The 72,089-nt window shown below is 37.4% G+C and overlaps 2 protein-coding genes and 1 pseudogene across 5 annotated transcripts; 1 reads left to right on the top strand and 2 right to left on the bottom strand.

Annotated features, from left to right (window-relative positions):
• The first annotated feature begins 45,970 nt into the window (after positions 1-45,970).
• LOC113309939 (isocitrate dehydrogenase [NADP]) lies at positions 45,971-50,757 on the top strand. 4 transcript variants are annotated; one of them, XM_026558457.1, is made up of 16 exons: positions 45,971-46,190; positions 46,407-46,450; positions 46,559-46,668; positions 46,796-46,833; positions 46,943-47,020; positions 47,098-47,151; positions 47,235-47,336; positions 47,523-47,614; positions 47,722-47,825; positions 47,947-48,015; positions 48,098-48,213; positions 48,311-48,345; positions 48,441-48,583; positions 48,708-48,830; positions 48,922-49,011; positions 50,455-50,757. In XM_026558457.1, exons 1-16 carry the CDS (start codon positions 46,142-46,144, stop codon positions 50,462-50,464), a joined length of 1,257 nt encoding a protein of 418 aa, XP_026414242.1. In that variant the 5' UTR covers positions 45,971-46,141; the 3' UTR covers positions 50,465-50,757. The 4 variants fall into 4 exon arrangements, 3 of the variants coding, with proteins under 3 accessions (XP_026414242.1, XP_026414247.1, XP_026414250.1); XR_003340831.1 differs by having other exon boundaries at positions 46,142-46,190; positions 48,922-49,071; XM_026558462.1 differs by having other exon boundaries at positions 46,142-46,190; positions 48,922-49,008.
• Positions 50,758-56,399: 5,642 nt separating this feature from the next.
• On the bottom strand, positions 56,400-70,598 carry LOC113355693. Its single transcript, XM_026598616.1, has 3 exons — positions 68,452-70,598; positions 57,478-57,566; positions 56,400-57,307 (listed from the first exon to the last, which is right to left on the bottom strand). The coding sequence occupies exons 1-3, from the start codon at positions 70,596-70,598 to the stop codon at positions 56,400-56,402; spliced, it is 3,144 nt and encodes a 1,047-aa protein (XP_026454401.1).
• Positions 60,760-60,859, bottom strand: LOC113341738 (annotated as a pseudogene).
• Positions 70,599-72,089: the final 1,491 nt, after the last annotated feature.

Below are 72,089 nucleotides of genomic sequence, written 5' to 3'. Positions count from 1 at the left end.
CTTGACTTTGACTTGCCACACATAGCAACCTGCTACACGTTTTCCACGAAAACACTCGAGACATAAAACATGTCACAAACTGGGGGATACTCATCAGGGTATTGGTCTGGCGGTTTACAACGTGTGGCGTGCAATGCGCCCCGTTACAAGAAAGTGTCATGAAGTAGGACAATTAGTGGTGGTAAAAATTAACGGTGTAAGCAATTTATTACCTTCATCATGGAAGCGTAATGATTGACGGTTACACGAATTCACTTCCCTCATCATGGAAGCATAACGTCTGACGGTTACACGTTACTCTATTCTTCCACCACTCAATCGTTTCCACTTCCTACGAGACCAGGGTACGTTTCAATATGACTTGTATAAATAGGCTTCACCTATTTTCACTAAAAAACAAGTTTTGGTCGGCAACAACACAGTATCTAGAAATCACCTGGTAGCTTTCCATTCAGCTAATCAGTTCTACTTTCAGATACGAGTCATAAACAACCACACCTTCAAAATAAAATATTCTGGTCTCAATACTCTCTTCGCTTCCCTCCCTAAGACCAACCCTTCTCCTTCACTTTGTGATCGAAGCAAGCCTGGAACAACCATTTCTTGGTTTAGGCCAGGTTTGTACAGATTGATCTCTCGAATCAAAAGTACTCACGTGCAGTGCATTGTTTAGGGTTTAGATTCGTTTCTCATCCACACACCCGAAATTACCAAAATCAGCAGAAACAGATGTCACCCTCAAACACCGCTCATAACTTGTTTATGTATCTTGGTAAAACTGTTCACAATGCCTGACTTATGTATCTGAAAAAGCGGGGGTCTAACAACACCACCCAATATTTCGCTTAGCAATCTGTATGGACAAACTCCAATATACTTTTTATGAGAATCAACTAGACAGTTAGACTCAATCAATAAAAATATATATCAAAGAGTTTATATCTCAATCTCTCGATTTGATCTTTACTCAAGCAAATGGAAATCTGCGAGTCTTTATCAAAGAGAGATAACTTGGACGGTACCAAAGACTAATGTCCAAGGATCAATCAATATCAATCAACAACCAAAGGTTGGATTTCCAATTGATGATATTTAACGCACAACCTTTATTATTTCAATTATATAAAAAATATAATGCGGAAAAGAAATAACACAGACACCAGAAGTTTTGTTAACGAGGAAACCGCAAATGCAGAAAAACCCCGGGATGTAGTCCAGATTGAATACACACTGTATTAAGCCGCTACAGACACTAGCCTACTACAAGCTAACTTCGGACTGGACTATAGTTGAACCCCAATCAGTCTCCCACTAATTCAAGGTACAGTTGTACTCCTACGCCTCTGATCCCAGCAGGATACTGCGCACTTGATTCCCTTAGCTGATCTCACCCACAACTAAGAGTTGTTGCAACCCAAAATCGCAGACTTGATAATAAAATAATCTGTCTGACACAGAAAAGTCTATCAAAGGATAAATCGGTCTCCCACAGAAAAACCCTAGGTTTTGTTCCGTCTTAAGATATAAAATCAAGGTGAACAGGAACCAATTGATAATTCGGGTCTTATATTCCCGAAGAACATCCTAGATTAATCAATCACCTCTCAACAATCCTGCTTGACTACACAAGCGGTTTGTCGAGGAATCACAAACAGTGAGACGAAGATGTTTGTGACTTCTTTATCTTGCCTATCGGAGAACTCTCACGATCTCAAGCCAATCAATAGATTGTACTCGTACGATAGAAGATGCAAGATCAGATCACACAACTACGATAAAAGTAGTATCGGTCTGGCTTCACAATCCCAATGAAGTATTTAAGTCGTTAACATGGTTTTAGAGAAGAAAACCAAAGGTTAAAGGAGAATCGACTCTAGCGAGTGCACTAGTATCACACAGACGTGTGGGGATTAGTTTTGCACAATGCTATATGTCTCCTTTATATAGCCTTCAAATCAAGGTTTTGCCTTAGTTACAAACCAATCCATATTCACCATTAGATGAAAACCTTATTTAGATTCAATCTAACATTTCTCAACCGTTAGATCGAAAACTTAGCTTGTCACACACACTTGGGTAGACGTTTACTGGGTTTGTGAAAACCGTGCCCAAACGTTTACGTGTATGTTGGTTCAACATAGTAACCCAAAAGGTTAACCATATGAGCATTTCATATTAGAATAGTTCTTCTTCACCATAACTAGTTCAATTGACTCAAATGAACTAGTTAGCGAGTTGTTCAATTGGTATGAGATCTTATGTAACTACACAAGACACAATTGAAACAAAGATGATTTGATTCGATGAATCGGCTCATGAACTTCATAGACACGGTTTGCATAAAGCATTCATTAGTAATTTAAGTTTCATGTTCAGAGGACATCTTTAGATCATAACCACTTAATCTCACAAACAAGTTCGGGACTTAAGGCAACCGGCAGAGTTTTCCAAACGCAGCAGAAAATCTCGGCAAAGAGACTTCCTCCAGTTCTCGGACTAAACACGCAAACGAGTTTTTGGAAAATCCCAGCAGAAATTCTCGGCAAGAGACTTCCGTCAGTTCGCGGACTGAGTTCGCAAACTCAGTTCGCGGACTTGGCAAAGCCAATTCCTCCGGTTTTTCTCAATCAACAAAGTTCGAAAACTTCGGATTAAGGAATACATGGTTATGTAATCTAAACTCTCATTACAATCATTGAGACATTCTCAGAGGACGATATATAGCCGTTATTCACAGACCGTTTCACGTCAGAGCAATTCTCAAAGTAATTGAAACTTTTCATGACTTTCGTCACTAGGTGAAGATAAACTTGATCAAAGCGAAACGCTTTACCAACACACGATTTCGAGAAAAAGATAAGTAGTGAATACTCAGCTCGAAATGTTAAATGTGTATGATCCAGTCTATATAGCATACGACTTTTTGTCTCATAAGAAGTAGGAGATAGAATAGATAGACTTTTGAGTGATAGATAAGTTCAAGTCTCCACATACCTTTTTGTTGATGAAGTTCCACGGTTCCTTGAGTAGATCTTCGTCGTTGTATGATGAATCGCCATAAAGTCCTTGAGCTCAACTACACTTTTCTATCCTAGTCCGAGACTTAGCTATAATAGACTAGAAATCAAGACTCATAGTTTTGATCACTAACATTGACAAACATGCTTGATATAGCCACGCATGCGAGGTCGACCGAGCTATGCTCTAACAATCTCCCTCTTTGTCAATTTTAGTGACAAAACTATTAATACATATGGAATACAAAAAAGATAAACTTTAGTGGCTCCTATTCCATAATCTAATCTTCAACGTTCCTTGAAATATTCGTCCTTCCAAGTACTCCAATGATCCCAATGGTTGTAAGTTTAGCACTGCCGTTGTTGAAGATCCATAGCTATAACAATGAGAGAAATCGAGATTCTCGATCATTATTATACAGTGACATGGTATTATTATGTAACATCAAAGTCCAATTGCATCACGAGTTTAACAACAATACTATGGTAATATATATCACTCCCCTTAGTCAATACTCCATCTCGATCATGGAAACCACTCCCCCTTACACAATGATCCGAAAACCATATGTATTTGTAGTGTGAACTACATTATTTTCTCCCCCTTTTTGTCAATAAAATTGGCAAAGGTAAAAGAACGGGATCATAACGAAATTTCCACAAGAGACATTTCATAGACTAAAAGGAAAAAAAATACATACCAACTTAATTTAGATGCAATCATAAAGCCGAAGCTAAATGCATTCATCAAGGAGTTTTAAGATACAAGATAACCCTTATAAAATTCCACAGCCGCACACCCCGCAAGATATTACCATTAAGCACAAGTTCAAAAGAACTCTGCCCCATTTGATGTCATTCCCGAAAGAATAACTAGAGCGACCTTAATTTCGAAAGAAAAGACGGATTTTTTAATTAGACACCAAAAACCATGGAAATGATTTTCTATATCCAAAACTCAATCAAATTAATCACAAGTAAACCCATGATTAATTTAATTGGAATATGCAACTAAATCAAACCACAAAAGTGATCAATTTAATTGATTGTGCTCAACATAAGAAAACTCACGGAGCTACGACTAAGATAACCACACGGAGATGACTACCTTAATCGTTCAAATACTCAACATAAGGAAAACCTTACGGAATATACGACTACATCAACCAATATAACATGATTAGTATAGTTGTTCATATACTCAACACAAGAACTTGTGGAATATATGACAAACTCAACTAGATTAATTATAAGAGAACCTATAATTAATATAATTGGAATACACAACCAAACTAATCACCGAAGCAATCAATTTAATTGTCAAAAGATTTTGCTCGACAAAAGAAGACTTCCGGAGCAAATAACTAAATAACCAATCAAGATGATTAATTTAGTTCAAGAATGCTCAACATATAACATCTCATGGAGCAACCAACAAGGCCAATATTAATCGACATAGTTGTAAGGTGCTCAACATAAGATACACAATGGAGCCTTCACGGTAAAACATAAAAAAATGGATCAATGAAGATCAATACCGTGGATAACATACAACGATCTATTCTATTTTCCATCACTATTTGCATAACGACATAATAGACTTTATCCTTGTCAAACAAAAGATTTCATCCTATTTTCCATCAAATAAATAACTGCATAGGCATAACTTTTGTAATTGTCAAAATTCCATTCGTCCTTTCATCAATACGAATATCAATTTATGAACGACTTTACTTTTGACACAATATGGGACCTTCAAGTTCACGGACGCAAACAATACATATCCCATAAAAATATTGCAATACTTCAAAACAGATTAATACTGCAATAATATCATCCTCCAAATATTTTTAGAATTTAAACAAATAAATCTAAAAACATGAAGATGAAATCGTTGGACATAACTATGTGTAATCACAATAATGGCTATTCCAAACTCTAGTAATCCTTCTCAAAAGCAAGAATAAATTCTCATAAGAAGTTTCCTAGGCATCATGACAAACTCGTAATGCACATATAAGATGATTTGTCCTTAGGGGGTAGAATCAATCTTTTCCGCCCGGATTTACACCAAGAATAGCTACCAAAGGCGTATAAAAATATTTTCACAAAGAAGAACATACAAAGTCACGAACGACCATGCACCATAGTTCATAAAGGATGATTGTGAACATCCAAGAATCCGATAACAATGCGTACTAATTTCCATTCTCAAACTTCCTTCTTTGTGATTCACCAACAACATTCTAGTAAAAGCTACAAATTAGCTTAGAAGAATATTACTCCAATAATCCAAGTGCCCAAGTCCAAGAGAAGTGGAACAAGTGCGACGAAATGGAGTAAAACACTCAAAAACAAGAGACAGGACAAATACCAATCTTAACTCATCCAAAATCAATAATTCTTATCTCTGTTTTGAAGAGAATTCAAATAGGAAGAGAATGCAAAAAGAATGAGTTCATTCCGAGTTCAGACGAAGAAGTTACGGCCAAGAAAAGTTTATTGAATATCGACGTCAAGTATGCATACGGGTTTGCAAACTAATTTTCATGAAAAAAAAAGTTTGCAGACTGGGTTTGCGAACTTAAACCCCTGGATTTTGATTTTAAATGATGGTATGCATCCCTGGAATGTGTACCATGAAGTCCAAACATCCCGAACAGCTATTTTCAAACCTAAACATATAAGAACCTTAAACACGGATTAAGTTAGGTAGAAATGAACGATAAGCAAGGTACATGGATCATAATAAGTACTTAAGCAAGTAAAAACACAAATATTTCTCAAGTTTATAGACATACCTTTTTATAAGAATTCAATCGAATTCTACAACCTTACTGAACACAATCTGTGTGCCCCAGTTCTCGTGCTTCCTTTACCGTAACAGGGCATTCCTTGGTGATAGACGCATTTATATGTCTATTTTGTTCTCAATGTTCTGTATTGTTAGACTCGATTAAGTACTTATTGTGTTATTTTGTGTTTTTGTAGATGTTTTTAGAGAAATAAGCCTTTGCGCCGAAATGAGCTCGAAAAGTAGTGTTTTACACCCCAGGATAATGTACCGGAGGCACCTCATAAATGCACCGGAAGCGTCCCAGAAATGTACCGGAGGAACCCAGAAAATTACTATTTCCACCCCAAAATTACTATTTCCACCCCAATTGCTAAAGGGACACCCGTACAGGATTAGGGGGAGGACACTTTTCTTCTCATAATTCAAATTTCATTTTTGGCGGGAAAATATATTCTCTCCCTGGCAGATTTTCAAAAATGGATTTGTGGAGAGACTAAATGGCTGGAATTAATTGGGTCATATCTATTGAGTATAACAAGATTATTCTGAGCGTTGGAATGAGTTAAATTTGGCTAGAATCCCCTAACTTTCAATCGAGAGTTAAACAGGGAAAATACGCTCGAGTTCTCTGTGAGAGGAATTTTTGGGAAGTTTTGTGGACTAAATGGGGAAGATATCTGATCTTCTTAAGTGTTTATGCAACTATGGAAGTATTACAGCTCATATGCGCAGGCAAAGGGGATGGAGAAGATCATATCTCGGCTGACAGTGAAGAAAATGGAAAAAAATATTTTCCGAGTAATGGAGAATTATATGGAGTGAATGAGCGAGATTCGATGGGTCTGTTGGCTATAAATAGGTTGATGGGTTTGAGCAGAGGGGGTGTCGAGAGTTTGGGGAAGGCTAGGAAGCAAAGAGAAGCGAAAGAAAATCACACAGTGCAAGTTTCTGCTGCTGCTGGCGAGAGGAAGAAGATGAAGAACTGACGTTATAGAAGCGTCGTTCTTCAACAGTTCCCGCAGCAGTTCTATTGTGTCGCTGTTTACAGCGCTGTGTATGTATCGTTCTTTCCTACACTTAAGTTTATGCAGCGCAACAGTTAACAGCGCAATTGTAACGCTTATAACTGTTGCGAAATCTCTGTTTAGCATTTTCTCATCATTTTATCAACTTGTTGGGCTATAAAATTGTATTTTGAGAACATGATTAATATGAGAGGCTAAACCCCAACACTGGGAAGATGGAGGAAGCCGTACTTTATGCATATAAAAATTATATTTAATTCTTTTATGACTTCTTGCACTTTTATTAAATGTTTTATGATTTTTCTTAATTGATTGTCATTTCTTTTGATGGTCTATGCTTGGTCTTAGTACTTTTGATATGCCATGCTTTCGATTTACAGTTAATCTTCTAAAAATCTACCTTGGCAAGAATGAGAGTCCTTTTATTTGAACTATAACTGTTTGGAAAAAAATATAATAATTATATGAATAATCATGGTGGAATCCTGAATCCTAGTAACTCTTGATCCTGTGACAATTTTGTATATATTTATGTTTTAAAAATCTATTCAAGTCCGAGCAACGAATTCTTATTTACCGCAAAACCAAAACTACAATCAAAATGGCGCCGCCGAAAAATCTATAATCATTTTGGCGCCGCCGACGCGGAATTGTGTTTAGGTAGAATTTTTTTTTTTAGATTTATTTTTCTTTGTTCTTTTTTACGTTCTTTGGGTATTTGTCTATGTGATACAGGTTTTGAGGCTTGGATCGAAAAGAAAAGAAGAAGAAGAAGTTGTCAAAGATTTTTGGCGATTTCAAAAAGACTAGGAGCAAAGCTTAAAGCAAAAAGAACGGAAAGAAGACGAAGGACTTTTTTTTTTATTATTATTTTTTAGATATTTTTTTATTAATTTTTTTTAGAAACTGTAATTAAAGTTTTTATTTTTGTAATCTTTTATTTTTGGACATTATTTTTTTTCCGGACATTGAACATTGGACATTATTTTTAAAACCCTACGGAAGGGTTATAAATTAAAAAAAAAAAATTAAATACAAACTGTTTGCAGGGAAGGACGACGATTACTATATCGTCTCGGCCCCTCGGGTTCGCACACTGACACCGGAGTTAGTGGCCCGAGTCGACTACAGCGGTTCTTCGCCCGTCTGGTACGGGAGGTAAACTTCTAAACACCCGCGAATCTCCTGCAAGCGGGTTTACTGTTTGCCTTAAGGTGAATATATGCTGAGGACTTGAATACGGCTGTTTTAAATTCCTAGTAAAGGGCAAGGCCTGGCCAATACAAGATAAGGGTTCGGATTTCATCACCGTTCTCTTCTTGCCCGCCTTAGGAAAACGAAACCAAACGCGATCCTAAGCCTAAAATTTTGACTAGAACGAGACCTATAGGGTAACGAGCTTAATAGGAAACTCGTTCGAAAAATATTGGTTGATCTTTAAGCACACTTCAAAGTTCATGTGGTTTCTGTGAGTTGAATGCGTGACTGCGCCGCCTTCTAATGCGGTGAGGCCTTGGGTACCAAAGCTCTACTAAGATTCCCTCGTCTCTATTCAACTTACTTTGACTCGGATTGATTCCAGAGGGGTTTGCTCAAATTGCAACGAATTCCCTTTCGAAAGATAGAAGCTGGTCTAGAAACAATCTAAGTGGAGCCATCATGCTTTTTGTTTGCTAGAATTTATAGGTTTGATTTGGTCGAGTCAGACTTGTTTGTGATTGTATAGAATCCCTCTGTAGTTTATATTTCTTCGGTGATGAATCCTTTTGAGGAGACGCCACCTGAGATGACGTTGCGAGAATATATGTCTAGAAATTCTCGTTATCAAGAGACGTCTTCGGAAATGACTCTTGGTGAATATATGTGTGGGCAGCGATATATGGATACTCCAACTTTTATTGAGGAATCACCTCTAACGATCTATGAGAAATATTATAAACATAGACCATGTAGTTGGAAACAAAGATTGAGAATTATTAAATGTCAAAAATTATATTATGATGATGAAGATAGTGCTGATGAAGAATCGAAAATGTGTGGGAATAGTGATCAGGAATTTGTTACCCCAGTTGAGCCTTATAATGATTATATTATTTCTGGTTCAGATCCTAATAATTTTAAAAATTATTCACCTATTCAAAAGGAAGAGGATTTGACTAGAGATACCCCCGTTTCAGACGATGTAGTATGTCTTGTTTACGAAACCAAGAAAGGTTTAGAGGAACCGGTTTATCTTGAGAATACTGTTTTAGAGTCATACGATTTAGAAACAATAGTCTTAGATGAACTCGTAGAGTTGAGTGAGGATACACCGCAAGATTACAACTTAGAAGAATCAATTGCCCATTTTCAAGAATCTGATGACCTACAAATTAGGGAAGTTGTGACTAGTCTATAGAGACACTGAAAACTCTACGTTTGGGGGTGAGTATCATCCTCCATGTGCTTTAACTCTTAGTAAGGTCCCTCACTTGGGACTTGACATAAATGCCTCAACCAGCTTACAAGATTATCTTCATACTCGTTTTCCAGAACCTAATGATATCCAACAAGAGTCTCAACTGTTAGAAACCCATCCTCTGGTTGATGAGGTTAGCCCAGGCAATAATACCAAGATTGACTTTGTTTTCCCACCAAAAACTTTTCTACCAATTGTGGGAACATATAAATTTCAGATGTGTCAATTATTAAGTTTTGAGACTAAACCTAATTACTTTAGGAGATTAGGGTCGACACATCTGTTTAAGGAAGACCACCACTCTCTTTGTGGTCAGCTGTGTAAGTAAAATATGATTGACTTTAAGGATCCCCAGTTATTCAGGTTGTTATTATTTTTAATTGAGTTTTTCCAGACTTTTAAACCTGAACTGTTGGATCTTAGCTATGAGGAAGTGCATCCAATGAAAATATTCTATCAAGATCCTTTCATAGAACCTGAACCTGAACCACAATGAGACATAGGTATCTTAATCAGGAAACTAGATAAGGGTATGCAGTACATGTTCATTTTCTTGGCTTGTTGCAGATTCCTTTTACTTGTGATAGCTCTTTTTGGTTTCGATAACCCACAATTATTTCGGCTATTGCTATATGATTCGAGGTGATTAAACCTTTCTTAGTCTGGCTAAAGACTATAAACTTAGCACTTCTTGGGAGGTATCCCATGCTCATGCAATACGGTAATATCTTTCCTTAACTCTTTCGCTTCAAATGGTAACAGTTTCTCCTTGTTCATGCTTTTAGTTTCATCTTTAGAACATTGAGGACAATGTTAGATTTAAGTTTGGGGGTATGGGAGAAACTTTTTAGTTGCAATAAATAAACTCCAGCGCCTAGAAATTTATGCGTATTGAGGTAGGCACTAACTAATCTAAGTGGATGGAAGCATGTTGGTTGTAGGAGTTGAGGAACCAATCTGATTAGATGGAAACATCTAGAAGACTCTATTCATAAAAGCACAGAGCTCAGGTGTTAGAAATAACATGATAGTTTCACCATATCTCGTTGAGTCCTTTTCACTTCTGTTTTTAGTTTTTTATTTTTAAATATGTTTCTAAGTGATTTGGTGGGTCTCACGATTCAAGTTGTTACCAATGCTAGGGTGAATTAGAGTGATTGAGATACCATGAAAAAAAAAAGTTGAAAAAAAAAGTTGAAAAAAAAAATTGAAAAAAAAAATAAAAAAAAATTGAGACCAGACCATTTGACCAAAAGGAATAAATTCAATAAAGTCGACCACTGGTACCCTTGTATATGCCAGTTGTGTTGACCTAAAGTTAGGTTATCGACCACTGGTACCCTTGTATATGCCAGTGTGTTGATATTAGTCAGACTAGTATCTCAATCCATTAGGATAGGTTCATTTTGGCGGAGGCCTTCAGACAGATATGGGAAACGCCGTTCACTTAGTAAACATCAAAACCATCTATGTTTTTCTATATCCATCTTCTTGATCTATCCATATGATTAGTTTGACTCCGAATATGATATCCATAGTGCAACTATCTAAGTAGAGCTCTATCACTTATATATGAATTTTAGTATGCTTGAGTGCAAACTCGTGTACATCAATTGGAATTTCGCATCAAGGTACTTCCTCTTGTAGTCAATAAGTATGCCAACCAAGGAGATTCTTTAGTGCCTTCCAAGGATCGTTGTAGATAGTTAGGGTCTGGAGTAAAGGTTTTGTGGGTACACCTCTGGTAAACCCTCCGGAGACAACACTCCGCCACTAGGGCCACCTAGGGGTTCAAATGATTTTCCTTTCTAGAATAAATTTGCTCGAGGACTAGCAAATAATAAGTTTGGGGGTATTTGATAGACGCATTTATGTGTCTATTGTGTTCTCAATGTTCTGTATTGTTAGACTCGATTAAGTACTTAATGTGTTATTTTGTGTTTTTGTAGATGTTTTTAGAGAAACAAGCCTTTGCGGCGAAATGAGCTCGAAAAGTAGTGTTTTACACCCCAGGATAATGTACCGGAGGCACCTCAGAAATGAAACGGAAGCGTCCCAGAAATGTACCGGAGGAACCCAGAAAAATTACTATTTCCACCCCAAAATTACTATTTTCACCCCAATTGCTAAAGGGACACCCGTACAGGATTAGGGGGAGGACACTTTTCTTCTCATAATTCAAATTTCATTTTCGGCGGGAAAATATATTATCTCCCTGGCAGATTTTCAAATTGATTTTCGATGGATTTGTGGAGAGACTAAATGGCTGGAATTAATTGGGTCATATCTATTGAGTATAACAAGATTATTCTGAGCGTTGGAATGAGTTAAATTTGGCTAAAATCCGCTAACTTTCAATCGCGAGTTAAACATGGAAGATACGCTCGAGTTCTCTGTGAGAGGAATTTTTGGGAAGTTTTGTGGACTAAATGGGGAAGATATCTGATCTTCTTAAGTGTTTATGCAACTATGGAAGTATTACAGCTCATATGCGCAGGCAGAGGGGATGGAGAAGATCATATCTCGGCTGACAGTGAAGAAAATGGAAAAAAATATTTTCCGAGTAATGGAGAATTATATGGAGTGAATGAGCGAGATTCGATGGGTATGTTGGCTATAAATAGGTTGATGGGTTTGAGCAGAGGGGGTGTCGAGAGTTTGGGGAAGGCTAGGAAGAAAAGAGAAGCGAAAGAAAATCACACAGTGCAAGTTTCTGCTGCTGCTGGCGAGAGGAAGAAGATGAAGAACTGACGCTACAGAAGCGTCGTTCTTCAACAGTTCCCGCAGCAGTTCTATTGTGTCGCTGTTTACAGCGCTGTGTATGTATCGTTTTTTCCTACACTTAAGTTTATGCAGCGCAACAGTTAACAGCGCAATTGTAACGCTTATAACTATTGCGAAATCTCTGTTTAGCATTTTCGCATCATTTTATCAACTTGTTGGGCTATAAAATTGTATTTTGAGAACATGATTAATATGAGAGGCTAAACCCCAACACTGGGATGATGGAGGAAGCCGTACTTTATGCATATAAAAATTATATTTAATTCTTTTATGACTTCTTGCACTTTTATTAAATGTTTTATGATTTTTCTTAATTGATTGTCATTTCTTTTGATGGTTTATGCTTGGTCTTAGTACTTTTGATATGCCATGCTTTCGATTTACAGTTAATCTTCTAAAAATCTACCTTGGCAAGAATGAAAGTCCTTTTATTTGAACTATAACTGTTTGGAAAAAAAATATAATAATATATGAATAATTATGGTGGAATCCTGAATCCTAGTAACTCTTGATCCTGTGACAATTTTGTATATATTTATGTTTTAAAAATCTATTCAAGTCCGAGCAACGGATTCTTATTTACCGCAAAACCAAAACTACAATCACTTGGTGAGGATGCACTTTCAACACAAACAAGTTGTGTTGAGATGAACATTGTATTGCTCACCATGGAACCAAAAGAGAGTTTCTTTCCAGCAACTCTTATATCTTGTAGTGTTGAGAAACACCCAAGGAACTGTTTTTATAAGTCTATCAAAGAACTTCAAGAGAACCCAAAAGGATTTGTGTTTCTGATTTCTTGTTTTCCAACTTATAAAAAACAGTTTCTGCAGATAGTTTTTAGTACTGCGAGGGGAAACTCTTTTGATAAACAGAGACATCCTAGATTCTTCATAAAAGAAGGCAATACTACTATCTTGATATGAAGTATCAGGAATTGAGCAACGAATCAATTCATGCTTTGAGGTGATACACTCAGATGACTGAGATTTAAACTCCTCTTGTAATTCGTTTAGTTTGTTACAACTAATTGGATTACGCAGAGGAGGAGCATTTCTCTCACTGATTAGTAAATCAATATCAACCTCAACATAAATATTATTCATCATAACTTGATTTAGCCTGTCAAGAGATTCTTGCTCTTTCTGGAGGTATAACTCAACATCAAGAGATAAGCTCTCAAGCTTCTTTTCAAGCCATGAAAACACTTCAAGGGATTTTAAACCTGGTGGAGGTTTAGATAGAATTTCTTCTACATATTTAATTAAATCATTCAGGGAAGAAAATTCTGAAATCCCTGGATATGGTGGTGCATTTATTGAGATAGCACTATTGTCCATAGAGTCAGATCGCTTACAAACACAGACTTATAAGGTCTTTAATGTGTTTGCATGCTCTGATACCAATTGAAAAAGTGGGGGTCTAACAACACCACCCAATATTTCGCTTAGCAATCTGTATGGACAAACTCCAATATACTTTTTATGAGAATCAACTAGATAGTTAGACTCAATCAATAAAAATATATATCAAAGAGTTTATATCTCAATCTCTCGATTTGATCTTTACTCAAGCAAATGGAAATCTGCGAGTCTTTATCAAAGAGAGATAACTTGGACGGTACCAAAGACCAATGTCCAAGGATCAATCAATATCAATCAACAACCAAAGGTTGGATTTCCAATTGATGATATTTAACGCACAACCTGTATTATTTCAATTATATAAAAAATATAATGCGGAAAAGAAATAACACAGACACCAGAAGTTTTGTCAACGAGGAAACCGCAAATGCGGAAAAATCCCGGGACCTAGTCCAGATTGAATACACATTGTATTAAGCCGCTACAGACACTAGCCTACTACAAGCTAACTTCGGACTGGACTATAGTTGAACCCCAATCAGTCTCCCACTAATTCAAGGTACAGTTGTACTCCTACGCCTCTGATCCCAGCAGGATACTGCGCACTTGATTCCCTTAGCTGATCTCACCCACAACTAAGAGTTGCTGCAACCCAAAATAGCAGACTTGATAATAAAAAAATCTGTCTGACACAGAAAAGTCTACCAAAGGATAAATCGGTCTCCCACAGAAAAACCCTAGGTTTTGTTCTGTCTTAAGATATAAAATCAAGGTGAACAGGAACCAATTGATAATCCGGTCTTATATTCCCAAAGAACAACCTAGATTAATCAATCACCTCTCAACAATCCTTCTTGACTACACAAGCGGTTTGTCAAGGAATCACAAACAGTGAGACGAAGATGTTTGTGACTTCTTTATCTTGCCTATCGGAGAACTCTCACGATCTCAAGCCAATCAATATATTGTACTCGTACGATAGAAGATGCAAGATCAGATCACACAACTATGATAAAAGTAGTATTGGTCTGGCTTCACAATCCCAATGAAGTCTTTCAGTCGTTAACCTGGTTTTAGAGAAGAAAACCAAAGGTTAAAGGAGAATCGACTCTAGCGAGCGCACTAGTATCACACAGACGTGTGGGGATTAGTTTTGCACAATTCTAGATGTCTCCTTTATATAGCCTCCAAATCAGGGTTTTGCCTTAGTTACAAAGCAATCCATATTCACCATTAGATGAAAACCTGATTTAGATTCAATCTAACATTTCTCAACCGTTAGATCGAAAACTTAGCTTGTCACACACACTTGGGTAGACGTTTACTGGGTTTGTGAAAACCGTGCCCAAACATTTACGTGTATGTTGGTTCAACATAGTAACCCAAAAGGTTAACCATATGAGCATTTCATATTAGAATAGTTCTTCTTCACCATAACTAGTTCAATTGACTCAAATGAACTAGTTAGAGAGTTGTTCAATTGCTATGAGATCTTATGTAACTACACAAGACACAATTGAAACAAAGATGATTCGATTCGATGAATCGGCTCATGAACTTCATAGCCACAGTTTGCATAAAGCATTCCTTAGTAATTTAAGTTTCATGTTCAGAGCACATCTTTAGATCATAACCACTTAAGCTCACAAACAAGTTCGCGGACTTAAGGAAACCGACAGAGTTTTCCAAAGTCAGCAGAAAATCTCGGCAAACAAACTTCCGCCAGTTCGCAGACTAAACACGCAAACTAGTTTTTGGAAAATCCCAGCAGAAATTCTCGGCAAGAGAACTTCCGTCAGTTCGCGGACTTGGCAAAGCCAATTCCTCCAGTTTCTCTCAATCAACAAAGTTCGAAAACTTCGGATTAAGGAATACATGGTTATGTAATCTAAACTCTCATTCCAATCATTGAGACATTCTCAGAGGACGTTATATAGCCGTTATTCACTAACCGTTTCACGTCAGAGCAATTTTCAAAGTAATTGAAACTTTTCATGACTTTCGTCACTAGGTGAAGATAAACTTGATCAAAGCGAAACGCTTTACCAACACACGATTTCGAGAAAAAGATAAGTAGTGAATACTCAGCTCGGACTGTCAAATGTGTATGATCCAGTCTATATAGCATACGACTTTTTGTCTCATAAGAAGTAGGAGATAAAATAGATAGACTTTTGAGTGATAGATAAGTTCAAGTCTCCACATACATTTTTGTTGATGAAGTTCCACAGTTCCTTGAGTAGATATTCGTCGTTGTATGATGAATCGCCATGAAGTCCTTGAGCTCAACTACACTTTTCTATCCTAGTCCGAGACTTATCTACAATAGACTAGAAATCAAGACTCATAGTTTTGATCACTAACATTGACAAACATGCTTGATATAGCAACGCATGCGAGGTCGACCGAGATATGCTCTAACAGTATCGGTGTGACTTTTATTAGTGAAACCAATCTTAAGTAATCACCTGAGATGGTATGAACGATATTTGTAATTGGTGTGACCATTCCTAGTCATTGGGTAACCGATCCTAGAACTTGGTGGGACTAATCACAAGATGTGTAATCGATCCTTGTAGTAGGTTAACAAGTTTTAGTAATTGGTGTAACCGATCCTATAAATTGTGCAACCGATCACAAGTAAGTACCATAAATAAGTGGTAACCGATCCTGGTACTTAGTTAGCCATTTAATGGAAACTAGTGTGACCGATCCTAGTAGCCACTTGGAGGTAGAACCGAACTTTGTTTGGTAGAACCGTTAAACCCATGAATGGTGATTGAATGTTTTTGATCAATCACATAGTTCTTGGAAATTAGATGAACCAATTCTAAACTCGTTTGGAAGTGTGGAAAATCGGTTCCAAGATTGTAAATATGAAAAAGGATTTACAAAGTAAAGATGTCGACATACTTTGAACATGTGCAGTAATTCTTATCTATTATTGTTCAAAGATATTCCTTAATAACTAAAGGAGAATCCCGGATCGAAATAAATTGATAATCTTTTAATTAGGGTTTTTAGTTTTATATGCTTTTAATTTCCAGCAATTAAATGCATATCTTTAGAAAATAAAAATTGGTAATGTGCATTTACTAATTAGAGATTTTCTACTGAGATTTCGGTCAAAATTTGGACAGAGCATTTCCAGGAATTATGAAACCCGATTTTGGCTTTATTGCATATCTTTGAGAATATTCAGTTTTAGAAATTCCTTGGTGTCCAAACTTTCTTGGTCTATAAATATTGAAGTTTGCATTTCGATCAAACTAATCCTCAGAGCCAGCAAAACTACCTAGTTGTGTTGTTACTGGTGGAGCCGTCTATCCGGAGAGGAAAGTACCTAAGTAGGCAAAATCTCTTACGACCGCTCGGTTTAAAGTCTTCTTTGGGATTGAGAATCTCTACAAGTACCGTGGGTGGGAAACTAGATAACTGCAGTTTATTATTGGTTTTAGATTGATTTGATTGACTAACGGTTGTTGAACTTTGATTGCACATAGTTTGTTTATGCTTGAGAATCTTATCTTCTGATATAAGATTCACTCAAACTAGGTCGAAGTATCGACGGGGATCTTTAGACTGTTTTTAGATCTAAAGACGTCTTGTGATAAGCCATCGTTAACAGACTCCGTTCTGTATGTGATTGATCACAAGAGATTCAAGTTGTTTGCGTGCAGGTGTTTATTGAAGATCTAAGAAGATTTTAATACAAAGAAGATTTCTTATTTGAGTTCATAATCTTTGGTGTGCACAAAACTTGATCGGCTGGGGATCCAACTATAATTGGTTTATCTTTTGATAGATTGGATTGATTAGTTGTGTAGATCGGCATTAGTATTTAGTATCTTGATCAACTCCTATTATTGATTGCATAGTCTAAACAATTACTTTGGTAGTTGTTGAATAGATTGATCTAAGAACCCGACAAAGGATTTTATTGGGATAAACGGAAGAGCCTTTTGTCAAACTCATGTCACGTTGATTGAAAAGAGTTGTTGCCGAACAGATTTGTTGTTCCTTTACTGTTTGGAATACGAACCAAAGGAATTTTTCTAAGTGCGTGACTTATTACAAGTTGGAGGCGCATGGATACTGAGGGAACTAGGTGGACTATAGGTTTAGTTGCTTGGTCTCAACTATACGAAGTTGGTTTAGGTTTTGTATAACGGATTAATTATGAGAGTATCCAATTTTGGACAAGGTCCCGTGGTTTTTTGCATTTGCGGTTTCCTCGTTAACAAAATCTTGTTGTGTCTTTTACTTTTCTATTTCCGCAATTATAATTGATTTATTATAATTAGAAGTAAAATACACAAACGTTAGCTCATATTTACTTGATATCAATCCTATAGTGTTTGGTTAAGTCCGAACCTATAATCAAGTAATCATACTTCGTTGTTGTATTGTCTCGATCTTGTATCCATAGTCAATCATGCAAGTTATCTTGTTGTCGTATTGTCTCGATCTCCTGTCCATAGACGATCACACAAAGTGTGAAACGATTTGTTGTATTGTCTCGACTCAGTCCATAGACAATCACTTTCGGAGAAAGGACTTATATGTGGAAATTTTTTAGATTGAGGTATATTTGGGTACCCTCGTCTTTTCAACTTCCATAAGAATCATGCCGTAATTAGTTAAAGGAAACCAAACAATGAACTCTCTCCGTCCTAATCAGAATAGCTTTTGCAGATTTTTTACACATATTAGGAAAGGTTGGTACCTAGGTATTCATTCATATTCTTTTTATCCCTTTTGATTCTTTCAATGGCGTAGAATAAATTCGAGCAACTGAGCAAGTATTGCTCAACTCGACGAATTACTGATAAATTACTGAATATTGATAATTGGATCAATATTCGAGCAACTGAGCAAGTATTGCTCGATTCGGCGAATTACTGATAAATTACTTGGATCAATATTCGAGCAACTGAGCAAGTATTGCTCGATTCGACGAATTATTTATTTATTGGTGACATGACCCAATAAAATATCAATTAAAATATTGGTAGGCTATCGAATATTATATAATTAATACCGATGTTGATTGCTGGATCAACATAAATTTATTAGTGTTTGAACCTGCTCAGAATGATGATTTGTGGAGCGTTTTTTCGAAACCCTAATTTTTGATCAATTGTTCGTCAATTGATGAATTGCTGAAAAATAGGTCATCAGTGAGAAGGGACCGAATACATGGGATAATGGACGACCATGTGATGCCCAATTACTCGAGTGAATGAGAGTGCACCAAGTCCTTAGTTGGCCAGCTGGTGAAAGAATGATGATTAAATGCCGGTTTCATCATTTTTTTAAATAGTGCTCGATTGAGAATTAGGTGATAAAACCTAATTATAGAAAAGTGAGGGACCGGACAAGAGGGCCTAAAACCGGCCCTTGGTGGTCGTGGGACCAGCGGATGGTCGTTTGAGAAAATTCCATGTTGGTTGGAAAGAGTTTGGACCCAATATGAGCAATTGAGAAAATTAGGTCAAGAATTGAGCATATGTGTGGGACCGGATTTATTTAATCCCTAGGGCCGTCTTTGGTCGATCAAGGAAGCATTCCCGGGTCACCATGATGTCTGTGTCTCAATTCTGAGAGTTTTGGTATTTTCTGATGTGCGTTTGAGCAATATTGTGGATTTTCAGAAGAGTTTGGTCTTGACTGAAATTCTTGATTTTTTGCTCGAATGAGCATGTGTGCTCATTTGATCAATGTTTTGTAAATATTAAAATGAGGATATTTTAATATTTGTACTGTTGTGAATAGCCTAGCCGGTCACGTGACCATGTTGACTTTTGGCTTTTTCGTGGTTTTAGCAATATTTGAGAAAATATGAAGAAACCATGTTTTTCGCTCAAGTGAGGAGTTTTCATGAGTTTATGAAAATAATAATTATGGAAATAAGGATTGCAAGGTGTGGGACCGGCCACAACTAGGGCTTGGCCGGCCGGCTAGGTGGCTCGGTCCCGCACACTTTCCCTTATTTTATTATTTTTTATGAAACCATGAAAATATGAAGAAACCCTGAGTTTTGCTCAATCCAGGAAAGTTGCTTGAATGAAGGAGTCTTCATAAGTTTAATAATAAAAATAAGGATTGCAAGATGTGGGACCGACCACTGCTAGGGCATGGCCGTCCAGCTAGGTGGCCCGGTCCCGCGACACCTTTCTTTATTTTATTATTTTTCAAGAAACCGTGAAAATGTGGAGAAACCGTGAGTTTTGCTCAAACAAGGATATTTGATGAAATGAGAGAGTTCTCATGAATTCATGAAAATAATAAAAATAGGAAAAATAATGTGAGAGGCGTGGGGGACCGGCCACGGCGGCGTGACCGTCCGGCCGGTGGGCCCGGTCCTCCCTAAGCGCCTCTTTTATTTTTTAATTATTATTTGTCTCTACCTTTTTGTGTAGGATTCCTCATTTGTCCATATTTTGGACTGCTCGTTCGTGCATTCGGGTGCTCAGTCGTGCGGCATTATCGAGTACACTTGTACCATTTTCTTAGGGCTTACTCAATGATAGTCCAGATGCCCGATTGTTGAGTATTTATTACTAATTTATGAAATTCAGTGGAGAATGATTCATGAAACCGAGTAATAAAAGTGAGTAGTTTTTTATTATCAATCCATAGGATCAACCGTGGATTCGACCATGAATTCGGAATAATAAAACGAGTATTACCATTTTATGGGATCGTGGATTCGACCATAGAATCAGAGTAATAAAATTATCTATTACCATTCCACGAGATCAGCCGTGGATTCGATCACGAAATCGGAGTAATGAGATAAAGTATGTTATCTTCTAGGAATTCAGTGGTGAATGTCACGGTAGAATTAATCTATTGCAGAAGGATATTAGCCAGTTAAAGTGTCACACCCGTTCTGAAAGGTGCATAGTCAGGAAACAACGAGTGTTCTCGATGTCATGAAGGCGTTTTGCCCTCTCAAAAATCATGTACGGAGAACCGCCTGGATCTATACACGGTCTCTCTACATAGTCAGGGAACAGTGAGTGTCACCGACGTCCTGAAGGTGTTAATGCTCTCAGTCTTACGGAGAACTTCCCAATCGTTCTTCTATGTAGAGGTAGGTCTCTCTATGTAGTCAGGGAACAATGAGTATCACCGACGTCCTGAAGGCGTTAAGTTCTCAATCATACGGAGAACCGCCTAATTATGTTATTCTACATAGAGGCTCATGATGAAATGCGCAGCATCGAATGCTCGGCTAGTGGGAGGCCTTTCGAGAATCATATTCATCATGGCTCTGAGAGGAACTCGATCAGAGCTCGTGAAACGGTTCACGGATCGTAAAACATGAATCATTACATGTGTTCCTGAAGCCGGGTCAGAAACATGCAGTATCATGATTTTACAATTTTGACCTTTGTCGAAAATCCACCATTAACATTAAGTCCCCTGCTTAGTAAGGGACAGTCATGTTTCGCAATAAAAATTAGATGGTGATTTTCCAGTCGACGAGATAAGCAGTTGAGCTCGGTCGTACAAAGGTATTTTCAGAATCCTCGATTTGCTCCAATGGTGTCATGTACAAGCAAATGCTCAGGTAAGGACTCTGATGTGTGATACAACGTCGTCCCGTGTCACGGAGAAACGAAGCACTGCTGATTTGGACGGTCAGACATTCAGGTTTGGTTGGTTTAGTGTTTGCGGGCTCGGGCCCAAAAAAGAAATCTTTGTTTTAGGAATAGGCTAGTTTTAGAAATAAACAATGATCCCTAGCATAAGAGAGGATCTTTTTTTTTTAATTTGTGAGACTTCACAAAATGTAATAAACTCTCGTTTTAAAGGTGGATGCTTGTACGAGAGAAAAAGTTTTTATTTTTTCAAAAGACGTGCGTCTGTTAGTAGTCCATGAGCTTTCATGAAAAACTTTATTTTCGATATATGAGCTTTTATAAATTTTTGAAAATATGCTCATTTCAAAGATGGATGCTCACGCGAGGGACCATATATATATATATATATATATATATATATATATATTTTTCTACGTGAGGTTCACGTTGAAATATATTTTTGTAAAATCAATGTTTTGATTTTGAACAATTATTGAAAGTAGACAATTATGCATGGTGAAATAATGTCTGCACGTGAGTTTTCACAATTGTAAAATGGACATCTATCCAATTTTTTGAAAAACCAGTGAATGTTCACACAGTAAAATTTACATGGGTTGCTCGCGGTTTTATGAAAATCAAGTCATAACAATGAATTTTGCTCGTCTTTGCAGGTTTGAAGGAACGAGCAAGTTTTTCGAAATTCTGACATTATAATCACTACAACTAGTGAAATTGTAAATAGGTAAGAGTTGGATTGTTACCATTTTTGTAGATGCTAATGTGAACATCTTTATTCCATGATCCATTTTTGTCGAATCCTGTGATTTGTATGAATGACTGACTCCCATGATGACACTTCCAAAGATGATGTTTCCAGAGATGACATCTCTATGGATGCAACTTCAAGAAAATGGTACTTCTGGGACCTCTGAGTGATGGTGAGAGATCCTTCATACTGAGTTGTACTCCTGGTTATTTCATTAACTTTATCATAGGATGATCGTGTAGTGAGATCCCGGATCAATGTAGACATCACGGAAATGGAAGAAAGTCTTCGAGGCGGAGAACCCAGAAGGAAGGACTACAGGATGTTAGCAAATGACATGCAGTCCCCAACCATTTCTTCGGTGAGTTGTTAGAGCTCCTTGTGTCATTACTTTTCCTTGCCCGTGCAATTAGGATCACGAGACCAAGGTTTGTTACTTCTTTTTAGAATTTTTCTCCATCAAGCCTTGACGGTCTTCAATTCACTACTGCTGAACAAACAGTCTCTGAATCGAGAAGAAGAAGTTGACGTAAGTACCTCTTTGTATAATCGTTCATAGCACTCCTTGAATGAAATATTAATAATTTTTGCTGATGTATCCAGGAGGATATTTCATGGATGAACAAAGTATTGACAATGCTCATTCTTCCTTAAAAAAACGTTGAGGCGGAGAATTCTCAAAACCCAGGACCGAATGAAGGAAATAATGCTACTAATGGTGATTCCAGCAATATTGATCCTCCGAACGGCTTAGAGACCCCTAAAGTAAGTATTACTCTCATAATTTCTTCATAGAAGTATGAAATCGCTGACTTGTGAATGAATGAATGAGAATCCATACGAATATATGAGAAATTTTTCCGAAATACGTCACCAGAAAAATCCAAACTTCAGCCTTTCAGTAAAAACGCTGTAGAATCTTCGTCCGATGTCGGATTTTCGAGATCTACCCATGTTTTTTCATGCCCAGAAAATTTCCAAGCTTTTCCAAAGAAGATTTTTGAGTTTCGAGCATGTTTAGGGGCCGAAATAGGTGAAACGGTAAACTTCCAGGAGACCTCCTGAAATTTTTCAGCTGGCATGTAGTCCAATGTTTTGGCCACATATCTTTGCTCGTTTCTACAATTGATGTGAATTTTGGATATGTTGTATAGGACATCCATACGAAGAGAATGGTATATGACCCATCCCTAGATTCTTCACCAATTTGTCCCAGCTCTCTTCTTTTGCGGGACAGTGTAAAATCATCTTAGACGAGCTTGTTGTAAAACACTCTTGTTGTGTCTTTGGACCATTCGCTTGTGTCTTGAACGGTTGGTGAAGGATTTCAATGTCATTGATTCATTTGAGATCAGGACCCCTTGATTGATACATGAGCATGGTGCTTGCAGCCATCTTGTTTCTGTCAGTCGTAGAAACATCACTTCTAAAACCCTGGTCACGGGACCATAACTGAGGTTGCTCTCAAGAGGGGGTGTAGATGGGGAAAAATGATTTGCTGGTTTTCACGGAATTGAGGAGATGACCGTATGGAGGAGACTCCTTGAACCGAGAAAAATGTTCAACCTCACACAGATGCACTGCAAGAAGGGAGTGCTTTGAATTCGAGAGATCAATCTGTAGTACTCCGGACTAAACCAAGACAATGTCCGTTTCAGAGTAAATTCTGTCACAAGAGAGGATGGGTTGATCTGTAGGAGGGAAGCTGAGAAATGTGTGGAATCAATGGTAATCAAAGATCGTGTGTGTGTTGTGTATTCTGAATAAGATAAGTTCTGAATGATTGAAGTTGCTCAGTTGAGAGTAATTGCTCAATTGATGAGGTGTTGATCTCGTGTTGTCTGTGAGACGTGAGATTCTTGTATATTCAATCATGATTTCAGAGACTTATTTATATTTCTGGAATTTTAGACACCATGATCCCATGAAGTGTGACAGTTGATGGAATCAAAGAGTGGAGAAATGGAAATCGTGTATGAAACAGTTGCTCATCGTGCGAAGACTTGGTCGATTTTCCATCCACTACTTTGTTAACTCCTTCAACTAATTGCACGACTTGCTCTTCCATCGTGTGTACGAACACACGTGTCGTAGATCGCCAGACCAAAACCCTAGTTAATATCCCCCATGTGACACGATTGACTTCTCGTGGTTAATTAGTCAGTTGTTGACTTCATGATTTTATGGGACGATGAGTCCATGTATTTGCTGAGTTGAACATGATTTTGCAAAATGTTGTGAAACTCATGAATTGAACGTGTCTGTTGAGAGAGAAGTATAATTCTCACGTTGATAGTTGAGGAGAGCAAGTATTTCTCTGAATTGTTGAATATTGATAGTTGAACCAATATTCCTTGATTTGAGCAAATATTGCTTATCTGAGAAAGTGTTGCTCATCTGATGAATTATTGGTAGCGTGACCAAAATAAAATACTAATTAGAATACTGGTAGTTGAACCGAGCATTATTAATAAGAATACTGATCATGAGATCATCGTAAAGCTATTAGTGTTCGAATCTGGAATTATGATCCTTGGACTCAGAAACCTTAATTTTATCAATTGATGACCAATTGATGGTTTATTTCAAAATCAACCATGGAATGAAGGAGGGATCGGATACATGGGATCATGGATCGACCATGTAGCGCCCATATGCTCATGTGAGCAAAATACCAAGGTCTCTTGAAGAGTTGGTGATTTGTTGATGAAAGAATGATTAAATGCTGGTTTAATCATTTATTCGAAAAATGCTCATCTGAGCCTTAGGTGATAAAACCTAATTAATTATGAAGAGGTGAGGGACCGACCAAGGGGTCATGAAAGGCCCTGGGTGAACCGGATCGACTGACGATTACTCCATGAAATTCCAAAATTATTTAGAAGAGTTTTGGACCTAATACGTGCAATTGCGCAAATTAGGTCAAATCGTGAAAATACGTGGGACCGGCTTCTTACAAGCCAAAGAGCCAACCTTGGTCGGTCAAGGTAACATGCTCACGTTGCCAACACGTCCGTGTCTCAGTCCTGAAAATTTTGATATTTTCTGGCGTGCGTTTGAGCAACCATTCGAGAAAATATGACAAAATTAGGGTTTTGCTGAAACTGAGGAAACTTCATGAGATGAAGGAAAATAATTATAAAATGAAGGAATGTTGAATCTTGGGACCGCTGAGGCCAAGGCATGGCCGTCCGGCCAGTGACCACGGTCCCGTGGTGCTTTTCCTAATTTTATATTATTTTTCATGAATTTATGAAAATATCATGAAATAAAGGAATTTGTTGAAATTAAGGAGTTTCCTTGAAGTGAAAGAGTTTCCATGGGATCAAGGAAGCAAATAATATTAAAAAATAACAAAATAAGGGCGTACGGGACCGACTGAGGCATGGTTGGCCGGATGTGGCCCGGTCCCGTGCGTTTTCCCTAATTTTATGTATTTTTTCCATGATTTGAAGGAATTTTCATAATTTGAGAGAAATACCATGAAATCAAGGAATTTCATGGGATCAAGGAAACCTTAAATTAATAATAATAATAATAATAAAATAAAGGGGCGTGTGGGACCGGCTAGGGCATGGCCGGCCGGCTTGGGCCCGGTCCCACAGGTTTCCCTAATTTTATATTATATTTTTCATGGATTTATGAAAATACCATGAGATTAAGGAGTTTTCATGAGATTAGAAAAATAATAATAAAATAATGAGGAACCATGAGGTGTGGGGCCGGCCGGGATCAAGGCATGGCCGGTTGGCCAATAATCACGGCCCCACAATGTTTTTTCCAATTTTATATTATTTCCTTGGTGCGAAGGAAACACCATGAAACTGAGGAGTTTCCTCAAAACGAAGGATATTTGTTCAAATGAAAGGATTTTCATAAGATCAAGGAAAATAACAAAAAATATGATAAAATATAAAACTGGCGTGGGATTGGCCACGGCACCAACGCCCGGCCGGTAAGCCCAATCCCTCAGCACCTTGGTCAATATTTAATTATTTATTATTTTCCTTCCTATTTTGCATAGGTTCATCGTTTCGTCGTATTTTGAAATACTCGTTCGTGCGGTGATTGTTAATGCATCATCGTTGAGTACACTTACACCATTTGAGTCGGGGCTTACTCGGAGGTAGCTCAGACGCCCGTGCGTTGAATATTAATTACTAACCCATGGAATTCTGTTGGGAAGAACCATAGATTGAAGTAACGAAATATTGAGAAAATATTTGAATATTTTCAGAAATTCAGTGGATAAATCCAAGAATTTAGGAATAATTAACTTATGTCTCTATACTAGCAGAGCAAGCTGTCTAGGAGCATTAGTTATTCTGACAATGAGCTTGCTGGAGCTTCATATCCTTTATATAGTCAGGAAAAACTGTTGTTTGTATCCTGAAGACGTTATCGCTCTATACTAGCAGAGCAAGCTGTTTAGGAGCCGTCAATCTCGTGATTCTATATAGAAATAATTACTGAAATGTTCAGTGTTCATGAGATATGCCGTTGTCCAGCCGAGAGACTACATTTCTGCATGTATTCCGAGAGAAAGTATTCTCAGTCAGAGGATTCGATGAGAGGCCCGTGTCTCAATACTCACATCTGATTGTTGGATCAGGAGTTCGTATAATTATGGGTTTACGATTTTAGCCTTTGTCGAAAATCCACCATCTACAGGGGGAGGTGTAACGACCATGGTTTCATGTCTCGATGGTAGCATTCCTTTTATGATGAATGATTAGCATATGAGAGTCTGGTGCCACGGGTCTTGGACTGTGAAACTAATCGTCATGATCATTGGACCATCAGTCCCCAGTTTTTTTGTTAAATCTCTCCTTTTCGTTTTCTCTTCTTCTGGCAAGACTTGGATAGAGGACCCAGGTAGAAAAATTGATGTAAAGACCTAGGTGGTCGAAGTTGGAGGTACCTTGATGAAGTACTTAGTGGAAAGACATGGTGGACACCGATCGACTGTGGAAGTTATGAATCCCGTTTAAGAATTGATGCTTGTATGTTGTACGCTCTGGAAGCTGTAGGAACCTCATACGACGTCAGAATTAGATGCTTGACCCCAACTTTTGAAACTAAGAGACTGAGTTATTACATGAGAAAAGAATCACTCAATTTGGAGTTGTATAGGTCATCCAACGAAGTGCGCACATTTGTAATTTGTAATCCCGTACAATTTTTTCAGATTTCGTAGACCTGACGGTAAAGACCATATCTTTCAGCTTGTATGTCTGATTGATGCGCCCTTTTGGTATGTTGTAGAAGAGACATAGACGAACATCTTTGTTTGAGGAAGCATTGTCCCATTCCTCGCCCATTGGTACGTTTTGTAAACCCATGGACTGAAGTGTGTTGTATCTCACTTGTAGAGGTGATGAGAACATCTTGTAGAAGACTTCGGATTGTGCCCACCAGTCGTGCAAGCTTTGATAAGACTTTCATGTGAGCATGTTATCAGGTCTACACATCTTAATATGAATCATTAGTTCTTGGAGAAGTCTTCTTCATATGTAACACTTCAGAGAACGGTTAGTTGATGAAGCCCTGTCATGAGGATGTTGCTCCTGAGACCGTTGTTGATGCTGAGACCATGATTGAATTTTCTCCAGAAATTCTGGTTGATGCTGAGACCATGGATAGAGTTCCTCTAAATATCCTTGTTGATGCCGATACGATGGTCATATTTGTTCCAGAGACCGAAAAGGATAGAACCATGATTGTCAACATAGTTCTTGCTCCTCCATCCAGTGAGCCTTTATATTAACGAAGTAGTTGGTGGGTTGAGCATCCCTAAGATGAAGGTGTACTGGGAGTTCAACACAAATTCTCCTGAACAGTATGACTTTACTGTGAATTGGCTTTGTCAGTGAATCGACGTTGTTGCGGCAAATAGCAGCAGCGGTCTTCATCCTGGATGTGACCGGTGAAGAGAGGAAGTTCCTCAGTCGTGCAGGGGTTTGTGATGTAGAGAGATCCCATTGATAAAGTTTCATGGAATCACATCAGGTTGCAATAACTTGTTACGTGGATAACATTTATTGAAATATAATCGATTTCTCTAATAAGATCAAGTCCCCAGTGCATATTGAAGAAGTTTGTGCCATAGATGAATGAATGATGTTGCATCTGCTCCAGAAGTCTTATCATGGGATAGTGAGAACTTATCGATTTATCGTGGTGTTGAATCAGTGTGTCATCGTCGAGATATTTATGCTGAAGCCATATGCGCAAATAAAAAGGTGTACTCTTTCATTGGGAGTACAATTTGAAGACTTCTTAGATGCTTGAGCGTTGAAGCGTCATATCTGTTAAGCTTCGAATGTCTTAAGCTTGATCGTCTCATCCCCAAGTATCTTATGTTGATTCAGCATCCCTTTCGTTGCGGTATTGGGATTCAACACTTGTGCAGTCATCAGAGCTTTCTGATTTTGTGGCACACATGGACACTCCTGCAAGGCTATGGAGAAACGCCCAAAGTGTTCTTTGCCATGCTTGGACATTATCTCAGTAATGAACGTCTCAATGCTCGATTCGGAGAAATGTCAGATTCAACCACTTGGTAAAATACTAATGCGGTGAAACTACCATTCATAATGTCTTGCAGAGTTGCTAGCAGAAGTCCCCATGCTAGGATAGCATGTGAGTAAATAAATGACATAGACATGAAAAGAATGAGACTTTCCTGAGAGCGGAACCTCTTGATGAATGTCTATACATCTTTTGCAGGTTCTTGCTTCAACCTCGTCAAAGATCGAAATTCCTCCAAGTGCTCTGATGATGGAATCTCCGTCAAATCTTCTCGATCGGAAATTTCTTTGTTGGAGAGATGTGCAACCAAAGGCGCTTCGTCAGTACCCATATTTTTAGCGTGGATCCCCACTCGTATGAAGAACATGTCATATCCTGGATCTTACTGATTATGTGAAACTTGGTTTCTATCCAGGTTGAACTTATGTTCACTTTGAGAGTGATGTAGCCATAAGTACTTTTGAGCGTTCCTTCAAGGTCTCTGATTGAGATGAGATCATGGGTAGCTTCTTGTCGAGTGATGCATGCGGCTCTGAGGGTTTTCAGTGGAATGATGTTGATATCGGTGTCAGCATCGATCAACATTCTTCCAAATTCATTTCCTCTGAGATGGACTGTGGCAAGCAGTCCCCAGTCGTGAATCTCCTTGTCTATGGATGAAGGTTCGAGGAGTATTTACGGGATGGACAAACTATAATTAGGTGTTGTGAGCATATGTTTCCTTTGTGCCTTAGACAGATAGAGCAATTTCATAGATATGCTCGATCAACGATTGAACTGCTTCTTTGACTGGTTGTTCAGAGAGTGTGTAAAGTTTCTGATTAGGAGAGGATTCGTGTGTACTCCTTCAGTCCTCAGTTGAAGCTATTGTGGATCAACCTTTTCTTTGAAGATGTGCTTCAAAATGTTGCAGTTACTTGTTGGATGATTGATGAATCTATGACAGTACTTGGGATTCTCCATTTTTCTTCAATTGGCTCTCTTGGATGAAATAAAACTTGATTGCACCACCTTGAACCTAGTAACTCGATCACTCCTTCATGAGAAGAGAGAATTTTGAGTCCCGTTTGATCATTTCCACGTTCGTTGATGCCGGGTCGAGGATTGTGCAACATTGGTTATCTTTTCTTCGCGCCTTCGGAGGAACCTGAGATATTGGAGAAGCATTCTGATGTTGTGTCTCGGTTTTCCTTTCATTCTTTTCAACAACAACGTTTGTTAAAGGCTGGAGATTGTAATGATCCTTGACTAGGCGTCGAATGCTTCGAGGTTCCTCGACCTTGCAGACTTTGCTCTTTCCAGTAAAGTAGGTGCATTAGTCGCTAATCGTTTGGCTGCTTCATGAAGCTCTGAGAAAGTCTGGAACCAGAGATTTTCCAGAAAGGCTCTGTAGACCAGGATCATTCCGTTGATGCACAAGTCCCCCAGTTGTTGTTCAGTGACATTCAGGTCATGACAATCCAAAGCTTGGACTCTGAACCTCTTCACATAATCATTTGGATGTTCATTGCTCTTCTGAGACATTCTTCCTAAGTCAGACAGAGTAATCTGCTCTGAGACGAAGAAATATTTCCGGTAGAAAACATTAACCATTTCTCCCCAGCCAGTGATGCTCTCAGGTGCAATGTTGTTTTACCATGTGTATGCTCGACCTGTCAGAGATTTCGAGAATTCCTTCAGACGGACGACATGGTTGCGACCATGTTCGCCTAGTGCTTCCAGGAATCGAGAGACATGTTCTCGAGCATTCCCCGTTCCATTGTAGAGTGTGAACGTTGGAGAAGTGTAACCCTTTGGGAGAGGGATTCTTGGCGTAGCAGCGGGATATGGAGGTTGATGACGGGGACGGTGTATGGCCCTTTCCCCGATTCTCCATAAAATGTTCCAGGTCTTCACGAGTGATAAAACCGGCGGGTTCTGCAGCTTTGCGGGCTTCATCATCGTCGTGGACTGGAATAACTTCAGGATCAGCAGTTGGAGATGTTTCCTTGTCTTTTCCTTTTTCTTGAGTTTTGTCTAACATCTTGTCTGTGAGAGTTTTGAGGTAGTTAGATAGCTCCTTCTGAGTGGCGGCCATATCAGTTTGATTTTTGGCGAGAACCTCTTGGACTTTCATGAGATCGGCGATGGTGGGTGGATTTTCTCTGACTTCCTCAGGATGCCGGCCGAAGATAGGATGATTTTCGACATTGGTTTGAGGAGGAGTAGTGTCGCCACCATTGTTGGAAGCAGGAACAGTTTCTGGAATGCCATCATTGTTATTGTTGCTAGTGCTAGCGTCGTTTGCATTTGTAACTAACTCATACCTAAAACCAGCCATTTTGTGAAAATGTGGGATTGCAACCGAGAGATTAATCTCCCACTGTGGTCGCCAATTTGTAAATGAGGAAAAACGATTTGCTGTTTTTTAGGGAATTGAAGAGACGAGCGTGTTGTCGAGACTCCTCAACCGAGCAAACTGTTCAACCTCACATAGATGCACTGCAAAGGGAGTGCTTAGATTCGAGAGATCAATCTGTAGGACTCCGGCCTAAACCAAGTCTATGGCTGTTTCAGAGTCAATTCGGTCACAAAGAGGAAGATGGGTTGATCTGTAGGAGGGAAGCTGAGAATTGTGTGGGATCAATGGTGATCAAGGATTGTGGATGTGTTGAAGGTTTCTGCAATTTTCTGTGAACTGATGAGTTCGAATAAGTTCTGGGAGATTGACGAATTCTTGAGAATAATTGCTCGAGGAATTCTATGTAGATGAATGTTTTTTTTTTCAATCATAGTTTCAGAGACTTATTTATATTGTTAGCAAACACCTTGATCCTTGTAAGTGTGTCGGTTTCTTGAGTGAAAGAGTGGGAAAGTGGAAGATCGTGGTGAAACCAGTTCCAGGTCGTGCAAAGACTTGGTTAACCGCTCACCCACTACTTTGCTAACTCCTTCAACCGTTTGCACAACTTACTCACATTTCTCGTCGTGGATGAATCCACGTGCCGTAGGCCGCCAAACCAAAACCCTAAGTGATATCCTCCCATGTGACGTGATTAATGTCTCACGAATCGTGGAGTCTGCATGACAGACGTGTATCTAATTAGTCAGTTGTTGACTGTTTAGACAATGAGTCTAGGTTTTGTTGAATTGAGCATGAGTGACGAATACTTAGTGATTCATGGATCGAACATGTCCGTTGAGAAGTATATTTCTTTGAATGATGTTGACATTGCGCGTATTAGCAAAGATTGTAAATTCAACAACTGAGCATCGATTCGATGAATTACTGATTGATAGTTGGATCAATATTCAAGCAACTGAGCAAGTATTGCTCAATTCGATAAATCACTGAATATTGATAGTTGGATCAATATTCGAGCAACTGAGCAAGTATTGCTCAGTTCGACAAATCACTGAATATTGATAGTTGGATCAATATTCGCGCAACTGAGCAAGTATTTCTCAATTCGACGAATTACTGATAATTACTGAATATTGATAATTGGATCAATATTCGAGCAACTGATCAATTGCTCGATTCGGCGAATTACTGATAAATTACTTGGATCAATATTCGAGCAACTGAGCAAGTATTGCTCGATTCGACGAATTATTTATTTATTGATGACGTGACCCAATAAAATATTAATTAAAATATTGGTAGGCTACCTAATATTATATAATTAATACCGATGTTGATTGCTGGATCAACATAAATTTATTAGTGTTTGAACCTGCTCAGAATGATGATTTGTGGAGCGTTTGTTCGAAACCCTAATTTTTGATCAATTGTTCGTCAATTGATGAATTGCTGAAAAATAGGTCATGAGTGAGGAAGAGATCGACTACATGGGATAATGGACGACCATGTGATGCCCAATTGCTCGAGTGAATGAGCGTGCACCAAGTCCTTAGTTGGCCAGCTGGTGAAAGAATGATGATTAAATGTCGTTTCATCATTTTTTGAAATAGTGCTCGATTGAGCATTAGGTGATAAAACCTAATTATAGAAAAGTGAGGGACCGACCAAGAGGGCATAAACCCGGCCCTTGGTGGTCTTGGGACCAACGGATGGTCGTTTGAGCAAATTCCAAGTTGGTTGGAAAGAGTTTGGACCCAATATGAGCAATTGAGAAAATTAGGTCAAGAATTAAGCATATGTGTGGGACCGGATTTATGTAAGCCCTAGGGACGACCTTGGTCGGTCAAGGAAGCATTCCCGGGTCACCATGATTTCCGTGTCTCAATTCTGAGAGTTTTGATATTTTCTGATGTGCGTTTGAGCAATATTGTGGATTTTCAGAAGAGTTTGATCTTGACTAAAATGAGGATATTTTAATATTTGTATTGTTGTGAATAGCCTAGCCGGTCACGTGAACATGTTGACTTTTGGCTATTTCGTGGTTTTAGCAATATTTGAGAAAATATGAAGAAACCATGATTTTCGCTCAAGTAAGGAGTTTTCATGAGTTTATGAAAATAATAATTATGTAAATAAGGATTGCAAGGTGTGGGACCGGCCACAACTAGGGCATGGCCGGCCGACTAGGTGGCTCGATCCCGTATACCTTTCCTTATTTTATTATTTTTTATGAAACCATGAAAATATGAAGAAACCCTGAGTTTTGCTCAATCCAGGAAAGTTGCTTGAATGAAGGAGTCTTCATAAGTTTAATAATAATAAAAATAAGGATTGCAAGGTGTGAGACCGGCCACAGCTAGGGAATGGCCGTCCAGCTAGGTGGCCCGGTCCCGCGACACCTTTCCTTATTTTATTATTTTTCACGAAACCGTGAAAATATGGAGAAACCGTGAGTTTTGCTCAAACAAGGAAATTTGATGAAATGAGAGAGTTTTCATGAATTCATGAAAATAATAAATAGGAAAAATAATGTGAGAGGCGTGGGGGACCGGCCACGACGGCGTGACCGCCCGGCCGGTGGCCCGGTCCTCCATAGGCGCCTCTTTTATTTTTTAATTATTATTTTGTCTCTCCCTTTTTGTTTAGGATTCCTCATTTGTCCATATATTCGAATGCTCGTTCGTGCATTCGGGTGCTCAGTCGTGCATCATTATCGAGTACACTTGTACCATTTTCTTAGGGCTTACTCAGTGATGGTCCAGATGCCCGATTGTTGAGTATTTATTACTAATTTATGAAATTCAATGGATAATGATTCATGAAACCGAGTAACAAAAGTGAGTAGTTTTTTATTACCAATCCATAGGATCAGCCGTGGATTCGACCATGAATTCGGAATAAAAAAACGAGTATTACCATTCCATGGGATCGTGGATTCGACCATAGAATCGGAGTAATAAAATTTTCAATTACCATTCCACGAGATCAGCCGTGGATTCTATCACCAAATTGGAGTAATGATATAAAGTAGATTATCTTCTAGGAATTCAGTGGTGAATGTCACGGTAGAATTAATCTATTGCAGAAGGGATATTAGCCGGCTAAAGCGTCATACCCGTTCTGAAAGGTGCATAGTCAGGAAACAGCGAATGTTTCCGATGTCCTGAAGGCGTTTTTCCCTCTCAACAATCATGTATGGAAAACCGCTTGGATCTATACACGGTCTCTCTACATAGACAGGGAACAGTGAGTATCACCGACGTCCTGAAGGCGTTAATGCTCTCAATCTTACAAAGAACCGCCCAATCGTTCTTCTATGTAGAGGCAGGTCTCTCTATGTAGTCAGGGAATAGTGAGTATCACCGACGTCCTGAAGGAGTTAAGTTCTCAATCATACGGAGAACCGCCCAATTATGTTATTCTACATAGAGGCTCATGATGAAATGCGCAGCATCGAACGCTCAGCTAGTAGGAGGCCTTTCGAGAATCATATTCATCATGGCTCTGAGAGGAACTCGATCAGAGCTCGTGAAACGGTTCACGGATCGTGAAACATGAATCGTCACATCGTTCCTGAAGCCGGGTTAGAAACATGCAATATCATGATTTTACGATTTTGACCTTTATCGAAAATCCACCATCAACACCAATGTACCTTGATTATATATAATACATATGTATAAAATCTTAATGATTGGACGACTCCTCATAGTTATCAAAAGGCCTCAACTCCAATTTTTTGGTATTACTTCCTAAAATTGAAGGTGCAAAAACTCCTAGTCATTTTAGACCAATATGACTCAACAATGTGAGCTTTAATATCTTCACAAAAATCATTAATACAAGATTAAGTTCACTGATGGAAAAACTCATTACACCTCAGCATGTTGCTTATATCAAAGGTAGAAGTGTACAGGAACAAATTATTTTATCATGTGAACTGGTTAATGAAATGAAAAATAAGAGAAGAGGAGGAAATGTTGGATTAAAACTTGATATTTCTCAAGCATATGACTATGTGAGTTGGGAATTCTTGTTTCAAGTATTATGTAAGTATGGCTTCTCCAGCTCATGGTGTCAATGGTTACAAATTCTTTTTGAGTCAGCAAAAATATTTGTAATGATAAATGGTGGCCCCCAAGGTTTCTTGTCAGTTGGGAGAGGATTAAAGCAAGGTGATCCTTTGTCTTCAACTCTCTTTGTCATTATGGAAGATGTTCTGAGCAGTTGTATACATAAAATGGTGGAGGATGGATCATTAAATCCAATGGTGGTAAGAAAAGGTATTCCTCTAAGAATGTTTCAATAGTTGAAATGAGAGTTTAGATTAAATAACCAATGATGGATATAAACATTGTGTGGCAACACATATATGTATAAGTCCTTTTTCTTTGAACCGAAGTTTGCGAACTGTGTCGATCAAGAGAACCGAAACAAGAGCCGTGAACTCAGTCCGCGAACTGGTGGAAGTTCTCGACCCGATAAAATATGTTGGAGTTTGAGAGCTCCTTCCGGGAACTTAAGTCCGCGAACTACGTCTGCGAACTTAAGCTGGTTATATCTAAAGACGATCGTTTGTGAACTTATTTATATTGACTAAGGAAAGATAAATGCAAACCGTGGTTATATAGTTCATGAACCGATTCGAGTGAATCAAATCGTTTTTGCTTCGATTGTGTCTTGTGTAGTTACATAAGATTTCCTTGCAATTGAACAACTCTCTAAACAGTTCATTTGAGTTATTTGAACTAGTTATGGTGAAGAAGAACAGGGTTGATATGAAAGTGCTCATATGGCTAACCATTGGTTAACTATTTTTGAACCAACAAATGTTCATGTTTGGGTACGGTTACATAAACCCAAAATAATACATTTCATTTGTGTATAACAAGCTAAGTTTTCGATATAACGGTTGAAAGATATTAGCTTGAATCTAATCAGGTTTTCATCTAACAGTGAATATTGAATGCTTTGTTACCAAGCTAACATTGATTGCAAACCCTGATTTCAAAGACTATATAAGGGAGAACTATAGCAACTGGGAAACCTAATCCCTACACCTCATGTGTGATACTAGTTGCAACTTGTAGTTGTGTGATCTGATCTTGCTGATTCTATTGTTTGAGTACAATCTTAACGATTGGCTTGAGGTTTATATCTCCGATAGGCAAGATAGAAAAGTAGTCACAAACATCTTCGTTTCATCGTTTGTGATTCCACAATATCTTCTTTCGCCACGTCGATTAAGATTATTGTGAGGTGATTGATAATACTATGTTGTTCTTAGGGAATATAAGTCCGGATTAACAATTGGTTTCTGTTCACCTTGATTTATCAAAAGACGGAACACAACTCGTAGGTATTTCTGCGGGAGACAGATTTATCTATTCTGTAGACTTTTCTGTGTGATACAGATTTGTTTATTAAAGTCTTCGACTTTGGGTCGTAGCAACTCTTAGTTGTGGGTGAGATCAGCTAAGGGAATCAAGTGCGTGGTATCCTGCTGGGATCAGAGACTTAAGGAGCATAACTGTACCTTGGATCAGTGTGAGATTGATTGGGGTTCAACTACAGTCCAAACCGAAGTTAGTTTGTAGTAGGCTTGTGTCTGTAGCGGCTTAATACAGTGTGTGTTCAATCTAACTAGGTCCCGGGGTTTTTCTGCATTTGCGGTTTCCTCGTTAACAAAATTCTGGTGTATGTGTTATTTATATTCCGCATTATATTTTGTTATATAATTGAAATATCACAGGTTGTGCGTTTGAATCAATCAATTAGAAATCCGACCTTTGGTTGTTGATTGAAATTGATTGATACTTGAACATTGGTCTGTGGTACCATTCAAGTGATTTCTCTTGTATTCAATTAGACTCGCAGATTGCTTGAGTAAGAATTGAATCGAGAAAGAGAGATATAACTCTTTGATATACTTTATTAAGATTGAGTCTAGTTGATTCTCTTGAAAGTATATTAGAGTTAGTCCATACAGATTGCTAAGCGAAATATTGGGTGTGGTGGTTGTACCCCCGCTTTTTCAATTGGTATCAGTGCAGGCAAACACATTAAAGACCTCATAAGTCTGTGTTTGTAGCGATCTGATATGGACAATAGTGTTATCTCAATAAATGCACCACCAGATCCAGGGATTCCAGAATTCTCTTCCATGACTGATTTAATAAAATCTGTAGAAGAAATTATATCTAAACCTCCACCAGGTTTAAAATCTCTTGAAGTTTCTTCAGGGCTTGAAAAGAAACTTGAAAGCTTATCTCTTGATGTTGAGTTATACCTCCAGAAAGAATAAGAATCTCTTGACAAGATAAATCAAGTTATGATGAACAATATTCATGTTGAAGTCGACATTGGTTTACTAATCAGTAAGAGAAATGCTCCTCCTCTACGTAATTCATTTAATTGTAACAAACTAAACGAATTACAAGAGGAGTTTAAATCTCAGTCATCTGAGTATATCACTTCAAAGCATGAATCGATTCATTGCTCAATTCCTGATACTTACTATCAAGATAGTAGTAGTGACTTCTTTTATGAAGAATCTAGGACGTCTCTTTTTATCAAAAGAGTTTCCCTTCGCAGTACTAAAAACTATCTACATAAACTGTTTCTTATAAGTTGGAAAACAAGAAATCAGAAACACAAATCTTTTTGGGTTCTCTTGAAGTTCTTTGATAGACTTATAAAAACAGTCCCTTGGGTGTTTGTTAACACTACAAGATGTAAGAGTTGCTGGAAAGAAACTCTTTCTTGGTGCCATGGTGAGCAAGACTTTGTTCACCTCAACACAACTTAATTGTGTTAAATTGCATCCTCACCAAGAAATGCCATGTTATGTATACGGTGAGGGAAGCTCAAGAACTGAGGCATACATATTAAGTTGGGTGTGATTTTGAATGTTTGGTAACGCTGTAGAATTCGATCGGATTCTTCTAAAAAGGTATGTCTCTAAACTTGAGCAAGTTTTATGATGATCTATGTACCTTTCTTATTGTTCATTTCTACCTAACTTGATCTGTGTTTAAGGTTCTTAAACGTTTAGGTTTGAAAATAAGAGTTTGGGATGTTTGGACTTCATGGTACACCTACCACGTATGCATAACATCATTTAAAATCAAAATCCAGGGGGTTTAAGTACGCATACCCGTTTGCATACTGCTCCAGGATACGAAAATTTGTTTGCAAACCCGTATGCATACTTGACGTCGATATTCAGTAAATTTGTTTTGGCCGTAACTTCTTCGTCTGAACTCAGATTGACCTCATTCTTTTTGCATTCTCTTCCTCTTTGAATTATATTCAAAATGGAGATGAGAAACCTTGAATTTGGATGATTTAAGATTGGTATTTGTACTGTCTCTTGTTTTTGAGTGTTTTGCTTCGTTTCGTCGCACTTGTTCCACTCCTCTTGGACTTGGACACTTGGATTCTTGGAGTACTACTCTTCTAATCTAATTTGTAGCTTTTACAAGAATGTTTTTGGTGAATCACAAAGAAGGAAGTTCAAGAATGGGCAGTAGTACGCATTGCTATGGGATTCTTGAATGTTCACAATCATCCTTTGTGAACTATGGTGCATGGTCGTTAATGACTTTGTATGTTCTTCTTTGTTAAGAAAATATTTTTATACGTCTTTGATAGTTATTCTTGGTGTAAATCCGGGAGAAAAAGATTGATTCTACTCTCTAAGGGCAAATCATCTTATATGTACATTAAACTTCTTATGAGAATTTATTCTTGTTTTTGAGAAGGATTACCAGAGTTTGGAATAGAAATTATTGTGAGTACACATAGCTATTGCCAATGATTTTCATCTTCAATGATTTTAGATTTATTTATTTAAATTCTAAAATTGTTTGGAAGATGATTTTTGCATTATTAATTTTTATGGTTCTATATATTACAATTTTCTATGGGATATGTGTGTTTGCGTCCGTGAATTGTGATTGTCCCATACCTTGTCAAAAGTTAAGTCCTTTATATGTCGATATGCATGTGTTGATAAAATAAGGAATGAACTTTTGACAAATACAAAAGTTAAGCCTATTATGTCAATTATTGATGGAAGATAGGTTAAAATCTTTTGTTTACAAGGATTATGTCTATTGTATGTCATTGTGCAAATGGTGATGGAAAATAGAATAAATCCTTGATTATTCCACAATATTTGGTCGACCTCCAATCTACAATTTTTGTGCATATACTGTGTCGTTCCATAAAGTGTCTTATGTTGAGCGCAATCGACTGAGTTATTCTTAGTTGTTGCTCCGTGAGGTATTTTATGTCGAGCATGTTCAACTAAATTAATCATTTTTGTTTGGTTATTTAGTTGTTGCTCCGTAAGTTCTCTTATGTCGAGCATGACCAATTAAATTGATTACTATTGTGATTAATCTAATTGTGTATTTTTGAGTCTCCATAAGTTCACTCATGTTGAGCATTTCCGATTAAATTAATCATGGGTTCTCTTGTGGTTAATTTAATTGAGTATTCTGGATTCAAATTAATACTTGTATGTGATTTGCTATGTCCAAAGAAATCCTTCTTTTCTTTTGAAATTAAGGTCGCTCTTTTTTTTCCTTTGGGAATGACATATTATGGGGGAGAGTTCTTAATTGAACTTGTGCTTAATTTCCAAATCTTTGTGGGGAGTGCGGCTGTGGAATATTATAGGGGTTATCTTGTATCTCCTTGATGAATGCATTTAGATTCGGCTATATGATTGCATCTAAATAAGATGATATGTGCTTTCTTTTGGTCATGAAATGTCTCCATCGGAAATTTCATTAGGATCCCGTTTTCGTACCTTTGCCAATTTTATTCACAAAAAGGCGGAGAATTAATATGTAGTTCACACTACAAATACATATGGTTTTCGGATCATTATGTAAGGGGGAGTGATACATATCACCATAGTATTGTTATCGAAGTTGTGATACAATTGAACTTTGATGCTATATAATGATATTATGACACTGTATAACAATGACTGAGAAATCTTGTTTTCTCTTTGTTATAGCTACGGATTTTCAACAACGATGATGCTGAACTTACAACCTTTGGGATCATTGGAGTACTTGGAAGTGACGAAAATTTCGAGTAATGTTGAAGATTAGGCATGTGGAATAGGAGCTACAAAAGTTAATTCATTTATTTTTGTATTCCATATGTATTGATAGTTTTGTCACTAAAATTGACAAAGGGGGAGATTGTTAGAGCATTGCTCGGTCGAACTCGCATGCGTTGCTATCTCAAGCATGTTTGTCGATGTTAGTGATCAAAACTATAAGTATTGATTTCTAGTCTACTATAACTAAGTCTTGGACTAGGATAGAAAGTGTAGTTGAGCTCAAGAACTCCATGGAAATCATCATACAAGACGAAGGACTACTCAAGGAACTGATGGATCTTTATCTACTAAAAGGTATGTGGATACTTGAACTTATCTATCACTCAAAAGTCTATCTACTCTATCTTCTATTTTGAGACAAAAGTCGTTTTGCTATATAGACTTTGATTATACACATTTGCTATTTCGAGCCGAGTTTATCTCGTCTATCTATTTCTCGAAATATGTGTTGGTAAGCTTTTGCTTTGGCCAAGTTCATCTTTACCTAGTGACGAAAGTTATGACACGTTTCAATCACCTTGAAAATTGCTTACTTTGACGAAATGTCCTCTAAGAATGTTTCAATGGTTGAAATGAGAGTTTAGATTAAATAACCAATGATGGATATAAGCATTGTGTGGCAACACATATATGTATACGTCCTTTTTCCTTGAACCGAAGTTTGCGAACTTTGTTGATCAAGAGAACCGGAACAAGAGCCGTGAACTCAGTCCGCGAACTGGCGGAAGTTCTCGACCCGAGAAAATCTGTTGGAGTTTGAGAACTCCTTCCGGGAACTTAAGTCCACGAACTAAGTCTGCGAACTTAAGCTGGTTATATCTAAAGACGATTGTTTGTGCACTTATTTATATTAACTAAGGAATGATAAATGCAAACCGTGGCTATATTGTTCATGAACCGATTCGAGTGAATCAAATCGTTTTTGCTTTATTGTGTCTTGTGTAGTTACATAAGATTGCAATTGAACAACTCTCTAACTAGTTCATTTGAGTCATTTGAACTAGTTATGGTGAAGAAGAACATGGTTGATATGAAAGTGCTCATACGGCTAACCATTAGTTAACTATTGTTGAACCAACAAATGTTCATGTTTGGGTACGGTTACATAAACCCAAAATAGTACATTTCATTTGTGTATAAAAAGCTAAGTTTTTGATCTAATGGTTGAAAGATATTAGCTTGAATCTAATCAGGTTTTCATCTAACGGTGAATATTGAATGCTTTGTTACCAAGCTAACATTGATTGCAAACCCTGATTTGAAAGACTGTATAAGGGAGAACTCTAACAACTGGGAAACCTAATCCCCACACCTCCTGTGTGATACTAGTTGTATTAGTTAGAGTTGATTCTCCTTTAACCTTAGGTTTCTTCTTGTAAACCAGTTTAACGACTTAAAGACTTCATTGGGATTGTGAATCCAGATCGATACTACTTTCTCATAGTTGTGTGATATGATCTTGCTGATTTTATCGTTTTGAGTACAATATTAACGATTGGCTTGAGATATATATCTCCGATAGGCAAGATAGAAAAGTAGTCACAAACATCTTCGTCTCATCGTTTGTGATTCCAAAATATATTCTTTCGCCGCGTCGATTAAGATTATTGTGAGGGGATTGATAATACTAGGTTGTTCTTCGGGAATGTAGGTCCGGGTTATCAATTGGTTCCTGTTCACCTTGATTTATCAAAAGACAGAACACAACTCGTAGGTATTTATGTGGGAGACAAATTTATCTATTATGTAGACTTTTCTGTGTGATACAACTTTGTTTATTAAAGTCTTCGACTTTGGGTCGTAGCAACTCTTAGTTGTGGGTGAGATCAGCTAAGGGAATCAAGTGCGTAGTATCCTGCTGGGATCAGAGACGTAAGGAGCGCAACTGTACCTTGGATAAGTATGAGATTGATTGTGGTTCAACTACAGTCCAGACCGAAGTTAGTTTGTAGTAGGCTAGTGTCTGTAGCGGCTTAATACAGTGTGTGTTCAATCTGGACTAGGTCCCAAGGTTTTTCTGCATTTGCGATTTTCTCGTTAACAAAATTCCGGTGTCTGAGTAATTTCTGTTCCGCATTATATTTTGTTATATAATTGAAATATCACAGGTTGTGCGTTTGAATCAATCAATTGGAAATCCGACCTTTGGTTGTTGATTAAAATTGATTGATACTTGAACATTGGTCTTTGGTACCGTTCAAGTGATTTCTCTTGTATTCAATTAGACTCGCAGATTGCTTGAGTAAGAATTGAATCGAGAAAGAGAGATATAACTCTTTGATATACTTTATTAAGATTGAGTCTAGTTGATTCTCTTGAAAGTATATTAGAGTTAGTCCATACAGATTGCTAAGCGAAATATTGGGTGTGGTTGTTGTACCCCGCTTTTTCAGTTTTGGTTTAGACTGGAATCCTATAGATTGATCTCTCGAAGTCAAAGCACTCCTGTGCAGTGCATCTGTTTGAGGTTAAGAAATTTGTTCGTTCGATGAGTCCCGTCCGCATGGTCGTCTCTTCACCTTCCTAAAAAAATCAACAAATCGTTTTGCCTCATCAACAAAAATATATTACTTTCAAAATATATTAGAGACTACAAAAGATGCAATCAATTACATTCTCATCATTGTGAGGTTCCACATTATATCCATTTTCATGGGTTTCTTTGGAATTTAACAAGGTGTGATTATCTCTCGGTACATGTAGAGATTTTGTGACGTCTTTGTTCTTTCTTGAAAATTAATGTTGAGCAGTGCTTCACTCGATGACCCAATCCTCGTAGTCACATTATAAGGAAACAGTTCAACAACTAGTTTATATTCCTTAAGCGGGTGGGAGGGAAACCACTATTTGTTGGACATTGAGTCTTGAGATATTAAATAAGTGGTATAGCCTTATTAGTAACAAAAGTGAGATTCAATTCAAATACATTAGAGTGAATATATGTCACGTTTCAGGGGGATGATATATTTTTCATCCGGATATATCTCAAGTGTTGTAGAGAATTTATGTCTCGTGGGAATGATGTACTTTTCATTCCATAAGCGCAGACATTTGATCTAGTTCAAATAAATAGTCAATTGTCCAAGCAAAGTTCTTCTTGTCATTAAAGTTGATGTCTAAAGTATGACCTTCCCATGGAAAGTGGTTGCTACTATGGTACCCGCATTGCATTGCTTGGATCAATACCGGTAAGAAGATTCATTCCCAACTCTTTGGTGAGAGCTAGAATTACATCTTAGCTTCATCCCATATTCAGTTAATACATGTGCTTTGGTGTCATTACTACCGGGGGGTAAAATACATCTTTGTCTCATGATATATATGTCGCTTTTCACATGCTTTATATGAGTCGGTACGTCTAACCCTCATTACTTCGGGGTTCTTTCCATTTTCAATTTTTCTACATTTAGCTTAATTTTAGAAACTTCTTTATCTCAACAGGCCAAGAGAATCTCACTACACATGTCAACCAATTACTTTAGTTTGAATATATTACTACAGATAGTTCTCTTGTTTTCGTATTTCAGCATATATTGGTTCGTTAGTATCATGGATGAAGTAGAGAAATGGAAATTTTCTAACTCATATCACCTTTTGTGAGTTCTTCCACAAAAATTGGAATACATGTGATTTTATTTGCAACGTATCTTTTGAAACTACCGACTCCTTAATAGTCGAGCAAGTGGATTACATTCCACGGAACATTCAAATTTGGGGAGACAATATCAAATACGCAATAATGGTCCAAGTACTTCTAAATACATTGGAATCGAGTTGGTACAACCAATTTGAACAAAAGACACCATTCAACTATAGCCAATATCATGTTCATGAGAACAAAATAACATTAAGACCAAAATTCTTAATGATCGAGATCAGCAATCATAATTTAAATTGACCGTTTATATGATGTGGACTTATCTTAAGACAAAAATAAACAAAAGTAGGCAAATGAGCCTAGCAAGTACTCAGTGTAAAAACCCAAATTATAGTTACATACCTCAGACTTTGGTTCCCGTTGTACATACACAAAACCATAACGCCCGTAGTCGTGCACATCCCAAAACAAGAACATGATAATAACTGGAACAGGATCAGCCCAAGCTGGATCTAGTCGAACCGGGTGGACCGGACCAGGATGGACCGGACTGGGTTGGATCAGAACGGGGTGGACCAGACCTTTTTTTTTCTTTTTTGCGAACAACAGACATAACACGAACTGGAGATTTTCTTCCACTGATTTTTCTTTCTCAACAGGATCACAAACAGAAAGTTTTCTTTCACGGATCTTCCAAGGGAGCTTTGCATACTATTATGAACAAAATCTAGATCCTTAAATCCGTAATTACATATGACCTAAACTCCCATTTGCAAGTAAAAATAAATTGATCTATCAGAATTAATTAATGGTGCAACTTCTTTCGGTGTTTCTATTGGAGACCAAAGAGAGAAAAAAATTGACAATAGCTAGGGTTGAGTTCGTGCATGATAACGTGATTAAGGAGAATTATAGGTGAAGGTAGAAGATGTAGAGACAAGAAGGAGGATATCTTATTAGATAGATTAATAGTTGATTCTCTAGAAAGTATATTGGAGTTTGTCCATACATTGTCTGACTGTCTAGCAAAACCTGCATTGTCTTTAAATAATTCTAGTGATTACTCGAAAGTTAGTTGTTATTTCTACTGGGCATCCTTCGGGATGATGTGCTCACCCATTCCCACTTTCAGTTTCAGAGACAGATCAAGTTGTGCACGTGGCGATGAAAGCTTTGAGGAATTGGTTTCGTTAGTTGGTTAGCTTCCGCTATGTTTATTTTGTTGTATATTTTATTTGTAAATCAAGTCACTATTAAATATGTATCATTTGAGAGGAGTTCTTGTATTTATTTCAGAGAGGGTTTAGATTCGGGTTAATCTTTGTTTAGAACTTCTTTCTTAGTGTGTTAAATAGATGTTTTAGACTGTTAGTGCCTCATTTTATAGTTAATCTCTTGAATTAGTCAGCTGCTGGTTTAGGGGGCGCAACAAACCCGACTAACTAAACACGGCTCGATCATCGTAGTCTGGCTAAAATTTTGTATGAGCATACTGACCGGCTAACCAAACAATAACCCAAACTCGAAAAAAGGTTGACCCCTAGCCGTAGGCCGGGATGATACCTAGTAATTACTGTATATATATATATATATATTTTGTATGCTTCAAAAAAAAAAATATATATATATTTTGTATTGTATATATAAGTGTTTTTTGGAAAAAAAAAATAAAAAATTACCAAACCCGCCTAAGCCTTAGAGTTAGCTATACTCTATTAGTTGGGCCGAGACACAATCTCTGCCGTTCAAAATTACAGATGAACTTGGCCACTATTTGTCACATATATATAGATTGGCCTTGTCTGATTGATCCAGAAAACGTCTCTCACCTAAAACAGCCCTTCAATCACGCCTAGAAGCAGTGCAGTTAGATTGGACAGTGACTGGAAACTAAGATTCCGGCTTTTCAATAAATTATCCATTATCTTCTTCTCGTTTCGCCTCAAATATGCTAGTGGAACCACCACTGCCACTCCTACCTGTGACCCACACCAACTTGATGAAAGTATAGAAATGTCGTTGTCCAGTCCAGGGAGATGAAAGAGAATGAATGCTAGACAAATCCAACTTCAATGAATTGTCAATATATTACTTTGTTGTGGTGGTGGCGGCCTGCCTCAAACAATGCACAATAAATGATACTTGGTTTTAGTAATTAAGATGAGTATGAGGATAATTTGCAACCTCTATAAACAGGGTTTAGACCTTAATGAATCACTTACAAACAAATTTAAGAGATTGAGCTTACAAGTTTAAATGTTTGAGACCATAAGACATGCTCTTATTGGCAACAACATTGACATGAAACTTATAGTTTTAGACGTAAATAGAGCCGTGTGTGGAGAGGATGGCCCACCTGAATATAAACTCTCTCACGGGCGTCATGGCTATTCCCTAAAACTTTGGTCACACACCTACCGAACTAGAGTTTAAAAACATGGGTAAACATCGCCACCCTTTCTAGAAAAAAAGAAAACGGGCAAAAGACAGACACGTGTCGGGTGAGCCAATCAAGCTTGATATTACAAATACGGACTACGGAGTATGCGCAGCCGAGAATTGCTTTTCCTTTGAAACTCTCCTCCTAGTACTATTCGCTGCAACTTTTCACCAACTAAACCTCAGTGGGAACTCATACTTTTAGTCTCTAGATTCCAGATCTTCTTCTTCCTTATCTTTTGAGGAAGATATTCGATTGATTAATCTGATTGATTAACATAATGGCATTCGAGAAGATCAAGGTTTCCAATCCCATCGTTGAGATGGACGGTATGCTCTCTTCTGACATCTCCGTCGATCAATGTTTGCAGATCTGATTTTCAGAGTTTATTTTTTTATTTTTCCATATCCGATTGTTAATAGTTTGGATTCTATTGGTTTGCTCTATCACGTAGTTACTTTTATTCAGTTTTGAAAATCACTGACTGTAGTAGATTTCTTTGAGATCTTTAAAATCACGATTTCTTTATTTTGATGATGATTCAGGTGACGAGATGACCAGAATTTTTTGGAAATCTATTAAAGACAAGGTAATTACATATTTTTGTGGTTTCAAAAAATATGTACAGTATTATCTCTTTTATATCTATTTACGTTCCATTGTTAGCATTGTTTAGCTGATTGTGTTTTTCGAGCAGCTTATATTCCCATTCGTGGATTTGGATATTAAGTACTTCGACTTAGGTCTTCCTCATCGTGATGATACCGATGACAAAGTTACTGTTGAAAGTGCGGAAGCTACTCTTAAGTAAGCAGTTCATTGTGATTTTAGCAATTTATGCGTCTACATGTAAAAAACATTTTTTGTGTGTCTAGGTTAATAATACATTTTGAACCGTCTTTGCTGATTTTTAACTCAATTACTGCTATTACAGGTACAATGTTGCAATCAAGTGCGCCACTATTACTCCAGGTAAAACAAGAAGCTTATCAGGAAATTTTAGGTTTTGTGATGCACAATTGGCGTTGTTTGATGATATATTTTGAATTGAGTTTGAAATATCTTTTGGTGAAATCGACAGATGAAGATCGTATGAAGGAGTTTAAATTGAAAAGCATGTGGAGGAGTCCAAATGGAACTATCAGGAACATTTTGAACGGTGAGACTAGTTTCTTTTTGTTACCTTCACTACTTGGGTGGTTCATGATGACTAATTGATATGCATACTTGTTGCAGGGACTGTGTTCAGAGAGCCCATTATCTGCAAAAATGTGCCAAGACTTGTTCCAAGTATGAAGGATGTCTTGATTATGCTTTGTGATTTCCAAATAACAGTAGTGATTGAACATTACTAACTAAAGCGTTTTCTTCAGGTTGGACTAAACCTATATGCATTGGGAGGCATGCATTTGGTGATCAGTACAGAGCAACTGATGCAGTTATCAAAGGACCTGGCAAACTCAAGCTGGTTTTTGGTACAGTTTTTTGTTCATAAAAACATTTCAGTAATCATGTTTATATTTGACAGTCTTTTTGGCAATCCTAATATTGTACAAAGGAGTGTTATTTACTTATGTTTATTTGTCATTTTATAGTTCCTTTATATACTTGCTTTTGCAGTATCTATCTTTTGCTAAAGATAGATTCTTTTATGTTTGCAGTACCAGAAGGCAAAGAGGATCAAACAGAAATGGAGGTTTACAATTTCACTGGTGCTGGAGGAGTAGCCTTGGCCATGTATAACACGGATGAGGTTTGGATTCTGTAACTATATTTTGTGGAACTGGATGAATCCTGATTTCAAATCTAGTACGTATGTAACAAACGTCCCATTGAACTTTGTCTTCTCCTAAATCACAGTCCATCCGTTCGTTTGCTGAGGCTTCAATGGCAACAGCTTACGAGAAGAAGTGGCCACTTTATCTTAGCACAAAGAACACGATTCTAAAGAAATACGATGGAAGGTACTCATTTCCTTTGATGTTTACTTGGTTTTGGGGCCACCTCTAATTCACCAACTGATTCAATTGAAAAGAATATCTGTTTTGTAGAATAGTTTTGTTTAACGCTTAATTTCCTCCGTAGGTTCAAGGACATTTTCCAAGAAGTGTACGAAGCTCAATGGAAATCCAAGTATGAAGCTGCTGGGATATGGTGAGATATCATTGTTCATGTCATTATTCACAATTTTTCAGATGCTTGTAGTTCGACATGCACTCATAAAATTGTTATACAGGTATGAACACCGTCTCATTGATGATATGGTTGCCTATGCACTTAAGAGTGACGGTGGTTACGTCTGGGCATGTAAGAACTATGATGGTGATGTACAGAGTGATTTCTTAGCCCAAGGTTTGTACACTTCTGTTGTTAAGTATTTGTATACAAAACCCAAAGCTGCATGAGTGGGTATTATAATGTTCGTTAACTTATCATTTCTTCTCTGCAGGTTTCGGATCCCTTGGATTAATGACATCAGTGTTGGTATGTGTGTTAGGCACCAGTTAGCACCGTGGTTGTGCTCATCTGTATGTCTGAACTCTTGACTTACTTGGATTTATGTTGCTATTGATTTGTAGGTATGCCCAGATGGAAAGACCATTGAAGCTGAAGCAGCCCATGGGACAGTGACACGTCACTACCGGGTTCACCAGAAAGGAGGTGAAACCAGTACAAACAGCATAGCTTCAATCTTTGCTTGGTCAAGAGGTCTTGCTCACAGGTATTTAATTTATCTTCCATTTGTCTAATCTGAAAAGATGTCTGTAGTTCTTTGTATCTTATAAAGTTGGGATACAAGGTTCAATTGCAAAGAGCCAAAGACTAATGTATGCATCTTTATACAGAGCAAAGTTGGACGACAATGCTAGACTTTTGGATTTCACCGAGAAGCTGGAAGCAGCTTGTATTGGAACTGTTGAATCAGGAAAGATGACCAAGGATCTTGCACTTCTCATTCATGGATCCAAGTAAGTCTTTTCTGTGGAGTAATCGTCCTGCTTACCCGCAGTGTGCTCAGTATCTGTACTTATCATGAAACATTCTCGTTGTGTTGTGCAGGGTTTCTAGGGACCAGTATCTCAACACTGAAGAGTTCATCGATGCCGTGGCGGAGGAGCTGAAAGCAAGACTTTCTGGCAAATCAAAGTTGTAAACTCCTCTCCATATTGTAGGCTTTAAAGACCAGTCCTTTGATTCAACATATTTGTGGTATCTACTCCAGATAGATATTATATCATGTGTTTTTTATATTATGTATATAGGAGTGCCCTCACTGACAATAAATAAAGTTATCATCCTTAGCAACAATTCCGATAAAGAGCACATAATCCTTTTTTCCTGGAATCTTCAGGCATTCACACATCCTCAGTGCATGAAGCATCCTTCCCAAGTCACACTAGAAAACCCAAGATGCGTGTCTTACTAAGCTCTAAATTTTGAGTTCTCTGTTACCCCTTACAACTGATGAAGTCTTCTCAATATGTTAAAAAACAACCTTTTAGCCGATGACTTAGAATAAATAGTGGGTTTGAAGTTGAGGATTTCGACTAAAACATTTTATTTGCCTTTATTACTTTTGCTTACACTAGTTCTGTCCACATTCTGCATTGCTACTTCAGTAATCTGTCTGTGCTGCATAATACTACTTTGATTGTAAGAGCATGCATAATAACAGTATCTCTATATTTCTGTATGTATTGTCCTCGTTGTGTTCAAAGTATCTCTATTTGGAATTTATCAAATTATTTTTATTATAATTATTTTATTCTTGCTTTGCTAAGATGCTTGTCGTGTCTTTTACCTCAGGAAACACAGCATATTGACATAATAACAGTGAAATGGATGTTTCAGTTAGTTTCAAATATAGATAATCACCAAATTCGCATCTAGTCTCTATATATTTATTATTCGTTGTTCTTTAGTTGCTGTTTGTATTTTTAGCTACTAATAGTCATAGTAAACGGAATTTAACCTTTTTCCTATAGGTTCTTGGTTAGTGATCTGAGCTTGCACCTTCTTTATCACTGAACTAGATTTCAGAAAGGCTTGCCAGATTTGGATCAGCCTCAATAGTAGTTGCAGGCCTGAAGTAAAAGCTTAGCTATGTGAGACCTGTTAGTATATATCACCTCGTCAACAGATTGCAGCTTAGATAGAACGAGTTGCTCATGCATGTGATCTCATTATGTAGTAACAGATTGCAGCTTAGATAGAACGAGTTGCTCTTGCATGTGATGTAATTATGTACTGATTGTAGAGTTGGATCACAAAATGATTTAGTGTAGAGTTGGATCACAAAATGTTTTAGGCATTTAGATTCACTATGTGTCTTATAAGGGTAGACATTCAAACATGGCCTAGAAAGAACTTGTCCCATATAGCAGTTTATATAATAATAAAATACATGTTTGGACATAAAATTATTGGTTTAAATTATGAGTTATCGCGTGTTAACTTTTCCTTTGCCTTCTATCTTTTCTTTTCCTTAAAATATGTTCTGGTGCTTGATGGTTGTCCTGTTCTATGGCTGTTTCTTTCTAAGCTATTATTAAATCTCGTCCATTGTTTCTGATTTGTGTTGTATGGTTTCAGGCCTGAATAAAGCACCATAAAAGGCTAAGGTGGACTATTCAAGTCAGATGGCGATGATTGTGGTTGGGATGAGAATAAAAGTGTCGCGTTTGTGTTTTAACGGGAGAGTTTACTTTACTCTTGCTGTCGTGGTGGTTATGCTTGTGTGAGGAATTCCATAATTCTTCATTGTCTCTTTGGTACTATATCTTATTAGATAACAAGTAACATAACTCGTCTTTTCTATTTAATGTTTTTTTATGGATCTCTATCTTAACTATCGACATAATCATCACAGGAAGAGTGCTCTCATTTTTTTTCTTCCCTTCTCCCATTTGCATTTGCATTCATGTTTATCTTCGTCTGTTACATGGTATAAAACACTCCTGAGTTGGAATTGGGGGATTTTAGGCTATATGATTTTAAATATTGTTCAAATTACCTTTTAGCACATTTATACAGTTGAGAGTTGACCAATATACTTTGGCATCGATGTCCCTACACATGCTGCAGTTGAGTTCAGTATCAGTATCGCATTATCTACCAAGTCTGATGGCTTGTAAATGTTCATCTAGACAAGTCGTACTTCCTTATTTTAACTAGACGACTGCAGCTGTCATTCGTTTCTTTCTTTTTTCCCCTGGATACACCATAACATTTTCCGGATACACAATAACATTGTTACAATTTTTATCCGTCAAAATTTGGAAGGGTGTTACGAACTTACGATGGGCTATCTATTTTTCCTTCTACGTGTCCTACACCTAGTTAGCAATTCGGGATTCGGCAAACGTACGGAACGGCAAACGTACGAGTATTATACGGTTTTGTAAAATTCAGATTCGGTCCAAAATTCGGTCAACGGGACGTGATTCGTCATTAATTCGGAACGGCATACGTACGTGTATAATTCGATTTATAAATGTGAGTTCGGCTCTGAAAATTCGGTATCTATATATAACAAATAATTTGTATTTATAAGGTCATAGACCAATTTTTATGCATATGTGTGAGTTATTTAAGGAAAAATAAACTCAATATGATGATATTAATAATATATACAACATTAGTTATCCAAAAGGACGTCGTATGGTGGTTTAGATGCTTGGTTAGTGAGTTTGAGATCTCTCTCACCTTCACCTTCAAATCTCTTCAGTCGTTTTTGTTTCATAAAAATTACAACACTTCTAATATTCGGTCGTGTATGTTCGGGAGGCAGTAAAGCCCAAAAAGTGGAGTCTTTGAAAAGTAAAAGCTAAAGAATTTATGGCGAATTAAACGGACGTATCATTCGGGATACGTAAAATTCGCGAATAATCCGGGAATGCCACATAATACGCGACTTGGATTCGGAGTTGCAAACGTATGTGAATAAGACGGTAAAATTCGTGATACGGAAAAATTCGCGAATCATTCGCGAACTTACTAACTAGGGTCCTACAACAAAAAGGCACACATGTAACGCATCATACGGTAATGTCTGCAAAAGCATGAGAAACCTAGTCCCACTAACCTCCCATCAGTTCACTTAAATGGGGTGCCCATGTTGCGAATTTCGAGTTATCTTGAGAACTGATTTCCTTTTTTTTTTTTTTTTTTTTTTGAATGAAGAAGATATTGAAATTGATCGAATCAGATCGATTTAATGGAGTATTTGAATAGTTCTCAACTGGTAATTTGTTTGACTGATTGTGTTTGGAAGGAATTTGTGATCATTTTGGTCAATTATGTGATGGTTTTAATTTTAACAAATTGTGAATGATAGGAAACCAATTTCAAATTTTCTGTACAAACATTGTGTCTGACAACTACATTTTACCATCGTATAGAAGGCCTCCTAAAGGTCGGCCAATTATTTTGTGGTCCACACCTCCACGGAGAACTTAATGAAAAAGAAGATGCACAGATATGTTGTAGCAGTAATAAACTAATAATAATTTATTTGACGTGGAATTGAAAATGTGCAATAGATGCAGACTGACAAGAACTTGTACTGCAACTGAGTACGAAGAGGCGTAAATGGGCAGATTATTTTCCGTGGCTTGAAACTATCCCAACTTAACTCAACGCAGGGGGCGTGTATTAGGCCATTAGGGTACATGGAAAATACTACGATCTAATGTAATCCCTTTGAAAATTTCCATACAAAAAAATACTCGTACCTTAAAGAATACAGCGGGGAACGTTCATGTTTCAATCTTTGCAAATTCTTCATGAGTTGTCAACATGAAATGTACGTACTGTGGAGTGCGGAGTCTACTGTCTTCCTTTTAGTTGGTAAAAAATGTCACTGATCGATTCTTTAGCACATCGCAATCCCAGGGCCGGCTTATCTTCGCACAGCAATGAAAAATGATGAAGCCAGAGATCAGCTTAAAGTTCCAGAACCATCTCAGCTAAAGGTGAAAAATAAGGTAGCCACGTGAACATAGTTAGTATAGGTCTTCACGAGCATCTTTTCTTATAGCCTTTACACGATGCTAGCAGTTACACGTGGTAATCCATGCACCTTGCTTAATCACATAGTTACCACGTGTTTGGATTTGTTTTCCGTCTACCTTTCCAAATATATATCTATATAGAGTGCCGTTGGAAACTGGAATCAGTTAAGGGAAGAAACTAGAGTCTCAACATATATCTATGATCTATCACCTCCGAAAGCGAAAAAAAAAAGATATTAGAGATTTGAGAGATGTCAGGAGCACAAGGAGCACAGCCACCGGGGTCATTCACAGCAACAACATATGAGTCGGTAGGAGGAGAAAACAAAACGAAGACTGATATTCATTCAAAAGAAGATGTAGGTGGGATTCAGATTGATAAATTACAAGACAAAGTTGAAGATGCTGCTGGTCTAGGTGGGCCTGTCTTTGGTGCTGGAGCTGGTGATGATGATAATCAAAATGATCAGAGTGTGGGTAAACAAGATCTTGGTGTTACTGGAACTGCTTAGTTAAGTTAGCCTATGTTAGTATATAGGGCCTGTCTTTCGACAGCTTATGTAAGCTTTGTGTTTGATCTATGGACGTAATGTTGAATAAATATGGTGTTTAGCTGGTCAGTACAGCAGCAACTGTTTTTAAAAAACGGCCGTTTACGAAACACCGTTTGTCTCCATTTGCTCTGCATAACCGATTATCCAAAAAAAAACAAACTCAAACTACTACCTCTTCTTCTTCATCAATTCCTTAATTTTTAAGTAGATTTTTGTGTGTTGCCTAGATTTGGTAAATTTGGGTAACATTTAAATTGGGTTTTTATGCTTTCAGTAAAACTTGTCCTTGTTTTACAGGATCTAAGAGTCGGGTATTGTATATATTTCTTGTTTTACAGGATCTAAGAGTCGGGTATTGTATATATTTCTCATGATCGTCTTCTAATGGCTGACAATCTTCATTATGAAGAATATAAGTGCCGCACTTTGTTAACATGTGATGTATGTTCTATGTATATTGTTGACAACGATTCCGGCTCGATACAAGAGGGTTCTAATCGTTTATGATGTTACGTGTTTATTATTCCGGGCTATGGGAGCATCAAGATTTGAAGTTATCCAAATGGTTGGAAAGAGTTCCAAAAACCATCCCTAAGAAATCATCTGTTTTCTATTTGAATATGTATTCAATAGTTTGAATGTGTGTTATGTATTTAAATGTATGTTTTACTATTCTTTGTTTAACGGTGTATGAATTTCTATCACTTGATTTACATCACGAGCAATGTGAGGAATTAACATGTAAGGCGGATAAGAACACCATTCCCCACATAAGTTGGATTTACGTTATGTGGGATTTACGAGCAGCTTTTGCTAAAGCATCAGCTACTTTATTACAGTTTCTATAACAAAAACCATTTCCCACATAAGTTGGATTTACGTTATGTGGGATTTACGAGCAGCTTTTGCTAAAGCATCAGCTACTTTATTACAGTTTCTATAACAAAAACACAGGACCAAGCAAAGTTAATATTATACATGTTTACATCACAAACAATGGACCAAGCAAAGTTAATATTATACATGTTTACATCACAAACAATGGGCTTTTCGTTGTGTTATTTTGTTCGTAGGAATTAACGATCAATCCCATGAAACCTGTTTTGAGGTAGGTATACTTAATTTTTTGTGAGTCACTCATTCGTTATCCCATTTAGGGTGAGTTTATAAGGTGTCTAAAGGTAGTGCAATTACCTATATATTCTTAAACAATTTAAATTACTAGAGTGTCTTTATTCTCAAAAACTTAAAATCAAAAATCAGAATAACCTTTAAACTTAAACATTTTGGGTATTCCAATTCAATCAAGCAATTAATCAAGCAAAGGAAACACGAATCGAAGTGAGCGATGTTGAAGTGCGAAATCCAAATCTCAATTGTTTTCAGATGTATTTTAGAATGTATTTGTAACAACACCATCTTGTTTTTGATTGATTTTATTTTGTTTGATCTATAAAATATGATTTCAAAGATGAATTAGGGTTTTCAGAAGATCAGTTCGACTGATCTTGGAATATCAATTTTGAGCCGAACTTAGTATGTAATTTATTGAAACACTATGTTCGACTGATTCGACTTTGCTAGATTTTGTTCGAACCGGCAGAAACTAGCCTTGTTCTTCGTTTTAAATTTTCAGAAGATCAGTTCGGCTGATCTTGGAATATCAATCTTGAGCCGAACCTAGTGTATGATTTAGAGAAACACTATGTTCGGCTGATGCGACTTTGCTAAATTTTGTTCGAATCAGCTGAACCTAAAATTCGTCAGATACAAAGTGAAGTTCGGCTGATAACTTGTCAGCCGAACCTTTGTTTTTTGAAAATACACCTAGGTTCGGCTCACAAGTTGTGAGCCGAACCTAGGTATATTTTCAAAAAACAGAGGTTTGCTGACAAGTTATCAGCCGAAGCGTTCATCTGGTCAGTAGATCTGGGTTTTAAAAATTCAATTTTTAACATATTTAATTTATAAAAAGGACATTAAACCTTGTATAGAAGTCTACCTCTGATTTGAATCACACATTTTGGTCACTTCTAATCACTAAAATATTAAAATTCAAGTTTTTTTCTTCACTTCTTCTTCTTCTTCCTCCCAAAAATCCAAACTCTCTCACATAAATTTGATTTCTCTACTAATTTACCACTAATAATTTAATTTTTAGTCAATTCTTAGAATTCCTAATTAATCAAATTTAATCATAATCATTAACACTAATTATGTTAGGGTAATTATGCCATTATCAGAAAGAGTGGATAAGGGGTGATGTTGTTTTATATTTAGTGACCCTATTTTGACATTATTTAGTATGCCTCAAAAAAAATTCAGTATGCCTCAAAACAGGTTTCAGTCCCGTATATATCGGGCTTTGGACGCTCTACTGTCTCTTCGAGCATAATATTAGGAGGTGCAAATTCATAAACCTTTTTTTGGGCACCACCCAGGGGGCCATGATTTTAGTAGAAATGAACGTTTAATCCCATATTTAGTGGGCTTTAGACTATCTAGTCCTGTCAACCAAAGCATCATACTCGGAAGTCCTCAACCAAAGCATCATACTCAGAGGTCCACATGCAGAACGAGTTAGTCCATACATGCAGAACGAGTTAATCCAGGTCCACATGCAGAACGAGCTAGTCCATACATGCAGAACGAGCTAGTCCATTTCTAAACGATTCAATCCAAATTGCATTTTTTTTAATGATCAAAGTAACCCTCCTATGTAAATATGGAGTGGTTGTCGTTGCTGATTCATTTCTTCTCTCTTCTTCAATGAGTTTCCTTCACCGAGTTTCTGAAAACGCATTAGGTTTCGTCGAGAGAAAAATGTCAAACAAAATCTCAACAAGTTTTCATTTTTTTTTTTTTTGTTTTGCTGAATCACCCTTTTTTTCATTTATAGACAAACTAAAAGAATACAAAAGTTACTATAAAACAATAAACAAAGTAGAAAAATTACAAAAAATAAGGAATCTTAAGAATCAATTTTAAAGTGACTAAGAATTTGGTTTTCATAGTCATTGTTCCACCTGACCCCTTTTATTCTGACACCATGATCTTGAACAATCTTCATAACCCTGTGCTTGAAACCATGAATATTAACATCACCTCCTTCAAAGAAAACTCTGTTTCTTTGAAACCACAACTCCTTAATGACAGTACAAGCAGAGATTATCCATACTTCATCAATGATAGGACTGTGATGTTTAGCTGCAGAAAACACTTCTGAAAAAGAGTATGGCCTGGGAAATTGAAACATATTTCCAAGCCAATTCCAAACCTGAACACTGAATTCACAAAGCCACAGTGTATGCTCCATAAAATCCTGCTCTGATTTGCAGATACAACATCTAGAAGGCATTTCATATCCTTGTTTTATTTTCATGTCATCATTCACATAAACTCCTTGTAGAAGCTTCCAAATGTTGCTGGCAATAGTTGGGTGCAAAGATTTCCTCCATATATAAGAAGACCAATCTACCTTGTCTTCCTTGTGTCTTATTTTCTCCACTGCCTTTGCATTATTAAACATTCTACTACTATGTAGGTTCCATATTATGGAATCATTTCCACTATGAATATGAGGCAAGTTATCAATCTGTAACAAGTGCTGCAACTGAGGATGTATATTCCATTGATCATTAATGATTAAGTCCTGAACTTTCAACTGCATATTGTTATGAACAAAATCAGTATAACCAATTTCATTAATTAGTGGGGATGATCCATACCAGTTATCAAACCATACTGAGATGCTAGCACCATTTCCAATCTTCCAAGAGATGTCTTCTTGTAAAGTAAGCCAAGCCCATTGCAAACCTTCTCTTACTGATGATAATTTCCATTTTGAAAACCATATACCATATTTATGTTTGAACTTAGCTGTAAAAACAGAGCCCATTCATCTGATGAGTATACCAATTTCCACATCATTTTCATCAGCAAAATTTTTTTAAGAACTTCTAGCCTTCTAATACCCAAGCCACCTTCAATATATGGCACACAGATCTTCTTCTAAGATAAAGTTTTATACTTTCTAACCTCTCCATCACCTGACCATAGAAAGTTCCTTATTAGTTTTTCACATATCTTAATAACTGAAGATGGCCATTTATAAACTGCCATATTGTAAAGAGGGTAGCTGCACAAAACTGTTTTTTACAAGAATCAGTCTATCATGAAAAGATAATAATCTTCCTTTCCAAGATGCAAGTTTGCTCTGAAGCATAAGAACTATTTGATAGACACATTTATGTGTCTATTTTCATCTCTTTTGTGTATTTTGTTAGTACTCGTTTTCGTCCTTATTATGGTGTTTTGTGTGTTTGTAGATATTTTTTTGGAAATAAATAATTTTGGAAAAATCGGCTCGAAAAATTATGCGGAGCATCCCCGGAGGACATTTGTTATTCGGACTCTCTGTTTTGGATAAGGGGCACCCACTTGATAAGGGGTGACCACTTTCTATTCACACCCCTGAACTAGATAGGGGGAGGTCATCTTCTTTGTTTGAATTTGGTTTTGGCGGGAATACTTAATGCAGACGTTGTTGATTTTGGGTCGGATTGTTGGAGGGATTTCAGCGAGATTCAATCGCTAGAAACGGTTGGGCTGGGCCTGAATACACTAGACAGGGTATATGCAAGCGATTTGATCGAGTAACTTGGGCCAGAAATCCGAGTTTGGAAGTAAACAGGGAACCGAGATATTTTAGAAGATTATGTTAATTACGGAAGCTGTGTGAAGATTGGGAGAAGATATTTGGGAAGATATTCTCTCATGATATTATACGAACAATTTAAGACAACCCAGAGACGCGTAGAAGAGTTAAACAGGGAAGAAAATCCCATATCCTGCATGAAATACAAAGAAAATATTCCCGACGTTAATGGAGATTTCTGGGAGTTATTGTGAAGATTTGAAGGCATTAAACAGTATATAAAGGCTCTTTGGGTCAGCTAGCGAAGTTTAGAGAGAATTGGGAGAGGTTTAGAGCACTACATGGCAAGAAAATTGAAGTTGCAGAGATTCTGGTTCTGCTGCTGCTCGAGGAGGAAGAAGAAGAGGAAGAACAGACTACCAAAGGCAGTCGTTTACCAACAAAGACAATGACTGTCGTTCGTGGGTCATAGTTTTTCAACGACAACAACACTTTATCTCTATCGTTGATTCTGGACGCCTTCTGTGGGTCGCAGAATCCTTTTTTATATCATTTTCTTGTCTTTCTCTTCATTGTAAAACACTTTTGAGCATCAATGAAATATTTTGAGAGGTTTTCCAACATGATGAGCGGCTAAAATACCTGGTGATTGAGGCAAAGGAGGATCTATTCACTCATGTTTGATTGGTAATATTTTTATTTATAATTTCGTTAATTATTTATTTTATTTAATTCACTTGGATAAAAATATAAAAAGAGGGATAAAATAGTTTTCTTAATTATTTGTGAATCAGTTTGATGTTTTATGCTTAGAATATATTCTTTGATAAATCATGCTTAAGGATTACAACTTAATATTTGGACACCTTTTAAATTAAAAAGTGATTTAATAAGAAAAAGAGCTTAATAATAATTTCTGAAATATTATTTATAACCAATCAACTTGAAGTAATAGTGAATCCTGAGCCTTCATCTTTCTAAAATCTTGACATTACTATTAATTTCCTTCATTTATTTATTTGTTTAAATCTTAAAAAAAAAGAGTTACCTTCACAAGTTCGAAAAGAACCTAGTTTTCACCACTATCTACAACAACATTTGAAAATACATCAAATTTTTGGCGCCGCTGCCGGGGATTTGTGCTTAGGTAGATTTTTTTTTTAGGTTTATTATTTTTTTTCCTTTTTACGTTTATTTTTGTCTTTGATTTGCAGGTTCGAAGTGGAGTACTAAGGACCTTGGAAGGAAAAGCTTAAAGCGAAAGGAGCGAAAGAGGAATATTTTTTTTTTTTAGGTTATTTTTTCTTTTTCTTTTGCACTTTACTTTATTTGGACTTTGGACTGGACTCTTGGACTTTATTAATTTTTTTTAAAAACCCCACGGAAGGGTAGTTAAATACAAACTGTGTGCAAGGAAGGACGGTGATTACAATATCACCTCGGCCCCTCGGGTTCGCACACGACATAGGAGTCGTGGCCCGAGTCGACGACAACAGTTCATCCCCCGTCTGGTACGGGAGGTAAGTCCAATCGAAACACTCGCGAATATCCTGTAAGCGAGTTACTGTATTCCTTAAGGTGATCATTGATTGAGGACGAATTTGGACTGTCTTTATTTTCCTAGTAAAGGGCCTGGCCTAAACAAGATAAGGGTTCGGATTTCATCACCGCTCCCTTCTTGCCCGCTTTAGGAGAACAAAACCTAACGCAAACCCAAGCTTTAAAATCTGATTAGAAAGAGACCTATAGGGTATCGAGCTTGTTAGGAAAATTTTTCGAAGGATATTGGTTATTCTTTTAGCATACTTCGAAGTTCATGACGGTTTCTGTGAGTTGAATGCGTGACTGCGCCGCCTTGTACTGCGGTGAGGCCTTGGGTATCAAAGCTCCACTAAGCTTCCCTCGCCTCGATTCAACTTACTTTGACTCGGATTGATTCTAGAGGGGTTTTCTTAAATTGTAACGAATTCCCTTTCGAGATATAGAAGCTAGTCTAGAAACAATCTAAGTGAGCCATCATGCTTGTTGTTTGCTAGAAATCTCTAGGTTTGTTGTGGTAAAGTCGAGTCAGTCTGTTGTGTGATTGCTAGAACCTTCCTGTTAGGATTTTTATTTCTTTTTGATTTTTTTTAGTGTATGCCCGATTTTGTTAATAGGGCTTGGAAAAGAGATACTCTAGGTCGTCTGATTAGTGATAAACCTAGTAGTTCTTCTTGTGGAGGCGGGGAGTTGGAAGAGTCTTCTTTAGAGAGCCCCGTTTTTGGAAACTTCAGTTTTGAGAATCTGCGTCTTTGTGAAGAAATTTCTCCTAGTCCTTTGGTAGTGCCAGAAATGGCAACTTTAAAAGCTTTATTGAACCCAACTAGGATCTCTCGTCCGTCTTGTATCAAGTTAGCTGAAACCGAGGCAAATTATGAACTCAAACCTGGGACTTTACAGATGCTCCCAACCTTTTTAGGAAAAGAGAATGAGAACCCCTATTTTCATGTTAGGGAATTTGAGGAAGTATGTAGTACTCTGAAAATTAAAAACCTTAGTGATGATGCACTGAAACTTAGGTTATTCCCATTTTCCTTAAAAGATAAAGCCAAATCTTGGCTGTATAGTTTGGATTATGAGTCAATTGAAACCTTTATACATAAGTTTTTCCCAAGGCACAAAACATCGTCTATTAGAACACAAATTTGTACTTTTGCTCAACAAGAGGGAGAATCTTTATATAGGTATTTAGAAAGGTTCAATGACTTAATTTCCCAATGTCCTCATCATGGTTTAGAGAAGGTTAGGTTAGTTCAGATCCTCTACGAGGGTTTAGACTATTCAACAACGACCATGGTTGAGTCCTTATGCACATGTGGGTTTGAGAATAAAACTGTTGATGAGGCGATGACATTTTTGAATGAAATCGCCATTAAGACCCAACAATGGGAAAATAATAGGGAACCCCAGAAAACAATTCCTCTAAGTAGAGGAAATGTCAATAGGGTAGAAGGATCCTATGAGTCAGATACTAAAATAGCAGCCATAGCCAAAAGGTTAGAAGCGTTGGAATTAGGTCATTCTAGTGGTACTAGTGGTAGAATAGAGCCTTTTTGGGAAGACCATACTGTTGAAGAGCAAGCCAATGCTCTTTATAACAACACTAGATCGATAACCGTCAGAAGTTTGACCCTTATTCAGAAACCTATAACCCTGGCTGGAGAAACCATCCCAACCTTTCTTGGTCTAAGGGCCAGAATCAAGGTCAGTCTAGTAACTCTCAAGCTCCCCCAGGTTTTGGCTATCCTAAGAATACTTCAGCCCCGACACAGTTTCAGAACCCTTCGGATAAGAAGATTATGAGTTTAGAAGAGTCTCTTGCTTTGTTAACTCGTAACACTATGCAGTTTCAGCAATCTGTTGCTCAAGGTATAGAAGAAAATAAGAGAATAGGTCAGGCTAACTCTCAGGCTATTTCCGAGTTGAAAACCCAGGTTAGTCATATAAATGAGTCTTTGAGGGAAAAAGGTAAGTTTCCTAGTCAAACTCAACCCAATCCTAAAGCAGAGAAATCGTACAATCATGTGAACTCTATTACAACCCTTAGGAGTGGAAAGAAAGTTGACAATAAGGTTGCCATGCCTGATAGTGAACATGTTGTAGTTCACCCTTATGAGCCAGAAAATGAGAGACTGATAGAGTCTCCAAAGAGACCAATGAGGGTCCTGATGAGCCCGGCTTTGTTCCCAGAGCCCCGTTCCCCCAGCTGCTAGTTCCGACTAAGAGGGAGTCCAACTTTAATGATATATTGGAGGTTTTTAAGCAGGTTAATATCAACCTTCCATTATTAGATGCAATTAGGCAGATTCCCTCTTATGCCAAGTTCCTTAAGGACTTGTGTACGCGAAAGCGTAAGCTCAGTTCCAGAAGAAAGCCTTCATAGCTAGTCATGTGAGTTCTATTATTCAGAATACCACTACTCCTAAGTATAAAGACCCAGGGTCCCCTACCATTGCTTGTACAATAGGTAAGTACCGTGTTGAGAAAGCGTTGCTTGACTTAGGAGCCAGTGTGAACTTACTGCCATACCATGTGTACCTTAAGCTAGGACTTGGTGAGATGAAACCTACACAGATGACACTTCAGTTAGCTGATAGGTCCGTTAAAATTCCTCGTGGTGTGATCGAGGATGTTCTCATAGAGGTCGACAAGTTTATATATCCGGTGGATTTTGTTATCCTAGATACCCAACCTATCCCTGACCCAGAGAACCAAATACCAGTGATTTTAGGTCGCCCGTTTTTAGCTACATCCAATGCGATCATTAACTGTCGAAATGGTATTATGAATTTGTCTTTTGGTAATATGACTATTGAGCTGAACATTTTTAATATTAGTAAGCTACCCTCTGAACTAGATGACTCGAATATAGAAGAGGTGAACATGATAGGAACATTAGTCGAGGAGTCATTACCAAACACTTTGTTAGAAGATCCATTAGAGAAATGCCTAGCTCACTTTGGGATTGATTTTGATGATGATAAGGTGATTAATGAGGTGAATGCTTTGTTAGATTCAACCCCTTTGTTAGATACTAGTAATGGATGGAAACCTAAGTTCGAACCACTACCAGTTTCTAAGTCTACCCTAGTTCCTTCTTTAGAAGAGCCTCCTAAGTTGGACCTAAAACCATTGCCAGATACCCTGAAGTATGTGTTTTTAGGCCCGTCTGAGACTTTACCTGTGATTGTTTCTTCCGACTTGGATAGAGATCAGGAAAGTAGGCTAGTAACCGTCCTTCAAAACAACAAGGAAGCTTTAGGGTGGACCATAGCAGACATTAAGGGTATAAGTCCTACTGTTTGTATGCATCAGATCTATTTAGAGGAAGACACCAAACCTTCTAGGGAGATGCAACGTCGACTAAACCCCAATATGAAAGAAGTAGTTCGAACTGAGGTTCTTAAGCTATTAGATGCAGGCATTATCTACCCTATTTCAGACAGTAAGTGGGTCAGCCCCGTTCAGGTTGTTCCCAAGAAATCTGGTATTACTGTAGTCCAGAATGATAACAATGAGTTAATCCCGACCCAGTGACCACGGGTTGGCGTGTTTGTATTGACTATAGGAAATTGAACAAGGTCACTAGGAAGGACCACTTTCCCCTTCCCTTCATCGACCAGATGCTAGAGAGATTAGCTGGACATAGTCACTACTGCTTTTTAGATGGCTACTCTGGATATAATCAGATCGTTATTTCCCCAGAAGACCAGGAGAAAACCACTTTTACCTGTCCCTTTGGTACCTTTGCGTATAGACGCATGCCTTTCGGGCTATGTAATGCCCCTGCGACTTTTCAGCGTTGCATGATGAGCATATTTTCTGACATGGTAGAACGGTTCTTAGAGGTCTTTATGGATGATTTTTCAGTGTTTGGTTCGTCTTTCGATGAGTGCTTGCATCATTTGTCATTAGTTTTGACTAGGTGTAAGGAAAAGAATTTAGTGCTTAATTGGGAGAAATGTCACTTTATGGTTCGTTCAGGAATTGTTCTAGGGCATATTGTATCTTCAAAGGGTATAGAGGTAGATAGAGCCAAAGTTGACCTTATTAAAACTTTACCGGTCCCAAAAACCGTAAGAGATATTAGGTCATTCTTAGGGCATGCTGGTTTTTATTCGTTTCATTAAGGATTTTAGCTTGATGTCTAGACCTCTTTGCAATTTGCTTGCAAAAGATGTTAAGTTTGTCTTTGATGATGCTTGTTTAGAGGCTTTTGAGAAGCTTAAGTCATTACTCACTACCGCCCCCATAGTCCAGGCACCCAACTGGAACCTACCCTTTGAGATCATGTGTGATGCTTCAGATTATGCTATTGGTGTTGTGCTAGGTCAGCGAGAAAATAAGTTACTTCATGTGATTTACTATGCTAGCAAAACTCTGAATGATGCCCAGTTGAACTATACCACTACCGAGAAGGAACTATTAGCCATTGTGTTTGCCTTAGACAAGTTTAGACCCTATCTCTTAGGTTCTAAGATCATCATATATACTGATCATGCTGCTTTAAAATATCTTTTGTCTAAGAAGGATACTAAACCTAGATTGATTAGGTGGATTCTGTTGTTGCAAGAGTTTTCTCCAGACATTAGAGACAAAAAGGGTGCCGAAAATGTTGTAGCAGATCACTTGTCTAGGCTAGTTGTTAGTTCCCCAGATGATTCCCTTCCTATAAGGGATAGCTTTCCTGATGAACAATTGTTCTTTGTTACCCAATTACCTTGGTATGCGAATATAGTGAACTATCTTGTTACTGGTCGAATGCCCCAACATTGGGGTAACAAGATCGTTCTAGATTTTAGCCGAGGTTAAGCACTTCTTTTGGGATGATCCTTATTTGTTTAAGTATTGTCCAGACCAGATTATTAGGAGATGTATACCTGAGAGTGACCAGTCCAGTATTATTTCCTTTTGTCATGATCATGCTTGTGGAGGTCACTTTAGTGCTAAGAAGACTGCTGCTAAGATATTGCAGTGTGGATTCTATTGGCCTTCGTTGTTTAAAGACTCCCATAGTTACTGTGTTACTTGTGAGCGTTGCCAGAAATTAGGAACCATTTCCCGTAGGAACATGATGCCCTTGAACCCGATTCTGATTGTTGAGGTATTTGATGTGTGGGGTATTGACTTTATGGGTCCGTTCTCTAATTCTTTTGGTAACCTATACATCCTTGTCGCTGTAGACTATGTCTCTAAGTGGATTGAAGCGGTTGCGTGTAAAACCAATGACCATAGGGTTGTGATAGAGTTCTTGAGAGAAAATATACTTGCACGTTTTGGTACACCGCGAGCTATAATTAGTGATGGAGGGTCGCACTTTTGTAATGGACCTTTAAGGCTTTTAATGAAGAAATATGGTATTACTCATAAGGTAGCTACCCCGTATCATCCACAGACTAGTGGTCAAGTTGAGGTTTCCAATAGGGAGATAAAACGTATATTAGAGAAAACAGTTAATCCTAATCGGAAAGACTGGTCGTCTAGGCTTACTGATGCCTTATGGGCTTACCGTACTGCGTTTAAGACTCCTATTGGAATGTCTCCTTATCGGCTTGTTTATGGCAAGGCATGTCATTTACCTGTTGAGTTAGAACATAGAGCTTATTGGGATGTTAAGCAGCTAAATTTTTCACTCGACAAGGCAGGAGCCCATAGGAAACCCCAGCTCAATGAGTTGGAAGAGATTCGTAGAGATGCATATGATAGTGCGAAGGAGTATAAGAACAAAATGAAACTTGTGCATGATAGAAATATTCTAAGAAAGACATTTTCTCCAGGTCAAAAAGTTCTTCTGTATGATACCCGCTTACATCTTTTCCCTGGGAAGTTGCGTTCTCGGTGGACGGGTCCTTTTATTGTTCGCACTGTTTTTCCTCATGGAGCTGTTGAAATTAAGTCACCGGATGATAGTAGTTCTTCGAAGGTTAACGGTCAGAGATTGAAACCCTCACCGGATGGTAGTAGTCCCTCTGGAGGACCCTGTTTACCCTTGATTGACCATCGAGGCGGATTGTATGTTGTATATTAGTTTTTGATTTTCTTCACCCAGGTACTATTTTTCCAACTTCTCCTCGTGTTATGTTACTTTTGGTACTGCTCTTTCATTAGAAACATTGAGGACAATGTTAGATTTAAGTTTGGGGGTGGGGAAGAAACTTTTTGTTAGTTTTAAGTTGCAATAAATAAACTCCAGAGCCTAGAAATTTACGCCTATTAAGGATAACACTAACCAATCTAAGTGGATGGAAACATTTTTGTTTTAGGAGTTGAGGAACCAATCTGACTAGATGGAAACATCTATAAAGTCTATTCATAAAAGCACAGAGCTCAGGTGTTAGAAATAACATGATAGTTTCGCCATATCTCGTCGAGTCCTTTTCACTTTCTATTTTCAGTTTTATTTTATTTCAAGTGATTTGGTGGGGCACACGATTCAAGTTGTTACCTTTGCTAGGGTGAAATAGAGTGACTGAGTTAGCTTTTCAAAAACAAAAAAAAAAATAAAAAAATTAGACCAGACCAGTAGACCAATCGGAATAAATACTAACACTTGGATAGCAATATGTGTGTGTTCTCCCTGTCTCCTTCGCCTAAACAAGCGTGGAATGCAGGATCCACGGGAATTACCATGTAATCTGCTGACAAGAAACATGCGCTTGGGTCCACAAGGTCCAATCATGTTGTTAGTTCTTAAATAAATGTGTGTTTAATAAAGTCGACCACTGGTACCCTTGTATATGCCAATTGTGTTGACCTAGAGTTAGGATTATTGACCACTGGTTCCCTTGTATATGCCAGTGTGTTAATATTAGTCAGACCGGTATCTCAGTCATTTAGGTTAGGTTCACCTTGGTAGAGGCCTTCAGACAGATATGGGAAACACCTTTCACTTTTCAACCATCTGCATTTTTCTTTTTCCATCTTCTTAATCTTTTCATGTGATTAGTCTGACTCCGAGTATGATGTCCATCGTGAAACTATCTTAGTAGAGCTCTGTCACTTATATGAATTTTAGTATGCTTGAGTGAAAACTCGTGTACAGTAATTGGAATTTCGCATCAGGGTACTTCCTCCTATAATTAATAAGTATGCCAACCAAGGAGATTCTTTAGTGCTTTCCAAGATTTTGCGTAGATAGTTAGGGTCTGGAGTAAAGGTTTTGTGAGTACACCTCTGGAAAACCCTCCGGAGACAACACTCCACCACTAGGGCCACATAGGGGTTCAAATGATTTTCCTTTATAGAATAAATTTGCTCGAGGACTAGCAAATAATAAGTTTGGGGGTATTTGATAGACGCATTTATGTGTCTATTTTCATCTCTTTTGTGTATTTTGTTAGTACTCGTTTTCGTCCTTATTATGGTGTTTTGTGTGTTTGTAGGTATTTTTTTGGAAATAAATAATTTTGGAAAAATCGGCTCGAAAAATTATGCGGAGCATCCCCGGAGGACATTTGTTATTCGGACTCTCTGCTTTGGATAAGGGGCACCCACTTGATAAGGGGTGACCACTTGCTATTCGCACCCCTGAACTAGATAGGGGGAGGTCATCTTCTTTGTTTGAATTTGGTTTTGGCGGGAATACTTAATGCAGACGTTGTTGATTTTGGGTCGGATTGTTGGAGGGATTTCAGCGAGATTCAATCGCTAGAAACGGTTGGGCTGGGCCTGAATACACTAGACATGGTATATGCAAGCGATTTGATCGAGTAACTTGGGCCAGAAATCCGAGTTTGGAAGTAAACAGGGGACCGAGATATTTTAGAAGATTATGTTAATTACGGAAGCTGTGTGAAGATTGGGAGAAGATATTTGGGAAGATATTCTCTCATGATATTATACGAACAATTTAAGACAACCCAGAGACGCGTAGAAGAGTTAAACAGGGAAGAAAATCCCATATCCTGCATGAAATACAAAGAAAATATTCCCGACGTTAATGGAGATTTCTGGGAGTTATTGTGAAGATTTGAAGGCATTAAACAGTATATAAAGGCTCTTTGGGTCAGCTAGCGAAGTTTAGAGAGAATTGGGAGAGGTTTAGAGCACTACAGGGCAAGAAAATTGAAGTTGCAGAGATTCTGGTTCTGCTGCTGCTGCTCGAGGAGGAAGAAGAAGAGGAAGAACAAACTACCAAAGGCAGTCGTTTACCAACAAAGACAACGACTGTCGTTCGTGGGTCATAGTTTTTCAACGACAACAACACTTTATCTCTATCGTTGATTCTGGACGCCTTCTGTGGGTCGCAGAATCCTGTTTTATATCATTTTCTTGTCTTTCTCTTCATTGTAAAACACTTTTGAGCATCAGTGAAATATTTTGAGAGGTTTTCCAACATGATTAGCGGCTAAAATACATGGTGTTTGAGGCAAAGGAGGATCTATTCACTCATGTTTGATTGGTAATATTTTTATTTATAATTTCGTTAATTATTTATTTCATTTAATTCACTTGGATAAAAATATAAAAAAAAAGGGATAAAATGGTTTTCTTAATTATTTGTGAATCGGTTTGATGTTTTATGCTTATAATATATTCTTTGATAAATCATGCTTAAGGATTACAACTTAATATTTGGACACCTTTTAAATTAAAAAGTGATTTAATAAGAAAAAGAGCTTAATAATAATTTCTGAAATATTATTTATAACCAATCAACTTGAAGTAATAGTGAATCCTGAGCCTTCATCTTTCTAAAATCTTGACATTACTATTAATTTCCTTCATTTATTTATTTGTTTAAATCTTTAAAAAAAAAAAGAGTTACCTTCACAAGTTCGAAAAGAACCCAGTTTTCACCACTATCTACAACAACATTTGAAAATACATCACTATTGGCCAGACCATTTCAGTAGTTACTCTTCCTGGAGCTAGAATGATACCAAGATACTTATCAGGAAAATTAGATATATCCATACCAACTATGCTGCTAATTTGTTGCTTTCTGGTTGAATTAGTACCATCAATGAAACACTTGCTTTTGGCTTTGTTAATCATCTGGCCAGAGTTATGTTGATATTTGTCAATCAGCTTAAATAGACAAAACAAAGTCTTCTTAGCTCCATTACAGAATAAGAAAACATCATCAGGAAAAAATAAGTGTGTTGGATATATTCCATTTTTAACTACCATTGGAGTTATCTGCCCTGTATTAACCAAATTTGTGATATTTCTACTCAATACATCTTCCATCAAAATAAATAAAATAGGGGATAATGGATCACCCTGCTTAAGACCCATATGCATTGAGAAAAAGCCACATGGTCCTCCATTGACCATTACTGATAATTTTGCAGATTTAAACATGGTTAACAACCAATCACACCAAGATGATGAAAACCCATATTTGTGCATAACTTTAAGAAGAAAAGTCCAACTTACAGAATCATAAGCCTGTGATATGTCCAGTTTAAAAGCCACATTACCGCCTCTTCTCTTTTTTCTCATTTCATTTACCATCTCTGAAGCTAGAAGTATTTGTTCTTGAATGCTTCTTCCTTTAACATAAGCAGCCTGTTGTGATGAAATTAACTTCTCCATGAGTCCATTCATTCTGACAGAAATTATCTTTGTGAAAATTTTGAATAATACATTACTCAATCCAATTGGTCTATATTGACTTGCTTTCTTAGCACCTGCACATTTAGGAATGAGGGTTAAGAAATTTGAATTCAGGCCTTTGGGGATAAATCTTATTCTCCAACAAAATTGTATGGCATCTTTTAAATCCAATTGAATTATATCCCAGCAACTTTTATAAAAGGATCCAGGAAATCCATCTGGACCAGGGGCACTATCTGAGTCCATTTCAAAAACAATTTTCTTGATTTCTTCAGTGGTGGGAATGGAGTCCAACATTTCTTGGTATTCATCTGTAATAACTGAGGGAATAACATCAAGCAATTCTTCAGAAACATCAACATCTTGAGATTCAAATTTTTGTTGAAAATGCTTGACTAAAGTATCTGCAATTTGAGATTGATCACTAATAATATTTCCGTTTGCATCTTCTAGTTCACTAATTGTATTTCTTGATTGTCTAATCTTCATTCTAGCATGGAAGTATGCAGTGTTTGCAGAACCATCTTTAATCCAATTTGCTCTTGATTTAAGTCTCATAAGAGTATTTGATTGAACTTTTCTTGTTGCATGTTCATTTTGTGCTGCTACTAAGTTGGCTAAAAGATCTTCATTTAAGGGATTTTGATCAGATAACTCCATTTCTTTTTGAACTTTCTCTTCTGCCTCCTTAATTTTTGTATTAATATTACCAAATACACTCCAATTCCACTCACTTAAGAACTTTTTTAGATTTTTTAGCTTCTGCATGAAAATAAAAGATGGATCACCAATAATATTCTCAGTCCATACTTTCTTCACTTCACTTAAGAATGATGGATGATCAATCCACATTTTCTGAAATTTCCAGGGAACATTCTTTGGTCTGGGTATTCTTGCACAACCACATAATAAAGGAGCATGATCTGAAACTATCCTCAATCCAACCTTATATCCCCAATCACCATACTTCTGTAACCATAAAAAATTGAAAACAACTCTATCTAGAACACATAGGATTCTTTTTGTTCCTTGTTGACAATTGGACCAAGTGTATTGCTGACCTGTACTAGGAGCTTGAATTAAGTTACATTCATTAAGGCAATGAATAAAATCCATCATTGAAATTCTGTTTGGAGCTTTACCACCAAATTTCTCTTCAGGTGAAATTATAGCATTAAAATCACCTAAAACAACCCATGGTTTTTGTAGCTGACTAATGATTTCCATCTCTGACCATAGAAACTTTCTTTGACTCTTTTTAACATGAGCATGAACACCAGAAACTAATACTTCACCAATACTGACAGTTACCATTTGGCTAGACATTGAAATAACTTGAGGAGTAGATAAAGAAGCATTCCAGAATAACCATAAATTACCTTTTGTAGATGAGGTTGAATTATGTATCACCATACTTTTCATTCCAGGGAGATTTAATTGACTGCAAAAAGAAGCACTACAAGAAATTTTTGGTTCTGCAACCCAAACTAGAGATGGGTTAAATTGATTCACCAAAGACTTTAGTTTATTCTGAGCCCTAGGTCTTCTTAGGCCCCGAATATTCCAATATATGATCTTCATCTTGGTGGTGGAGGATTTTTGGTACCTCCCTTACCATGATTTTGTCTGAGATTATGTTTCTTATTTGTAACAATTGGATTACCACCTTTAGCTGCACCTGGAGAATGTTGAGAAGTGGAAGAAGTAGAAGTAGGATTAATCACTTTCTTTTCAACCACTTTTGACCATGAAGTAACCTTAACAGTTTCATCAGAGACTGTCCCTGTCTTTCCATCTACAAATTTGATTTGAGGAGTTTCTACAACATCAGTTGTCTTATCTTCATTAACCACAATATCTTCAAGAATATTTTCTTGAACACATTCAAGAGGACTGAATCTCCCAGTAGTAGCATTGTGAATAATTTGATGAACTGGAACTGTTGGAGTAACATGAATTGTATGGATGACAGAGTCTTCATTGTCATCTGCTGATGTATCACAAATATCAAAGGGCAATGACCTAGTGACACTTGCTGAAGATAAAGCATTCAAATTGTTTGTTGAACTTGATTTAGGCTGCTGAAGAATTTCTGAGGAACTCTTAGGCTGTTGTGGAGTAATTATGTTTTCTGAATTAATTTCATTCCTTTTTGCTTTTTCTACTCTACATTCTGTGATAAAGTGACCTACCATTTTGCAGCTACTGCAGTATTTTGGACAATCTGGAATGGAAACCTCTTGAAAAAAAACCCCATATTTAGTCCCAATCCATACTTTGTTTGGAACTGAAGAAGCAAAATCTACCTCAACCAAGACATTTGCATAATATCCAACATCACATTTAGCCGTTGCCTCATCAATTTTAATTGGAGTTCCTATTTCTTTACAAATTTTGAACAGAATTGATTCACTCCAGAATTCAAGACCTAAACCTGGAAATCTCACCCAAACAAAAGACTTAGAAGTTCTTTGACTGGTAGGTCGAAAATTATACACCCAATTTCTAACCTTCAAAATTTGATCTGTAACTTCCCATACTTGAGACTTGATGTAGTTACGGTCTGTAGCATTATCCAATTTGATGGTAAAGAAACCTCTACCTAATGGAATTAACTTACATTCCCCAGTTAATTTCCATTGATTTCTAAGAATTACTGCAGCATCAACAAATTTGATCTTCTGTAAATTTAATCTACCAACTAAAGAAAAACGCCATGGATCTAAGCTTTTCTCAAATAGTTCATCAGGTAATTCAATCGAAGGAATTTTCATTCCTTCTACTGAAGAAAAATTATCAGACTCAGAGTTCGTTTTAGATCCCATTTTACGAAGTAAAACACCTGAGTTAAAACCAATTAATTCCAGAAAACATGATGAATGATGTAAGATTCAACAACATCAC

This window comes from Papaver somniferum, chromosome 1 (assembly GCF_003573695.1).
Source record: "Papaver somniferum cultivar HN1 chromosome 1, ASM357369v1, whole genome shotgun sequence".
Lineage (NCBI taxonomy): Eukaryota > Viridiplantae > Streptophyta > Magnoliopsida > Ranunculales > Papaveraceae > Papaver > Papaver somniferum.
The sequence above is the reverse complement of the archived record's forward strand: the minus strand, read 5'-3'. Positions and strand labels throughout refer to the sequence as shown.

Coding starts and splice junctions, on each gene's coding strand:
- LOC113309939 (XM_026558457.1), top strand. CDS start 46,142: ATGGCATTCGAGAAGATCAAGGTTTCCAATCCCATCGTTGAGATGGAC. Junction 46,834..46,942: donor GTGCGCCACTATTACTCCAG/GTAAAACAAGAA, acceptor TGAAATCGACAG/ATGAAGATCGTATGAAGGAG. Junction 48,346..48,440: donor GATTAATGACATCAGTGTTG/GTATGTGTGTTA, acceptor ATTGATTTGTAG/GTATGCCCAGATGGAAAGAC.
- LOC113355693 (XM_026598616.1), bottom strand. CDS start 70,598: ATGGTGATACATAATTCAACCTCATCTACAAAAGGTAATTTATGGTTA. Junction 57,567..68,451: donor ATGGTCTGGCCAATAGTGAT/GTATTTTCAAAT, acceptor AGTTTTGTGCAG/CTACCCTCTTTACAATATGG. Junction 57,308..57,477: donor AAGGAACTTTCTATGGTCAG/GTGATGGAGAGG, acceptor CTGTTTTTACAG/CTAAGTTCAAACATAAATAT.